At 28.8% G+C, this 72,089-nt stretch overlaps 4 protein-coding genes across 23 annotated transcripts; 1 reads left to right on the top strand and 3 right to left on the bottom strand.

Moving 5' to 3' along the window:
* Positions 1-3,667: 3,667 nt before the first annotated feature.
* LOC8287867 (transcription repressor KAN1) lies at positions 3,668-13,344 on the bottom strand. The gene is made up of 6 exons (XM_002533689.4): positions 11,975-13,344; positions 11,777-11,853; positions 11,122-11,167; positions 10,774-10,930; positions 4,532-4,583; positions 3,668-4,158 (listed from the first exon to the last, which is right to left on the bottom strand). Exons 1-6 carry the CDS (start codon positions 12,762-12,764, stop codon positions 4,039-4,041), a joined length of 1,242 nt encoding a protein of 413 aa, XP_002533735.3. The 5' UTR covers positions 12,765-13,344; the 3' UTR covers positions 3,668-4,038.
* Positions 13,345-27,000: 13,656 nt separating this feature from the next.
* Positions 27,001-33,547, bottom strand: LOC8287866 (N-alpha-acetyltransferase 40). Of its 20 annotated transcripts, XR_007215152.1 has the most exons (10): positions 33,254-33,535; positions 33,062-33,164; positions 32,617-32,984; positions 32,411-32,487; positions 31,296-31,326; positions 31,109-31,177; positions 30,854-30,985; positions 30,578-30,637; positions 29,389-29,485; positions 27,001-28,134 (listed from the first exon to the last, which is right to left on the bottom strand). XR_007215152.1 is itself a non-coding variant. In XM_048372076.1 (8 exons), the coding sequence occupies exons 1-8, from the start codon at positions 33,335-33,337 to the stop codon at positions 28,124-28,126; spliced, it is 816 nt and encodes a 271-aa protein (XP_048228033.1). In that variant the 5' UTR covers positions 33,338-33,547; the 3' UTR covers positions 27,001-28,123. The 20 variants fall into 20 exon arrangements, 7 of the variants coding, with proteins under 7 accessions (XP_048228033.1, XP_048228032.1, XP_015583581.2 ...); XR_001536283.3 differs by lacking the exons at positions 30,578-30,637; positions 30,854-30,985 and having other exon boundaries at positions 27,001-27,208; positions 28,015-28,134; positions 33,254-33,540; XR_007215160.1 differs by lacking the exon at positions 30,854-30,985 and having other exon boundaries at positions 33,254-33,538.
* A 1,133-nt stretch (positions 33,548-34,680) lies between these two features.
* On the top strand, positions 34,681-49,326 carry LOC8287868 (putative 3,4-dihydroxy-2-butanone kinase). Its single transcript, XM_015728093.3, has 20 exons — positions 34,681-34,932; positions 35,176-35,249; positions 35,338-35,401; positions 36,940-37,052; positions 37,150-37,197; positions 37,425-37,496; positions 37,587-37,676; positions 38,325-38,498; positions 38,766-38,849; positions 40,539-40,594; positions 40,861-40,991; positions 41,065-41,157; positions 41,399-41,463; positions 45,525-45,668; positions 45,750-45,793; positions 46,194-46,277; positions 46,366-46,439; positions 46,511-46,623; positions 46,710-46,805; positions 48,908-49,326. Exons 1-20 carry the CDS (start codon positions 34,893-34,895, stop codon positions 49,019-49,021), a joined length of 1,773 nt encoding a protein of 590 aa, XP_015583579.2. The 5' UTR covers positions 34,681-34,892; the 3' UTR covers positions 49,022-49,326.
* Positions 49,327-55,167: 5,841 nt separating this feature from the next.
* Positions 55,168-55,973, bottom strand: LOC125369421 (zinc-finger homeodomain protein 2-like). The gene has a single exon (XM_048371618.1). It carries the CDS (start codon positions 55,915-55,917, stop codon positions 55,372-55,374), a length of 546 nt encoding a protein of 181 aa, XP_048227575.1. The 5' UTR covers positions 55,918-55,973; the 3' UTR covers positions 55,168-55,371.
* Between the last annotated feature and the right edge of the window lie 16,116 nt (positions 55,974-72,089).

The raw sequence follows: 72,089 nt of genomic DNA, 5'->3' as shown, positions 1-72,089 counted from the left end.
TATTTTCAATAGAGTTCGTTTAATTAACAATTCAATTTCCAATGAAAGAAGAAAATATTCTTAGAAAGTTTAAATTTATATTTGATTATTTAATTTGTGAGACTAATACAGTAGAACCTCTATAAAATAATAACCTTAAAATCATGAAAAATTATTATCTTATAGAGATTATTAATTTACCGATAAATTAATATTTATTATTTTAGAGAATAGTTAATATTTTATACATTATTTTTTATTAAATTTATATAAAATTTATAAAGGAATTAAAAAATTTAGAAATGATCTTTGATATTCTAAATGCATAATGGATGATAGTGCATTGTATCAGAAATAATTTTAGGAATGATGTGGTTTAAAATGCAATGCATACATGTACGTACAATAGAATATGAAATGTTTCAATGGACAATAAAATGTTTAAAATTAGAAGCTATCTAGAAAGTGATTTATTTTATGAATTTACATAGTATATGGAATTTTTATATGTATTTAATGAATTATTATTTTATATTTTCAATGGGCTTTAAGAAATTTTTAAAAAATTATTATCTTATAAATTTAGCAAAATTATTATTTTATCCCATTGGCCCAAGTCGGGATCGGAGAAAATTATTATTTAGCCAATATTATTAATTTATCGAGGTTCTACTGTACTATAATTATATAATTATTATTTGTTATTGCTTTTTTTAACATTTGTAGTAAATTAAATTAATTAACTATAATATTTTTACTATGGCTCAAATATTATAGTTAAATAGTTATTGCCACGAAATTGAAATATTATAACAAATTTGATATATTCGAATATATGATTAGTTTTGTGATCGAACAATTTACTAAAATTATATATAGTTATGAAAAGTTAATTTTTGTAGCTAATGTAATAATTTAGCTATAATTTTACATTATGTGGCTAAGAACTGTAGTTGTATATGGCAATTGGTGTTGTTTTTTTTTTTTTTATCAATGTAAATCAAGAAGAAGATGATTAAATTTGAAGATTTTAATTCGAATCCCATTTACTACCTTCTTTTGATAAAACGTTACCTAAAATTATCTACTATATAAATAAATGAATGAGAGTTTAAAACAAACTAAAATTAAGCATTAGTCTGTTGTTAAAGCAATAATTGACAAGTTGTTTTTAATTTATTTTATAAAATTAAAAGTTTTAAATATTTAATTTCTGATCAAAATCAAACTGAACCGAACTAAATCAAGCCGACCGTTGTTCAACCGGCAAGAAGAAAGCAAAGGACATGGAGGATAAAGTCATTCATTGGATTTATAACGTTTTATTTTCTGATTGTATTACTTACTTATAGGATTTATCACGTTTTTTAGTATTTTATTCTATTAGCTTTTCTTTGAATAGATTTTTTTTTAAAAAAAAAATATCAAACATCTTATTTTAATTTATATTAATTTTTATCCATACGGGACATATAATATTTTTATAAAACTATTATACAGCATCAGACGAATAAAAATTGATATAAATTAAAATAGACTATGCATTCGAAAAGAAAAAAAAAATTAAATTTTTAAAATAAAATATTTATTCCAATTATTTCTTAAAAGAAATCCATATACGTCTCTTTGAAGTAAAGAAAAAAGTGGCCCTACTTTAGAATTTGAGCTATAAAAGCAGAAGTTCTTTGTGCTTTAGCTTCTATTCTTTTTTATGGTAGTATTACTTGATTAATTTAATATCAATTGAGATTTAAATTCGTAAAATATACATAATATTGATAATTTATTAGTATTTCAGTTGAATTATAAATTATAACTTTATATGCATAAATATTAAATAGAAACTAGATGAAATACAAGAATTAGAATTTATAATCTCAGCCACTCCCAAACAAAGACTCATGATTGATTAAACTAAAAGCAAATCCCCATGAATTTGCTACTTACCTAAGAGCATCATTGCACAGTCAAGAGTCAAGAACTCAAGATTTGCTTCCAATAAAGATGGCTAAAAGCCATGCATTATTAATGAATAATTAGATTAGAAAGAGTTGCAAAGACTTTTTGAATTTGAACAAAAAGCAATTAGTGAGTGGGACATAGACTGCACCCCATAATCACAACATACCATTTTAGTCACATCAATAAAATAAGCAAATTTGGAATCAAAACACACCTAAAAGAATTAAAAAGAAAGTAATGATGTGGAATTGGCTAATTAGACCCAATATCACAATACTATGAAAGCACCCAATAGCTTTATTCTTTAACAATTAATTAATGATGTGATTTTCAATGTGAAACCTTTTCTAAACCTAAATAATATTCTCCATGTCTTTACAGCCATTTTGCTTTTCCTTTATTATCAAGTCCCTCCTTTTTCTTCCCCATTTTCCTTATCATAAGTGCACATTAACAACTTCAATCAAACGATGAACTAATCACATAAAATAGGTCATAAAGTCAAGCTTTCACACACTATAATATTAAAAATGACCCCACAAAAGAGACCATTAAAAGGGTATTGTTGGAAAAGAAAGGTAAAGAATATAGCCATATAATTTTCTTTGGAATTACTATCGGTTGTTAAAAAAAGTAGGTCTAACTTTTCTTAATAGATTGAATTTTATATTATTTTTATACATTATTTTTATCAAGCTTGTTTTCTTTAAAAGAAAAATATAAAAATTATTTTGTGATTTTATTATTTTATGATTTTTCTTAGATAAAGAGTTGTATATGGGTATAGATTGTGATAGCAAAAAAAAGATATTTTCACTACGTAAGAATTTAGCCATTTTACTCTCATCAGCCATTGGTATTATGTTACCCGTATTTGACAAATATCAGTTTAGTATTTAACAATTTATAATTTAGTTATTTGACTGTCAAATCGGTCTCATTAGATTAATGACTTGTACACTGCAATTTGACGAACATGATAATTATGGTTGATTGGAGTAAAAATGGTTAAATTCTTATAAATCGAAACTTTTTAATGGCGAGATCTTTTCTATCACGATTTGTGACCACATACCTCTCGTTGTTTAAAAGAAAACATATTTAAAGTCATAAAATGGTACCCTCTTTTATACTTTAGTTATTATTCTTTAAGAATATTTTTAAATTTTAGAAAAAAAAATATAGAAAAGTAGTTTGTATTCTCAATCTGTAAAAAGTTTTTTGGATATATTTCTTTAGACAAAGAAAATATGGTGACAATTCATTATAAAAATAAATATTTCACCATTAATATTTATGATTCACAAGAATTCAATGGTTTTCATTTCAATCAACTATCATAACTATATTATCCGTTTCAAATAATATTAGTTGAGAGCCGAAAACTTTTAATATCATTGTTTGATTATCAAATCATAGAAAAAAAGGCATTACTCTGATAATGTCAATTTGACGGTTAAATAACAATCTTAGGAATTATTTAGCTTTAGATTCACATTTATAGATATGATCAGACAATAATGATACTAATCAAAATAAAAATGATTTGATCCTTGCAAATAAGAAATTTCAAACGGTGAAACATTTATTTTTATAATAAATTATTACCACATACTTTTTTTCTTTTCTAAAAAACAAAAATTATCACAAATGAAACTAAGATCCTTTTATACTTTTCCAGATTTTGTAAAGTGTTCTTGCCACTATATAATGCCAAACAGAGCTATAATCCACCACTAAGAAAGATTCTTCTTTTATTCAGCTTTCTTATTACACTACGTAAATGACTAATATAAATTTCTTGCCCATAATCATAGCCTAAAAAGAGAATATGCAGACAGTAATTCATTGAACTGATATTAACATATGTTTTCTTTTTCTTTTTCTTCTTTCATTGAGAGAAGAATAAGTTATATAATGGAAACAATTCTCTTCTTTCCTGATCCCACCTTACCCATTACAGCTTTGCTTCCACCTTAAACCCTAGTATATGTTTTCTATGAAAATCTTTTGCCAATACTAACAAAAACAAGCAAAAAAGAAAGAAGAGAAAAAGGGAAATTACAATTATAAACTGCTATCTCTATCTTAATACACTCATTCAATCATATTGTTGCTTTGCCAGTCAGTTCTCCCTAAGGAGAACTCCAAGCTTGGAGCCTCAAGTGCTATATTATTAGAGACTTTAGATGTTTTTGATCGACCTAAATCACTTCCCTGCACAAATTTAAACGTTTACTTGTGTTAATATCATATAAATATGCTACTGAGCTTTGCATTGATTTTCATTGTAGTTGAAGACTTCAATTCGTTACAGTAATGTCTTGTTAGATTTAAAATCCCCCTTTTAATACTCAAATAAATAAATAGATCGGGACTTGACCTAGTTGGTAAATAAGTTTAATGTAAGGAGTAGAAAGGTCTCGAGATTAAGTCATCTCCTCCTCCGCTAAAATTAGGTAAACCTCATTATAATAAATGATTTGTAAATAAAGGATTAGCTCCGCTATCCACTATAAGTTTGAAAACCAGATTAAGGCATGCAGATAGTTAATTAAGATGAATAAATGGAAGAGATGGTCTAACTCACCTCAAGTTGATTTCCAGATGGTTGTTGAGTTGCTGATAGCCATCTGCCTTTGCTGCAAGAAGTTCCATAAATTAATAATGAGTCACACTCCAAATGGCTATGTAGCTGCTGGTCCTAAATTGCATTGCTAGACAAGCATTGGACCATTGTATGGTTATAGATTAAATAATGTTAGGTTTGATGTTAGATTTGCTCAACCATATCAGACAGTACTTTTGATTTTTTTACATAGAGATTCAGAGGAGAGCTTCTTCAGAGTTTCATACATCCAAAATATAAAATAAAATAAGGAATAATAACATAAATATCACTGAATTTCGCATTTAATTTGTATTGGTTACAAAATTTTATTTTATTTTATTTTAATCGTTCAATCTTAATTTTGATTGTAATTTAGTTACCTTGTCAAGAAAAACTTGATATGTCACATTCATTAAGAAAAGGATAAGAATATACTAACCCTTTGTTTAGTACATTCATTGAGAAAAAGAAAAGAAAAAATTTAAAATAAAAAAAATCATTTTCAGTATATGAAATAATGTTAATTTTGAAATATATTTTTAGATGGACTCAATTTATCACGTTTTTTATAGACTAATTAATTGCATAATAACAATGTGATACTGTCTATTAGCTGTTGCATTTGTGTTAGTTAGTTTTGTTTATCACAAGTGGTTAATAATAATAAACAAACTAACTACTACAAATATAATACCTAATAAACATAATTATACATATCATTTTACAATTAGTTTAATTTATAGTAAACTTAGTTACCTTAAAATTTCTCTAATTTTCAAGATGGGAAAGAAGGAAATACAAATTAAGCAAATTTATCTCCCTTCATTTCCACCATTTTATTTCCTCCATTTTCTTTATTTATTTAAAGACCCAAATAAAGAGAATTAAAAAAAGTTTCTTTCCTTTTTTCTTTTTCTTTTTTTCTTTCTCTCCACTTTCACTTCATCACTATACCAAAGCAAAGTGTAAGACAAGGGATTGTTCCAGTAGTTAAGATCTGACACTTAAATTTGGGCATCATTTGGTTCAGCCATTTGTATTCTTTTAAAAGCTTTCTGGAAAGTCCTTTGCAGAAGAAAATTTGAATTTTGATATATAACATAAAAGAACATTAACAAAGTCATTTGCATGTACATTGAGTTTTTATTCTACTCTATGAAAGTACAGCAATTATACTTGAACTTGTTCTTCTGAGACTAAATTTTGCTTTTATGAAGATGTTTATTGATATAGTTTGCTAAAAATGTGTATGATTCAAATTTTATATGAAACTTATTTCATTTATAAATAAATACTTAAACGAATTTATTTATGAATAGACTTTGGTATTTGGTATACAAATGAAATAATTATTTATTTATTTATTTGAAAATATTATCAAACTTTTTTTTATTAATTAGTCCATTATGGTTTAATAAGTACAAACTTTATATATTTTATTTTATTATTAGAATTTCTTGAATCTTCTATCATAGAGTTTTTTCTGCTCTTTGTGAAATTAGTGATATTACTGTTTATAAAATTTGAATGCTTTACTGGAAAAGTTGAAACATTAATGATGAAATTTTTTGATTATTAATATTCTTATAATTGAACTCATTTAAAAATCAAGGAGGAATATGTGGCTAAAAATAACCAAGTAAAAGTTTGTATTCTTATTTTATAATCAGTGAAAGATTCATATGATATTTTATAAGAAAATATGTGTATAATTAAATCGAAAATTTTATTACTTAAGGGAAATATATACACACAGCTTATAGATATGTCTTTCCAAAAGGTTTAGAATAACTGACTTGTGCATAAATTTGTCAATTTTCATATATATATATATATATATATATATATATATATATTTCACAACTATATTGAGAATTAATAGCGTTTTTCAACTCATTTACTTTTTTATATCTGTCAATCATCTATCGATTTAATATATAAGCGATGATATACACCTATACTAGATAAGGATTTTCTCTAATTAAACTATAACAAATCTTGATCAGAAGTAAAAAAAAAAATATATATATATATAGAAGAAAAGGAGTTGGATTATGCAAAGACACTTTTTATTGACTTAGTAGTAAATGAAGGGAGAACACAGAATATATGTCTACTCTAACTAAGAAATCACATTAATCCTTTGAATGGACCTACTAAATTTCATATTACTTGAAGGAAAGTTCATGTGTGAACTAGCATAAAATATGTTTATACTTTCATTCAAATTTCATAAACAAAAAAAATAAAATTAGCAACCTTAATGCAGGGCAAAGTATAGATTTTTCAGTTTCTTTGTTTTTTAGCTTTTCCAAAACCATGCTTTCCAAAAAGCAGTTTAAAAAAGGAATGGGTATGGGAAAATCTATTCTACAATGGACTTTATAAGGGAGGAAAGACTGAGTTACAAACTATATATAGTTTGTAGCATAAAATTTGCTTGATCTTTAGACTGTTGATGCTTGGCAACTAGTATCTCAACTTAACTCAAATCATACCAGGAAGAGGAAGTTGTGGATAGCAATTTTGACCTTGATTATTGGTACCCTTTTTTTTTGGAATAAATCATGTATAATTGTCAATTCTATTAAAATTATTGGCAAAACTATGCCGTTTTTCACATCATTTCATATTTTTTCTACGACTTCTTTTTAGGTTCGGTAACGTTTGAATTCTGCCAACCATCCATATTTTTTTCCTTTTACTCTCTTTTAGCTAAATTGAGAAATCTGAAACAAAAGCTATAAACTTTCCAAGTATGAGATTTCTTTAATACAATTGAATTGAACATTTTTAGAATCTTAAACACATTGATTTTTGCAATTGTTTTTCAAAAGCATTAATAGTTGTCTTCCTTTGTTCTAAACACACACTTTGGGAAATTTATAACTAAATTATCTCATTGACTAAGAAAATATAATTAAACATGAATCTTTTTCTTTTTGTAAGTTAACAGAATTTAAATAAAAGAATCTTTTTGGTCTCTCTTTCTTATATAAATCAGACACACACAATTTCAAAGGAGAATTTGGATTAATAACAATAAGTAAAAATTATGCTCAAGATTTTGTAAAGATTAAAATGAAACCATTTAACAATCCAATTAAATAAATAATTAAGAATTATGTTATGTGTTTGTGGGTTTTCAGTACTCTTAGCAGTAATAATATTTCCAGAGCAAGATTTTCTTATAGCCCTGATTCCAATAAGATAATTCACTTATATACTAAATGTATAAAAGTCATTTTCTCATGCAATATTTTGAGCACTTTGAATCATTTCTTTGTCTGAATAATTAATAAGAAACATATTAATCACCTTGTTTTGCAAGCAAAGCTATAATATAAGAAAGGTTAAACAAATATTTTATATGAGTTAACTTAATTGACAATTTAATGCATGAAATGGGAATATGTACTCATGCAAAGTTCTCATAAATTTCTATTTAAACTTTTCTGCTGGCAAAGCTGCAATAGAAGAGATTTTAAGAATAGATTTGATATTTAATTAGCTCTTGAAGCTTAAAGAAATCAATTAGAATATGTGCTTATGCAAAATTATTGTAAATATGACTTATATATTGGCATTTCTATTTGCACTTTATATTATTCATTATGCACCTAAAAGATGTGAATTATTAAAAAAAAAAAATTATATCAGTGTACTATTTGTAAATTGAATTCTAATCACTAATCAAATCTTGTACAGTAATTTAATATTTAAGCTGTAATAATTAATCTATATATGTCTCGCTTATCTATTTATTACGACGTATAAATCTAAAATAGACAAAAATAACCCTATTATATATTTATGTGTATACAGAAATTTCTTTTAGATGATGGTAATTTTGAGAATAAACAAATGTCTAACTCTCTTTCTCTCGAACCAGAACTCTTCCATTACAAATCTTCTTTTTTTAAATTTTCTGCTAAAAATTCATAAACACCATTTTCTTTCTAATAACTATTGAATTTATTTTTCCCTTTTAGGGGTTAATAAATTATTTTAATAGCTTATATCAAGATTAGCCATTTACTTCAACTTTAAATCACACCATCTAAATCCCAATAATTGCATTAAAAAAAATAGTTTGTTCTTAAATATTTTCTTCGTTTAAAGAAAAATGTGATACATTATATATAATTTTTTTAATAAGATATGAATGTTTATAGAAGATATTCACCCCAAAATAAAAATAAAACTTTGGACTGAATTCTCTTACATTGAACTTTGCCCTGGTTATTTGAACCGAAGAAAAATTATTGTATGGATACGACTCTCCACATCATCCAAAGCGGAACAATAATATATATATATATATTTATTTATTTATTTTAAAAATTACTTTTTTTTTGTATATCTTGTGTTTAATATAGTTGTTGGTAGCAGAGTTATTTTTGATAAAATCTTTTTAGCAGCTAATACTAGATTATCATTGAGCATATAAATAACTTAAACTAAATTCTCTTGTTATTAATTAATCTCCATAAAGTAAAAATAATACATATAAATGAACGATCGACTAATAAGAAACAACTCTAAGATAGAATTTAAAATTTATTTATAGTATTTTATAACTTTCAAAAGAATTGAGATGCTCTCATTCTATTGGTTCAACTTTTAGATGACATTGTTGATCGTATTATTATAAGTAGCTTAATTTAAAAATTAAAAGTATTTATATTTAAAAGTGAATATCAAACTTAATTTAAATTAACTTAAGAGATAAATATAAAAAAAAAAGTACTATGTGATTTCACCATTTGACAATTTGAAGAGTATGGTTTTCTTTTAGATAAAAGATGTGTGTAGTTAAATATTGGAATAAAAAGATATATTTTATCGTTAAAAAATATCAATCGGTTAGGATTTAGCTATCTTCACTATGATCGTCCGTCATTTTTATATTTTTCGTGTTTAATAATTTGAGTTTAGAACTTAAAAATAAAATTATTAAAGTGTGAAGTATAAAAGGTATTTATCTTGAAAATGTAGGATGATAACATAAGAGGGGGCAACAATTAATCAACAAGATGTACACATGGCATGGCAGAAGGAGAAGAAGGAAATTATTAACAGAAGTAGTGACATTATTATCTTTGGAAAAAGAAAAGGAAAAACAACTTTTGGATTGATATATATATAACTATCTTCTGCTAGTTATTAATTACCTATAACAACCTAGGTCTTCAATAGCAGAGCATATAGCTTTCTTCACCCAAGTGATTTTGGTGTTAAGGTTTAAATATTCATCATCTCCTTTAAGAACACATATTATACAATAAATTAATCTTATTTTTCTTTTTTATTTTTCTCATAAAAAGATGTACTAAAATATGATTTTAAAGATAAATTGAATTCTAAAGGAACATAAAGATAGAGAGAAAGAAAAGGAAGAAGGTGGGTAACCCTAGAACTGGACAATGTGGTGTCAGTGTTGTACAATCACACACACACACATATATATATATATATATATAGAGAGAGAGAGAGAGAGAGAGAGATAGTCAAAGTCAATAGGTCTTGAACTAATTATATATGTATGTATGTAAGTTTGAAGTTTAAAGAAGAATGCAGTTAATAGGAAATAAGAAAAGGTTAAAAGTGTATCAGGGTTTTGCTTTAACAGTTCCATTTAAAATGTGGAGTCACATGTGGTGAGTTAGTAGATCTCTTTGTTTTAACCTAATTGAAAAATATAAATATGATGCATGGCAATGGAAACTATATCTGAATAAAAGAAAGTAAAGAAAAGGGGAAAATGAAAAGAAAGAAAGCAAAAGCAAAGCAAAAGCTGAAACAAAGAAAGATCCTTTTAGTTTTAAAAAAGAACAGGAGGACGTGGATTTAGATTTCCTAGGCTACCTAAAGTCAGCCATGCATGGGAGAAACCAAAATATTTATTGTCTTCTAACATATATATATATAAATATAATATGTGTTTTACATTTATACTTTAAATTTTATAATTAGTGTATGAATGTCACAGAATGTATTTAAATAAGAGAAGGGTTAGCTTTGGTTGCTATACTTGTTACTAGTGGCAGATAAAAGCTCAGGTGATACTGCAGATTGGATATATGATTGGGTTTCAACTTTCAAGTAAGTTACTTGTTTTTCAGAAACAAAACAAAAGGGAGAAAGGAAAAGCAAATCCACAAAGATAATCAATTAATGAACAATTGTTGCGGTAAAGGGACAGAGAAAGAGAAAGTTACCTAGAAGAATTACTCCAAAGAGTCGAGGGAGGGTAGCCAACATTATTATCATCATCATTTTCAAGAGACACACTTCCTCTTGTTGGGTTTAGAAAATGGCTAGAATTTTGAGTAATGGGAGTTGTGACAGACAAGAAATCTTCATCACCAGACCCATCTGATCATCATTGTAGTTATTAAAACCAATTAGGCATATATGATCATTGTATAATCATGACCATATATATATATATATATATATATAGATAGATATATGATAATTAGGGTAACAAAGAAGAGATAAACTTTATAAAAATCCAAATGGGTAGCGAAAATCAGGGAAAATGAAAAGAAAGATGAGCAATTTACCTGAGGAAGCTGCAGGTTTGTCAGTGCTCTTAACAGTTCTATACATCTGCAAAGCCAAAAGAGACAAAGAAAATGAATAGAAAACAAGGGAGATCAGATATCTAATGAATTATAATAAAAATAAAATACATATAAAATTAACGAATATTATTTACAAAATATTATGGAGAGAGAAACAAAAAAGATAAAGAGTCAAAAAAATATATCAAATCAGATGCTTCTCTTTCTGGATTTTTCTTGGTTTGTTTATTAACCACGAGGTTGATGTCTGGTAAGGTCAGTAATTGCTTCTATTATTGAGAAATGATGGCTACTTTTTTTTCTTTTTCTCTCTCTCTCTCTCTCTCTCCATCTCTCAAAAAAGTAGAACTTGTCCTGTATCACAAAGAGCAGACTCAACTGTTCATTCATTCACTGCACTCATTGGCTCTTGTGCCACTGGGCAAAGTCTTCACCAGGACACAGAGTGAGAGTGAGAGAGGGAAAAAAGAAGGAAGAAAAACCTTTAAAGGGAAAAAAAGAAGGGCCTAACTAAAAGGGTTGTTTCTATCATAAGTATTGTTTCGGTTTCTTGTGGAAGTGGAAAAATATATACATGATGATGATGAGAAGGAGAGGAAAATAAAAAAAAGGATCAGTATTTTCAGTCCCAAACCTGTAAATGGCTTTTGACATGAGCAAGTGTTAGATCTTTGACATCCATGAGCTCTAATACTGACTTTGGTGTCGCCCCTAAATATCAGGTAAACATTACAAAGTAGTACTAATCAATTAATAAGCAAACCCCAACACCCAAAAAGAACCATGGTCATAAGGAGAAAAAGAAAGAGAGAGTAGGTATAACAATTAGTACTTTCATGGCCACCAAGAAGCTCAACCGCATGAACGAAACGGGCATGAAGAGAGCTTGTCCAACGCATTCTTGGTGCTCTCATGTTCCTCTTGTTTTGTAGCTTTGGCATAAATCTTGATCTAATTATCCCGCTTCCATAAACCTCTGCAGCACCACCACCACCACCACCACCTGCACCGCTTGCATATTGATGATGATGATGATATGAAGTGCCAATTCTAAAAGCCGGAAAAGAACAGTTATCAGTTGACGGGTAAGGAGTGCAAGATGATGAATATGCCATTTGGTTAAAGCAAAATCTTGGATCCATTATCTCTCCTGTGCTGTAAACTGGAATTCCTTTAATGGATTTGAATCCTGAGACTTCAAAAACTGAGATCCCATTATTATTAGCCCGTGGGAGAAGATTTCTTTGCCTTACTTGATCCTCTTTGCTACAGTTGGCACGGCGGCCGTCACTGGCAAAGTTGCTTGTTCTTCTCCAAGGACTTTCTGCCTCTAAAGCTGTACTAGTTGGATTTGCAAGAGAAAGTTCGATGTCATCATCAACTGGTTGTATATTAGACCCAACTTTTATAGAACTATCACTGTGTGATTTCAATCCAACATCAACATCATCATCGTCATCATCATCTTTGCGCCAACCATGGAAACTTGAATCATCAGCATCATTTGTACCAATGCATATGGAAGATGGAGCACTATTTGGAAGACTTATGTGAAGTGAGAGGTCAGGAATCTGATTCAAAGACTGCTTACCATAAAAAATTCCTCCTTTATTACGGGACATTTTTATTCCCAATTTAGGCAGATTTTTCAGTACAAAGAATCCAAAACCAAGAACAAGTTTTTTTGAAGTGGGTATTTCTCCTTTTGTGACAACAAGTTAGAGAAGTACAGATGATGATACAGAAAGGAAAAAAACCACCATGGAATTCCGAAAGAAGGTAAACAATAAAAAGTTTGTTAAGTGAAAAAGAAAGGGTTTTGATCAGCTCCCAGACCTCTTAAAGAAACAGACATGAATAGAGAGAGGGAGAGATGTGTGGTGCTGCTGCAAGAAGAATAGAGAAACAGGAAAAGGATTGGCAAGGAAAGGAGAGAGAGAGAGAGAGAGAGAGAGAGAGAGAGATGTTCCGGGGTAGTCTGTGTTTGCTACTATACCTCGAGAGTATTTATAGGAAAACGACACTTCAAAAAAGCTTCTGTCTCTCTCTTTTATCTCACAGCTTTCCTTTTCTCAATAGTCAAATACATGCTAAACTGCAATATGTTTGGGAATTTTTAATTTCTTTCTTTCTGTTTTGGCTCCCTTAATTCTCTGGAGACGACGGGTTAAATTATTATTCCTATGATAGATACACAGCCAAGCCAGAGACAGAACAATTTTGCAAGTCCTTTTCTCCTCTCTCTCTCTCTCTCTCTCTCTGTATATATATATATATATATATATATATATATAATCTCAGTGAGGAAAATGAGAAGGAAAGGAATGCAATAATGCTTTGAGTACAATCAAGGATTATGTATCTAAGAAGGGTCACATACCATATGTCTTGTCTTGGTTTAATAGGGTTATAAATTGCTCATACATTGAAACATTAATTTCAACCGTCTAATAGTGGAGAATTTTAGGATGTTCTCCTTCTTCTTTTTTTATTAAATAATTTGACTACTGTTTTTATTAATTTAGTCTTTTTTTAAATAAAAAAAATTAGACTTCTTAATCCAAATTTTTATATATTTAGTTCAAATTAATTTTATTCTGAAAAAAATAAGAGTTAGAGTCACTCTTTTTTAAAAAATAAAAGTAAATTGTAATAATATTTAAATATTATCTTATAATTTTAGTACAATTAAGCAATACATAGATACTACCACTATTATTCCTATCGAAATCACTCTCGCCTCTACCACATTGACACCACTACTGTCGTTGCTTTTTCAAGTTCATTATTAGAAACCGCCCAAAGGTGCTTTTTGAAAGCCGGTCACCGGTAGGCTAAGAACCTTTGAATCCCCTCTTTCGATTAGTAGGGGATTCCTTAGCTTAGCATCAATCCCATTATCTTCTCTGTCGTGGATTTGTCTTTCTTTAAAGTGAAGTGAGGCTTCATATGCTAATGGAGGCTAATCGCTAATCGGCTTCTCCCCCCAACATGCCAAAATCTTACATGTAAAACACTGGAAAAAAGACTTTTTAATCCATACTTTTATATATTTTACTCAAATTAACCCTATTTTTTTAAAAACAATGAGAGCAAGAGTCACTTACTCTTGAAAATTAAGAAAATAATTAAAAAATTTATATCTAAATTTAAAAACCATTTTACGATTTTAGTACAGTTAATATAATTAAATAATACGTAGCTATTACCACCATTATTTCTGTCAAAATTTCTCTCGCTTTCACCACTCTCGGTACCACCACTATAACCATCTCTTTCACTGTCATTATTAGAAAAAAGCCAGTAAGTACATTGAAAAGTAGCAATATTTATTTTTTATTTTATTTTATTTAAATATCTAAAAATTAATAGTTTTTATTTTTCATTATGTTTACTCTTTTTTTGGAGAATGTATAACTCACTCTTTTATTTTTTAAAAAAATAAGACTAATTTTAGTTAAATATGTAAAAATTTGAGCTAAAATATCATAAATTTAGAAAAGGGCTAAAGAGAACCAGAGCGACAAAGTCAGTGGACAAATTAGACTTTGCTCTTTTTTCTTTCACTAACTTGATACCTTATCTAATAATATCATGATATGTTAAGTTTAAACTACAATTTTATTTTGGTAAAAGGAGGATCCAATAGTATTGTTGAACCTTAAAGGTTCTTAAATCTATTTTGATGGCTACAAAAAATTAAATGTATTAACAACTTTATTTAAGGGTTTATGTGCAAGGCAAAAATAATTGAAATCCTTCATCTTTTAAAACAAGTCAAATTCACATTAGTGAATTGTCTATTCATAGCCATGAAATAAAAAATTTACCCGTGAAAGTCTTATAGATTAAAGGCAAAAGTAACAAAAGAATTCATTACTAGCGTTTCTAGTCGCGAATGTGAAAATTCACGAGAACAAATATTCACGCCCATGAAGTTTTTCTAGCTTGAAGAAGTGAGAAAAACCATAGTAGTCTTCTCAACCAGCTTTCCCAGTCATAAAGTCAGGTTTCCCAACTGTGGACTTTTGTTCACGCCTATACAGGTTCTAGATTTTTGAATATGAATTTAGCGTTGAAGCTTCATTGCTGTGAAAGAGGATTCTCACTCATATAAACTTCATTTTAATAGTTCTAAGGTAAGTAAGAGCATTTATATTTTAATTCATCATTTATATTAATTTTTAATAACCTCAAATCTTCTTTGATTTCATCTTATATTAAAGCTTCAAGATCGGGCTTGAGCCTTAAAGTGGTTGAGTGATTAATTATTGTATTCAAAGCTCAAAAAAGGGTTAGGTTGAGTGTTTGGGTAATAGATTGATTACTCTTGTAACTAAGATTGGAAATCTTAGATTGAGTTAGAGTATGAGTCTTGAAAAACACTTGGATTTGTTCTTAGCCTTGTGAAAAAGAATTCAAATAAAGTTAGGTTTCGATTATATTTGATAGTGAAAATATGAAGAGGACTCTTGAGAAGTGGATGTAGGCAAATGTTGGTCAAACCACTATAAATTCATTGTGTTGTATGATTGTGCTTGATTTTCTTCTTGCTTGAGCTTAAATTTTTAATTTTTGATTTAAACCAATTTACCCTCCTAGTTGCTGCTTAAATTACATTTAGTATCAGAGCTCTTGAAGAATAAATTGATTGGAAGTTAAAGTTTTCTTCTATTCATACTCTCCAAAAAAATATATATAATTTTTCATGCACATCCATCCACTTAAAATTATATTGAACACCCAATTTTTAATAATAATGCTTCACGAAGTTCAATTTCAACACCCAATTTTGATCAACTCTTTATTGGATTTGAAAAGCATACTAATTTTAAGTTTCAAGTCATTAATAAATTTTTCAAGTTCATTTATCTTATTTAAAAAAAAAATTCTTTAAAACCATTTAATCATACTTATGCATGGTAAGATTACACATCCCAATAAGTTCATTATAAGTAGGAGAGTTAGACTCAATTACTTATCGTTTATAAGTTCCTCCATTTCTATGAAACAAAGATTGACCACTGCATTCTCACTTGAGCCATCATTATTTTTGAATTTGTTAGAGTCATCCAAAGTTTCTTCAAGTGCCTTCTTATTTTCTTTCTTGGGATTTTTCTTGAGCTTGGGACAATCCAGTTTGATGTCTCTTGGTTTGTTGTAACTAAAGCATATTATAGACTCCTTTTATTGTTATCATATGCTTCTTAAATAGTTTGCCAAACGTCTTCTTTTTCATGAGAATGCTAAGAATGAGGTCCTCATTATAGTCATCACTATGATCACTCTCATTATCACTAGAGATAACTTCTTTGGCCTTGAGAGCAATTGACTTTTTTCTTTTCTTTCTTGACTTCTTTGGCATCTTCCTTTTGCTTATGTGACATGATCATCTCATGAATAAGGAGTTTGTCCATAAAGAGATCGGTAGAGAGAGTGGAGAGGTTGTTCACTTTCTTAATTAAGTTGACCTTTGAAATAAATGTAAGTAATAAATTTTTTTATTAGTATCATTTTATTTATACTTTCACCATTGGTATTTATTTTTTAAATATAATAAATTTTTATTTTTATTTTGTTGTTTTAATTTTTATTTTCTAAGAATTTGCTAATCTTGTCTCTATGGTTATAATGGTAGGAAATCCCAATTAGATTTGTATTTGGATGAGCCTTTGCTAGATTACCATTTGGGGCTAAATGTTCTTTCATATTAGAGAGATAATCAATTTCGATATCTTGAACTCTCACTTATGGCAAAGGACATATTGAGCATTCTGATCATTACAATAGCATCATAATCAACTGTTAGTATGGGAGGTAGAGTAATAAATAAATGGAAGAGTAAATTTTTATCAGAAAATGCAAAAGCCTTAATAGTCACTTGTAATTGGTTATTGGGTTATGATGCGAAGGCAGATGGTAATGAGATCCACGGTATTGAAGTGAAACTTGAGAGTTTATATTTGTTTGATTCAAAAAGTAGTTTTGGATAAGTTGATTCTAATATATTCATGTAATGATACTTATTTAAATGTGTTAGTATTGAGTGAATAACATATTTAATGTCAAATTCTATTAGGCTTGATCGATTATAAGTGTCTCGGCACAAGTTAAAGTTATAATTTTAATTTTTTTTTGTTTGATTCAAATTTGAAAACTCAATTAAAAAATATTGAATTTTTAATGTTAAACAGAAAAAAGAAGTTCAGTATATAAAAAAATACTTATTTATCAAAAGAATTCATACTTGCTATTTCGTATTCCTATTAATAGAATTGAATTCTCTTTTTCTATTCTTTAATTAGATAAATAATTGCTCTTTGAGCAACTTATTTTAATAAAATAAAATTTATAAAGTTAAAAATGAATAGTTTTATATCATAAGAACTTAGTAAAATATAAATATGAAATCACTTTGTAATTAAATCTTAAATTTTAAAATAAGAATATATTATTTGTAATGGGTCTATATATATATATCTATTATTTTTCTAATTATTAGTTTTATTAATTTTAATATAATAAATAAATATCTATTATTTAAAATAATTTTAATTAGTTAACATTATTTGAATATTTCAAATGATAAGTAGTTTAAAATTCATATACATATCGAGTAAGTATTAACATAAATAATCGTATGTAAAGTAATTTAATTTAATTAATAATAATAATAATAATAATAATAATAATAATAATAATAATAATAATAATAATAATAATACACTATTTAATTTGACTTTATTAAAAAATATAATAAATATATTATTTCAACTTGAATAGAAGTAAAAATTTAAAATGAATGTGAGTATGTGTCTATATACATAAAGTTTTTATAAGCATTAAGAAAAATATAAAGAAAAAAATTCATTTATCTTCTACAAGAGAAAAACCTTCAAATAAAAAATTACATATAGTTAACAATGTAAGTATACTTTTAATTATTATTGAAATATTTAATAATAAAATATATTTAAATATACCAGAAATTGATAATTATTAATTGATAATTAATAAAATTTTCTTTATAATAATAGACTAAATTCATCAAAATACAAGAAAATTTATAGAAAAAATAAGTTGAAAACATAATAAGAAAAAATGAGTCTTAATAATATATATACAAATATATATATATATATATATATATATATATATATATATATATATATATATATATATATATATTAACAAGTTTTTGTGCGGATCCTCAGACGAGGCAAGGACAGAGCATACACTTGTTAAATCTTAAATAAAAATAGAAAAATAAGGAAAAATAAGATTAAACTAACAAATTATTATTGGTGAATGAACAAATATACAAACTTTGAAATAAAAGCTTTAAAATGAAAGCTTTAACAAAAGAAATATAACTTACAAGAGTAGTTGAATACAAGAGGAAGGTGGTTTCTCACTATCACTCTCTGGCTCACACTTTCTTGTCTCACTATATTTCTAATGGTATGACTCGAAGAATACAAGAGTTTCTTGTGATTTTTCCAGTCTGCCTTCTTTTTTGGTAGCTCCTCTATTTATAGAGGTCTTTAGCCTTGAGGCTCAATAATTCTTGCTTTGGATGCTCTTCATCATGGAGTGAGGGGCTCCACGTCTTTTGGATGCTTTTGATAATGGAGTGAGGGGCTCCACGTTTTTTGCAGGAATTGTCTGCCACGCTTCATCATTGAGGAATCTTTTTCTTTAAAAAAGTAACGATGCAGAGTCTTTTATCTATTTTCTTTTCTTTTAAAGACTTTTTTTTGGTTGGGCATTTGGCCCATTGCAGAATTGTCTTGGGCTACCATTTCTGGTTTTCAACCCAATGGTTTTACAAAGATATCATTTGATGAGCTTGAATATCCTAAAACAGTCATCTTCATTCGAGTCACCATCTAGATCAATTGCTGCTGAGATGGTGCTGGAAGAGGAAGATGAAGCTTTAGATTTTCTTTTGAAGAGGCGATCTCTGACAACTATTTGATCAGTTGTAAGAAATCTTCTTCTGTTTGAGCCGCCGCTAGCTTTGGATAATGAAAGACTTCTGTGCCAGGAAAGTGGTCTGTTCTTTCGGAGGTGGCAAGAAGCTATTTTTTGAAAGAAAACTTTGTACCATCTTTAGAGATAATTTTCTTGGTGGTTGAATTTATCCCACCATTTAAATTTGAATCTTCGGGCAAGGATGATTTCTCCATCTACTGCTTGGTTGAAATGGAAATACTATACACATACCCAAGGGAGAAAGAAGTTTGAACAAAATAGAAGTAGGGGAGGAAAACGTCTTTCTATTTTGTTGGGTTTATAGTGAGCTTTGAATAGATTAAACAAAGAGAGAACTTCTGGAATTATGGTCTCTGGAACGTTACCATAAAAATTCCACCATTGTTTAAACCAATATGGAATTTTTTGAAGTTTGGATTGTGCTTGTGTCGAAGTAGAAAAGCCAAGAATGGCTTTGTCCTTCGTTTTGTAAAAGAAAGATATTAAACCAAGCTTGTTGGTAATCGCAATAGTTGAAAGATGTATTTAGGCTTGAAGGGTAGGTGCTTTGGAGGGAGGTTGGAAAAGATCTTGGTGAATGTAAATCCATTCCCCAATCTGAAGGGTGAATGATTCTTTGGATGGTGAATGTGGAATATGCTAGGTCTTTGTGGTCTTTATGCTTTTTGAAGTGTTTGAATTTTGCAGAACCAGTTACCTCAAGGATAGACTGGTAGTAAGATTGGGGTTTTGATTTATTGCAGGGTTTAAAGTACCATCCTAGAGGAAAAACTTTTGAAACAAGTTTTGAGGAGTTTTTTGTATAGAATCCTTCCTCAATAGTTAAAATGCTTTGCTTTTCTACATATTCATTAGTTTTGAAAAGTTTTGTTTGTGACAAAACTATTTCTTGTGAGTTAGACTTTGAAATACTTTGAGAGCTCTGAGATAGATTTTGAGAAAAAATTGCTATCTGAGGTTCTGAAAAAGGGATAAAGAGTATCCTTTACCTTTGTTTGAAGAGGAGGATGACTTTGGAGAAATCTCTGGGTAAAGCTCTACTACTTGCTTTGAATATTCTTCGACCATCTTTAAAAACTTGGGAGTTTGTTGTGCAAGCCACTCCTGAATTTGAAATTGCTTTTGGGCCGGGTCTTCTTTGTTTTTGTCTATCTCTTCCTGGATGATCTCAGTCCAGGTTCTGATAGGCTTTAAAGAGGAGAGTAAGATCTCATTTTTTGGGCTTTGAACAACTTTTGTATTTGCTGTTGGCTTTTCCTCTTTGTCTTTTACTCTCAATTTTCTTGGCATTGTCACTCCTGTTTTTTAAGAAACTCTCTGGTTAAAAAGTCTGGAATTGAATTCGAATCTCTTTTTATGTATTCGATTTCAAAATCAAAAACAGAAAGAATGGCTTGCCATCTGGCAAAAATTTGTTTTGAAGCTATATTTTGAACATCTTTTTTGTAATACTTCTTTCGCGGATTTACAATCAATCCTTAAAATAAATTTTTGATTTAAAAGGTCACTTTGGAATTTTAAAATGCATAAAACTATCGAAATAATTTCTTTTTTGATAATTGAATAATTTTTGTGTGTATCATTCCAGTGTGCAGAAGTAAATTGGACAATGCATATTTTGTCATTTTGAACTTGTTTGAGAATTCCACCATATCCTAAATTTGATACATCAGTTTTAACTATTTTGAATGCAGATGGATCAGCTAGGTGTAAACATGGAATTTCAGAAACTTGCTTTTTAATGCTTTGGACAATCTTTGTATGCTCATCAGTCCATGTAGGGGGATTTTTCTTTAATCTATCATGGAGGGGTTTTGCTAAACAGTTCAAATTTGGATAAAAATCCATGACATAATTTAAACTGCCAAGGAACCTTTGCAATTGAGTTTTTTCCAAAATTTTATCTGGAAATTTTGAAGTAAAAGCTAGAGACCTTTCAATTGGGGTAATAGTTCCCCGGGAGATGTAGTGTCCAAGAAATCTAATTTTCGTTTGGAATAAAGATACCTTGGACTTTGAAACTACTAGACCATTTTTATTAACAACATAGAAAAATGTCTTCAAATGTTTGAAATGTTGCTGTAGAAAATTTGAAAAAATTAGCACATCATCGATATAAACAATGCAAAACTTTGAATAAGAATTGAAAATGTCATTCATGATTTTTTGAAATTCAGAAGGAGCATTTTTTAATTCGAAAGGCATCACATTCCATTCGTATTGACCAAATGGAACTGTAAATGCAGTTTTGTACCGATCTTTAGGATGAATCTGGATTTGCCAAAATCCTGATTTCATATCAAACTTTGAAAAAATAAAAGTGGCATAAAGCTTTTGAAGAAGATCTTTTTTATTTGGAATGAGGTATCTAATCCACTTTAGAGCTTTATTCAAAGGTTTGTAGTAAATCACCAACCTAGGTGTTCCTCTTTCTATCTAACTATTTTTGTTGACATAGAAGGCTGCACACGACCAGGGGGATCTGGATTTGGTAATTAAACCATTTTGCTCTAAATCTTTTATTTCTATTCTACAATGGCTTTCAAGGGTTTCATTCATTTGGATAGGTCTGACTTTGGTAGGAATTTGTTTGTCACTAAAATCTTTAGGAATTTGTTTGTCACTAAAATCTTTTTCATATAGTAAATTCACCATATGCTGTTTTCTTTTCCAAAAAGCATTAGGAAGATCAGAACACACTTCTTTTTCAATTTTCTTTTATAAATCAGAAATTTTTCTTTGGATAAATTCATTTTGTAATTGGCTTTGGATTCTTTTTAAACCCATATCTTGTTTTAGGTGGAAAAGCTGGGTTTGTTTTCCTTTAATCAAAGCATTTATCTCAAAATTATAAATTGAGTGAGCTTTTATAAGATTGAGATTTCTCTTCTTGGATTTTTCTAAAAAAGGAAAAACAATCTTTGAATCTTTAGCTTTAAAAATGATACCAGCAGTAGTTACTTTGAAAGGAGTAATTAATTGATCAAAGGAGTTCTCAAAATAACAGTTTCCTGTAAATCCTTTGTAAGAATAAAAATATTTTTTAGAGCAATATTGTTGTTTAGAATTGCAGCTTCAGTTTTCTCCGCAATTCTGATCTTTGAACTATTGGCTGATGTGAGCCTTTCTTTGGTTTCTTGATGATATCTTTTAGGAACTAGCTCATAATTGATACAGTTGAGGTCTGCTCCCGTATCAAACAAAGCTATAGTTTCTATCTGGAAATCATCAGGGAAAATGAGTTTTATTTGAATCAAATATTTTCTTAAGGTTATTTCTTTTAAAACATTAATGAAGTTTTCTGGGACATTTTCAGAAACCTCAAGATTTTGAAAATCATTATCTTCTCCAAAATCAGAATCACTACTTTGTTTAAGAATCAAGCTTTGGAGCAAAACAGAATCACTTTGTTGTTTTTCTTTCAAATCTTTGAGTTCTGTTTTAATGGCTTTGATTTCTTTTTGAAGTTCTTGGATAGTAGGGAGAGGGTTCTTTAATTTTTTCCCTTTTTCCAAGATCATAGTAAGGTCATAGGTGTTCTTACTAGAAGAAGGAACGAGGGTTTCAGTTTTTAGGATTTCTTTCAAAACTTGTTTTTGGATTTGAGGGTCATTAATATGCTTGACGGCTTCAAGAAGAGCTTTTTGTTGCGCAGTGAGCATATTAATATTCTTTGAAATATTATCTGATTCCGATTCAGAATAATCGGATGAGATTTTAATTCCATCAATTTGAAACTCTTCCTCATTATTCAAAAATTCTGATTCAGAGGAATCAACAAGAAGAGCTGAAATTTTATTCAAAATTTCTTCTTCTATTTGGAGCTCATAAAGTTTTTTAGAAAACTTGCAATACTTTGAAGTATGACCCTTTTTCCCATATTTGTAGCAAGTAATTTTGCTAAAATCTTTTTTGGAATTTTGTTTTGGAAATTTAGAAGAGGATGGCCTTTTGTAGAAATTCTCTTTGTTTTTAGGTGTTTTCCTATTTTTGAAAAAAATATTTTTTCTTAAAAGATTTAGAAAAATCTTCTTTGCATTTTCCTTTGCAGGTAGGGGAAGGTTCTATGGGATTATACTCAAACTGGTTACAAAAACTACCTAGCTCCTGCCTAGTCTTCTTCATTTTCCATTTGAGTTGTCTTTGGAGTTTAAGGTCATGGAAAATCTTCAATCCCTCTTTCTGAGTAAGGCTAACTAATTCACCATAAGTGTAGAAATCATAAGGGATCTGGTCATTATGGGCTTCTCTTATGGTATTCTAACCCTTTCATCTAGTATTTTAGGTAAACCAGCTAAGAATTTTTCTTTCCAGAAAGGTTGGTTTGAATCTTCCCTTAGCATGACTCTGGTCAGGAAAGTATCTTTATAAGCCTGGAAGTTGTTAAGTTTTTTGTAGGTTAGATTGCTGAGAAGCTCAGCATTCTTATCTTTTAGAAGAGAAGGGTCTCCTATGAAATGGAGGGAAATCGTCAAAATTAAGGTTGACACAGCATCCTTAATAGGATTTCCTAGCTCATCTAAGATGGGGGTCCCTTCTATGGTGGTTTGGATGGCACATAGGATTTGGATCTGTTGTGCTTGTGTGAGATGGTAATCCCACCATCCTTTAAGCTGGCCAGAAAATCCAGCTATAAGGAGCTCAGCGATGGCTCTATCGGAGGTACTGCTTTAGGTTTTGTAGGCATTGACTGCCATGGTCATCTGTTGTATTCTGACATTCCATCTATATTCTATTCATAGACGGAAGAGGCATTGAATCTAGATTGGGTGAGGATATTATTTCTATTTTCTATTCTTAAATCTGGGGCAGTATTCCTAGAAGTATGCCAAGTTAATTTAGGGGCTTGCCATCCCAATCTGTTGATGATGGAGGGTTTTTTAGTGACACTTTCAAGCTCTGAATCATCGGATTCATTGCTTTAGGCTTGATCTATAGCACTAATATTTCTACTGCTTTGAGGAGTATCAAGTACTAGGTTTTTGGAGGATTCAAAAGTGGCTAATTTGCTAAGTTGTTCCCTCACTGCTCTAGCGAACTCAGTTTGCTTCTGAAATTGGTCTTGACTAGGCTTTGAGATCTGGTAGGATCTGGTAGGGTTTGAAGACTGGGTTTTTGAGCTTTTCTGTTTGGCTTATCTCTCTTGGATGACCAGTGTTGGGGATTGGAGAGGTGAAGACTGTAGGAGGTTTTTGAACTTGGCTTTCTATCCTAACAAGCTATTTCCTTATTGTGTTAAGATAGGTATTTAAGAAATTGTTCTGCTGAACAATATTCTTGACATTTTTCTCAAGCTCGTCTCCTACTAATTTGTAAGGTGCGGCTTTTATTTCGTTTTCTCCATAAGAAATTGTTATTTTCCTAAGGGGAGGATGTTCAGACTAGATGGTTAGATTTTCTCCGACCTTCCATTCCGGAGTCTTGTTCCTTACAGTAACAAGACTAATGAGTTTTTCTTTAAAAGGATAAAGAATACTATTTTCTTTGCAATAAATCTGAAATCAATCAAAAAATTTGATTTGGATTCTGTTTTGTATGCAAAATTGGTAGTATCTTTCCTGGATACTGTCCTTTTCTTGTAAAAAATGTTTAAAAAATCAAAGTTTTCTTTGAATAGAAATCTTCATGTAAATGGTTTTTATTAATTTGAAAATCTTTTAAAATCATGTTGATTTCTGCTTCTAGATTTTGGGTTATTGCAGATGGTGATGGTGAAGAGGGGGTAGAGACAGTCTCTATATCATCATCTTTTTTTGGTTCATTGTAAACAAGTCTAGGGATATTGCTTTGGTAATCAATATTTTGTAATATGGTGTTTGAGCTTGGTAAATCAGATGTTGAAAATCTTGGTTGTGTTTGTGATGGAGTTGGTTCTTTGTAAGAGGTATAAATAACAGAATGTATTTTTGATACCCTTCCAATATCTATGGTCGAGATTGAAGAATCATCATCAGAAAATCTAGAAGAAATTGATTTCCTGTTGAATGTAAGCTTGACTTTCCCATCTGAAAACTGGGTTATGTTTTTGAGATTTGTATTTGGCTCTATTTGCTTTGGTGATTCAGGTTGGGTTGCACCTTCAAGGACCCATTCTTCTGGAAGAGTGATATCCTTCCATTGAATAGTTTTTGGAATAGTTGCATTGGATTTGGAAAGATTTGTTTGGAGGAATAAGGTTTCTCCTTTTGGTGAGTGGAGTTTGTGTTTCGAATCAAAAGCAGAAATCATGGCTTTATAATGTATTTTGAAAATCAATGCTATCGGAATAGATCCTTCAAGCATTTTGTAATTATATGTTTTTATTTGAAGAACAAACTCTTTAAAATATTTTTGTCATTTAAAGAAATTGTAATGTTTGGAAAACAATTGAAAGAAATTTGTCATTTATTAAGGCTTGACTCAACAGTACCTAATAAAGAACCATAAAAATTTGTAAACCTAGCATCTCTAAGAACTGCTAAGATGGAAGTGTCTAAACCTTCTTTGTTAAAGGACTTTATTCCTACCTGGACAAGGCCTATATGAATGTATTTATAATTTTTTTTTTTATGCTTTTGGAGGGTCTTTGGATTCAAAAGATAAATTTCTTTAAAAGGCTTTGAAATTTGAATATCTCTTTCTTCAGTTTTGATAGTAAAATCAGTTTTGAAAAGAGAAAACTTTGAAAACTCATATATTTGTTTCTTTTGAATCTTTTGGGTATTTCTCAATCATCAATATGCTTTGAAAAATCTTCAATAATGATTTTCTCACTATTTACTAATCCTTTTGATCTTGAAGACTCAGAGGTAGAAGAGTTTGAGAAAGAAGAAAATCTACAGAAAAAAGATTCTAAATTCATTTTAAAATAAATCAAAATAACTTTCTAAACAAACGTGGACCAAGCCACCAGATTTACTGCCTTTAAACCAGACGAAACTTACTACTGTGCATAAATGAACAAGTTTGTTTATCAGTGATATGATGCAGATTAAAATGATTTTAAAATCTCTTATATGTAAATAATCTTTTCTTCCCACCAGATATATATATATATATATATATATATAATATTTCAAATAAAAAAATTATATAATCAGCAAGATAAATATTATTTTCATCATTACTAAAATATTTAATAATAAATTAAATTAAAATAGACCATTAATATAATGATCATTAAATGATAGTGAAGAGTTATGCAATTTTTTTATTTAGATTCAGAGATATTCTTAGTAATAGATTAATTCACCAAAATACAAAGAAAATTCATAAAAAAATTGTAAAGAAGAGAGAAAAACAAGTTGAAAATAATGCTTCCATACTTCTGGATTTATATTAGTTATAAGAAAAATATAATTCTTCAATAAAACTTGGATAAAATAGAAATATTAAAAACATTATATTTTCATCAAAATGAAATACACATGAAAATATATCTAATAAAATTAGTTTTTTAGATTTATATTTTCAATTAATTCTTTTTATTTCTCCAATGTATTAAAAAATATAATTAAGTTTCTTCACTTTTATTTTTTTATAATACTTTGAAATTATTAATCTAGTTTTTACATAAAATATAATTTCATTTGCAATCTCACTTTTTTTTCCTAGTAAATACAATATCAAAATTTTTTAAAAAAATTTATAAAAATAAAAAAAAATAAAAAATTACTGACAGATTTAGTATGAAAAGTTATTGCTTACATATATTTATAACAAAATGTCACAAAAATATTATTATTTCAATACAAAGTTATATTTCGAGTTATTTTCAAATTTTGAAACAGACGGAATAATATCAAATTTCAAATTACGTCAATCTTGGATTGAGATTGTTTTGGACTAAATTATATTTTAAATTTTGACTATTTCGAGCTTGAATTGGTCTAATCTTGGATCACTCGGATCATCTCACATTTGAATTATTCCGAGTTCAACCCGCAGTTTTGATTTCAAAACGTTTCAAATTTAAATCTTTAAAATTTATATTAAAATTTGAATTCAAACAGATCTCGGGTTTCCAAATTCTTGATAGCCATCTCCCTGTAAGAAAAAAAGAAAGTATTCCAAATTCTTGATAGTCATCTCCCTGCAAGAAAAAAGGGAAGTATTAATGATGTCCCACTATCTCTCTGCAAAGTCCTCCATCGAGCGGATATTACTAGACTGCTCCTTGAGAATGTTAGCTAGATGATGCAACCCAATGGGGATGATCAACGCCATCATGCGCAGCCGAATAGTGGTGCATAAACTCCAGGTGTTTCCGACTTTCCATGCAGTGAAGGGCATAGTTTAACGAGTTTACACTTAAAGGACTGATTTTTTTCGTGACAAAAGAGTACCCAATAATTTAATTTCTTTACATTTTTATTACATTACAAACCAATATCTTTAGATTTTTATGATTTAATATTTAATATAATATTCATTTTCAATAAAAAAATCACTTATTGAGTAAATTAGCATATAACTAACTACATTGAATTCATATTAAATAAAATTAATATATATTTTTAATATTACTAAGAATAAACATAAATAATTTCTAAAATAAAATTATAGTACTTTTAGTAGTATTATGATAGTTGATTTGGTGGTAAATCATCTATAAAATAATCTTATTATTGAAAATGAATATTATATTAATATCAAATTATAGAAATCTAAAGATATCAAATTTGTAATGTAGTAAAAATGTATAAAAAAAAATTAAATTATAGAATATTAATATTTCTTTATCACGAAAAAAAAAACTCAATCTTTTAAGTGTAAAAAGGGCATGAGGTACGTTTCTGTACTTTTCCCGCAAATAAAAAGGAAAGGATATGTTACTTGCTTGGTTTTTGAAGAAATAATAATAAAACAATGCAGGAACAAAAAGGTAAAGAAGAAAACCCGGATCACAAAAGAGATATGGGTCTCAAGTTCTTGCAACAAGTCGATGGGATCTGCATTCTCCTAGGGAGCCCAGTAGCTGTCATGATGAATATGTGAAGGAACCAAGCTAGAAGCCATCTGAACGCAAGAAAGGCAAGAAATAAGCAAATGGAAGCTTAAAAAAAGAAAAACCATGACTTTTAGAGAGAGAATGAAGATGTAGAAATGAGTGAGAAGGATAACAGAGATAGCATTAGTCCTAAAAAGTTAATAATATAATTTTTAATGACAACAAAATAATGTACAAATGAAAAATTTGTATTTGTGTATGCAGGATGATATAATCTGGTTAGAGGATAAAAATCAGAAATAGCTGTGGAATATATATAAAACCATAAGTAGTCTATCGTATATAAATAAAATCGAGTTGACTCGATGAGCTGATCAGATGACTGAGCATCTTGAAGGTTGTTGAGGAATATAAAAGAAAACATCAGAAGCCTACCTTTTCTTGTCTGTGTTGCTTGTGTCTATGACTTTTAGATTTTTTTATTTTCTCTTCTTTGTATTGCTTTACAAATGATAAATAACTAAATTTAATGCTAGAGTTATGATTTAGCTTTGCAAATCTTGATTGTTTGGCTAGCAATATTAGATTCATTTTTTACTTGTGTATTTGATTGAGAAACATGTAAAACAGGATGCTTGAGAAAATGCTTGCTTTAGAGATTTATCAGTAGAGATCTTAATATTTCTAAGTGCCACCCTTATTACCTACTTGTTCTTGAATGTACTTTTGAAATTGATAGACTTGTGAGTATCTTTCTAGAAAGATAGGCGAGAGTTCCTTCTAAAAGAATGAGCGATTCATACCAAGACCAAAAGTAACAATTGGCCACTTAAAGACGAGGGTTAATTGAGTTGTAGTCAAAATCAACAACTTTAGAATTTCAATTGATTTCTTTCAAACCTAATAGGAATTTAATGACATCAAAAGCACCACTTTTACCCTAAAACTTGAATTCATCCCTTTCCTTGTAGTTTGTTCAGTTCTAATTAGCATAATTGAATTTGGAATTCAAAAAATTACTACTTCATTTTAACCCATTTCCGAGTGTAAGATATTGTGGGCTAATTAATTTCGGTACTCATAACTTAATTGTGGAATTCAAGTATCTTTCTAGAAAGATAGTGTCAGGTATTCATATTATTATTACTTTTGTGTGAACCGTGTACTTCCATAAATTGCACAATACCGCGCGCCTAGAATTGTCTAGGTGTCTGATTTATAACGACTACCTATGTGATAAGTATACTCCACCCGCTCATGAAAAACTTGCAAAAAGAAAAGAAAGTTACAAAAGGCGATAGAAAAAAAAGAAAGTGATTTACCAGTAGTATCCCAAGAAAGCGGCACCATATCAGCTGGCATACGAGTGTATGTCTGCAACTGCCATGCTGCCATGGTGATGCTACCATCTTGATACACCTAATCCCTTTCAAAAATACAAATAATTGCATCCTACTTAAAAGAGTAAAAAAATATTGTAGTTTCCAGCATCTCCAAAGATCTTTTTGCTCCTCATTCAGAGAAAACATGAGAAAAGAGTCCAGAATTTTCAGAAAGAAAAAGCTTGAAAGAAAGAATAATTTGCAGAGTCAGCTAGAGGACAGATAATGATCAACATGAGTTGACCATTATATTACAAATCCTACGATACCATGTAAATTCCTATGTAGAAGGATTTTCATAGTTCAATTTTTCTAAGCCTGATATCCATGAGTTACAAAAAAACACCTTCAATGTTCAGTTATGCACTACCATCAATATATGCATAAAAATAATATCAGTTGTTTGTTTATTCCTAGAAGACTGTCGCACAAAAATTCTAGTGCATAAGAAGCCCATCATAACTAACATGAATATAATCATACATGCCCACAGGTGCTCAGATATTTGTTTCCTGAAGTCTGTATACAAGCATCAAAGAAAAATAGTTTCAAGGTCATAAATAACATAGTAACAAAAATATGGCTAACAATTTTAAGCTCGAATATGGCTTTAGCTTCACTATCAAATACGTTGCAAAGAATTTCACAATTCTTATCAACTCCCATTTGTGTAAAGAGGAAAACAGAAAAACTCAATATCTTTTTACTCATCATTATAGAAACGGAAACACTTGAAGGACAAGGGTAAGTTGCACAAAAGGTCCCTCAACTTTGCACCTAGTATCACCAAACCCCTAAATTTCAATTTGTATTACAAAACTCCTTCAATTTTAAGTGGGATATCACTAAATCCCTTTCCATTAATCACCGATTAAAAACTTAACGGAAAAGTGATGTGGCAGTCTAGCTGATTATTTAAAAAAAAAAGTCACATGTCATTATCACATGCCATGTCAGCATATCAGGATCAATAATATTAAAACAGCTAGTACTTAATTAAAAAAATACACTAAATTAAATTAATTAAATCAAATAACAAATTTAACAATATTAAAGATAAAATCAATAATCAAAATGAGGAAAAGAAAATACCAAAAAAAATCAAAAAATCAAAATGAGGCAGCATCACCTCAGACCTTTCCTCCACTACTGTCAGCACAATAGAACATATTTGTTCAAAGCCTCAGATCTTTTCTCCAGCATTGACCAAAAAGAAAAGAAAAAGAAAAAGACCTTGATTACTAGTAACAAGCAATTGATAATGAATATATATAAATACACAAAAAGAAAAATCCTAAAAAACAGGAAACCCCAGTTTAAAAAATGGGAAAAGAAGAACCACTGAATTGGTTAAAAGAAAAACTAATGGATACCCATAACAAAAGGAAATGAATTTGAAGCTCACCTGACTAAAAAGAAGAAACCTAGAAGATGAATCCGTGAGAAAATTTTGAATCAAGCAAAAAATTTTTTGTTGTTGTCACTTTGCATCTCTAAGGGTCGCCAGTTAAGTAAAATTCTATTCTTTTAAGTGTTTCTGGATTGCAATAAAACAGCATTTGGAGAAAAGCAAATAATTTAGGCACATCATAAATTCACAAAAAAATAAAGAGGAAGAGGGTTATTACAGAGAGGGTTATTATTGGCTACCAACTTTTACCTGCAATATGGCTTCAGCTTCACTATCAAATGCTTTGCAAAGAATTTCATAATTCTTATCAACTCCCATCTGTATAAAGAGGAAAATAAAACAACTCATATCTTTTTATTCATTAAAGAAAAGGAAACACTTGAAAGGCAACAATAAAATGTATATCGTGCAAGTAAAATAATTAACAGTCTAGTACCATTGAAGGCGAAATGCTTGATATATTGTATCTGCAAAAAACATAGATCACAGAATTCTTTTTTTTTAAGAAAAGAGTAATAACCATATCTTAAGATAATATTGTAAAGAAAAAAGTAAAAGCAATGCAGAATCATATTTGTTGGAAATGCAAAATCCAGGAACTAAACAAAGTTCAGAAAATTAAACTGAAAAAGCAGATATAAGAAAGTTTAGGATGAAATAACATGTGATAAGACCATCTCCATAGATAAAGCCTGAATGAATCAGATATTTCAGGAAAAATGCCAAATTCAGGAATTGCATAGCTCGGGAAGTTAGATCAATAAATTAAGATAAAAGGAAATAAGCTTATGATGGGAAGAAGTATCAAAAGGGACCACCTGTTTAGACAAAGCTTGAAAAAAAAATCTAATAAAGAAAACTACTTACTAAATGTGATATGTAACAGCTCACTCATATATTTAATAGCTTAATTGAGCTTATTGGAAGACTAGAATAAGTGATAATAATGTGGACACTGTTGGTGCAGAAGGAACTGACTAGTAACACAAAATAGACAACAAAAGACAAGAAAGCTGATTGCTGCATGGAACTGACAAAATGTAGGATATCTTGGAGCTGTTTGATATCTTAGTAAATTAGGTTTATTGTGCACGGAACGTTTCTAGTACTTGGCTGATGACTTAAGGCCACAATAAATGACCGAACTTAAAGAAAATAAAATAGAAAAACCACTTTTGAGTGACAAACTATAGATGTTCCTTCTGAAGTTCAGTATCACACTATCACTGAAAAACCCTTAAAGTCTTAACCCTGGTAAACCCGCCCAGATTAATCAAAGCTTCCAAGTTGTCTTAGTGACACAAATAAATCATAAAAACTTTTTACTGCGCTTCAATGTCGCCTTTCTTGATATACATCAATATGCATCAGAAATGTCATGCAAACATTTATGAGTGCTTTTATGCATATTTAAGTATCCTAGATTTATTATCCTTGCTGCCTAGTTTTATATAACAGGACAGTTTCCTTTCGACCTAAAATAGCTACAGCTAAATTTTAGTAAATTTGATAAAATATAAAGACACAAAGCTATCAAATTAAAGAATTTACCTAAGCTTAGTTTTATAGAAGTCCATAGCTGCCTCATTTGCTTTCTGGACTGTTAAGACCACGGCACTCATGCAACTCTAAAGAAGTGGAAATCACAAAACCAGAATCCTCTCTACTATAACATGAGCAAAAACAAAAATACGCATACACAAAAAATGTAAAATTACCTCATAAAGTTAGAAATAAATAAAAATAGCAATAAGTACCTTACGAGCAATACATTCAATTAGTTGCATTAGGAATTTGCCCAATCCCTTGCCTTGGACACGAGATTGAAGCTGAATTTCATATACATAAAGAACAGGGAACTCTTCCTCCAGAGTAAACCGATAATGCACAAATCCAACCAAAATCATCTCATTCTCTATAAACTTACGATTATTATTCGCAGCCTCATACACGAATATATAACGTGCTTCAGGAGTAACCATTTCTCTTCGCTTCACTTTCTCTTCAGTAGCCCACTCATGCCCATAATGCCTCTCCATATTATCCTTAACAAGCTTTTGTAGCTCTCGCTTCAACGAAGATGAGAGTTTATCTCCACTCCCTGATTCTAAGTAAACTGAGAAACCTATATTGGTAAAGTAAGAGAATCGAAGTTACAAGAATTCACATGGAGAAAAAATTATGACAATAAGTTCCTATTACCAGTTCGATCGAATTGGCGAAAGGCTGGGAAGGAAGCAAGATGGTCATTCTCAACAGAAGCTGCTTTAATCAACTCATTGATTGCTTTCCTCTTTTCTACAATCTACCAACAACAAATATTGAAAAAATAAAACACAAGAATGTTAGTTACTTGAGTGGATTCAATAATTTTCTGTTTTCTTTTTCATATACCTCTTTGCGTTTAGTCTTCCTCTGTCTGCTAAGGTTGCTTCCATTGATATCTTGAAGCGTAGTGGAGAGGGCGCTCGACTCCATGGCAGCTATTGTACCAAGTGGCGTTTCAACACCGTCCTTGAGAAAGTATCAATTAGGGAAAAGAATGGAGAACATATAACGATTTTGGAAATCTAGGCTGAACGAAGATACAAGAAAAGATTATGATGAAGATAACGATGGAGTTTAAATCTTTTTCAAATGGGTCAATGTTAGGGTTAGGAAATTTTCCATAACAAAGAACAAGAAAATAACGTCTAATTTAGTCCTGGAACTTATCTATAAGTGCCAGATTAACCCTTTTGAAAGATATCATTATAAGGTGCCCTAATTACCCAAACCTCATTTATTTAAAATAAAATTGCTCGAACCTATCCCGAATTTATTTAAATATTTATAATTAATCAATTTAATAATTTCTTCTGTAATTAATCAATTTAATAAATATTAAATAAATTTTTTTTCGAATTAATAACATATCATCCTTTTGGTAATACAAATAAATTCTATAAGAATTATATAAACAAAGTTTGGAATTGAATATTATGAGTAATACTAATATAATAATATTAGTGAGGGTAAATAGATATTTTAATTTCAATTATTATTTATTTTTAACTAAAACGTGTATAGTAAAACATAATAAAATAAAATTAATTATTCAATAGAAAGTGATCTACTAGTATAATTGATAAACTTTTAAGGATGTTAAAATATTTAACCCAATAGCGGTACATTAGACATTATTTTAATACTCAACGTCTATTGTTACAGAAAAATATAATAATCTAACAGAGCTGTAACATAAAGATGTTAAAGTTAATTATTACAATTATGAGAATCCAATAGTATAATTTAATATAACCTAAAGATTTTAAAATAATTAATCCTATTTTAAATATTAATAATACTAATAAAAACTAATTAGCAGAAGAAATATTATTAATGATTTAAACATTATTCCCAAAAAAAATAATAAATGGAGAAATGAAGTACATACCAAATGTTAAGATGTTATTACCAAAAGGAGTTTGAGATCCTGTTTGGTTATTTCAGAGACTTAAGACCAAACAAGTTTCCCTCAAAACTAGACTTTAGTGACTTCCAATTGTTAAGATAACATCTTTCTCAACAACTTCAACGATGCCAAACACTCCTTTAGAATGTACAAAAGAGGAATTGTGTTTGCTTTTGTTGTCATTATTATTCAATAATATTAATTATTCCATAATTTCTAATTTTTATTTTAATTTATGATATTTTCCAACTCTTATCTTATCCTTAATTTTATTTTATTCATTTAATTATAAAATATATAAATTCAAAAATTAAAAGATTTTAAAAACTAAAAGTTGAAAAGGGATAAGAGTTACTGATTCGAGTCTAAATTGATCAGAATTATGAATTAAGCCAAAAAGTATTTTCCTTTTGGACAAACTGGCAGGTAACAGCAAACATTTCTCTATCACTGAAAGCCAAAAAAAAGAAAAAGTCTCCTTCCTGCAGTTTCGTTTTCGATTCCCAAATCACCAGCACTAAGAGTAGTACACTTTTTGGCCTCCTTCCCGATTCCTTGAAGTAAAGCGGCGCCGTTTCGATGGCTTTTCAAGGGAAGAAACTCATCAACGACCCCTCTGGTTCGCTTTCCTTGTCTTTTCTTCTTTTCTTTGATCTTATATACTTTTTGCAGGCTCAATCAATGTATCGATTTTTCTCATATTTAATTTTGAAAACATTTATTGACTATCCAACCAGAATGGTAAGTTCAATTGAATTCTGCATATTTAAGCGATCAAATGATATTTAACAGCTAGAGTTTTGTTTGTTCTTGTAACGACTATCAAAATATTGCTGAAGCATTCTGTTACTGTGCACTGTAGCTGTGGTAACTGAGTTCATTGAGGGTCTATCAGAAACTTATCCGGGTCTGCAATACTTGGATGGTTTTCCAGAGGTGATTTGTTGTTATTGCTGCTCAACAGTCAATTTTCCTGTATGCGAAATTTAGAATGAGTTTGACATTTTATTTTTGCTGTTCACAGGTCAAGGTTGTGTTGCGCGCTGATGTTTCGAGCTCTAGTTATGATAAGGTCGCAGTTATTTCAGGTTATGACACTAGAAAAGGCATCTGAATAACATTTCTTTTAGTGTTATAATTTGAAAAATACTGTATGATATGCTTTGATTTTTCTTTTTTAATAACTTTTTAAAACTCTTTATGGTTTTAACATGAATGATGCATGCTGTTATAGATTGTAGTTGTTTTGGATGAGAAGCAATTTTGTTCATTCTAACAAAAGATGCTGCTATACCATGTTTATATTCTTAGTGCCTATTAGAGGACAAATTGCTATTCAATTGTATTTGCTAATGTAATTGTTATCTATCTGATGCTTTATGATGGAACCAAACCACAACTTCAGTAGGAGATTTCAGCTGAATAAAAATCTGCCAGAAGTATTTTAATCCAGAATTTTACTCTTGGTTGATAAAAGATCAAATGTTGTTGACATGGCTGTTCTCATCTCTTTCAAAAACAGTTCTCTTGTGTTTCGTTAGCATTTCTTGAACATTTCAAGTTGTATTTCTCTTGCTCTAGCATTTAGCTCAATTTCACAAAACAGAAAACAGCTGGATAACAATTACAATAGCGAAAATAAGTTGTAATACCACCCAACAAACTGATATACATAGAATTCTTAGAATCATATGCTTATTCTCTAACAGAGTCTATATCGGGATGTCTTCTTCCCCTTTTGATTTCAACAACAAATTAATTGATGTATGTTCCTCTCTATTCCAGAAATAGTAGTGGATTGGAAGGTTTTCTACATCCTTCAGTTGAAGTTTAGTACTTGAATTGGTGTTATACTAGTGGAAAACATTTTATATTCTAAATTTTTTTTTTTTTCCAAAGGAAAAGATTTTTAGGTTAGAAACATTGTTTATACAAACACATATGTATGCAAAAATAGCTTTTCAAGAATAATGATATTTCATAAACATTGAAAATCTCAGATGCATATTCTTTTGCAATGTGGTATGATTGATCAATATTTCACTTGAGCCTCCATCATTCAATATTTTCTGTTTAAATATCTTAATTGATTATTTCTATTTAAATACATGTATAGTTACATGCATAACCATGCGGGATGTGCATGCATATACACAAAAATGTATTTATTATTCTTCCTGGTACTGTTCCTAGAACAATGCGGCGTTCCTTATGGCCTGATACAGCCTAAAAGTAATTAATCCCACTTGCACTACATTCCATTTTTTCACTAGAGGTTTGCAAGTTTGAAAGTAAGTTCTTATCCTAACTAAGTAGTGATAGGTCATATCATGGCTATCGAATAAATATGGATTTAAATCTTATGAAAACTGGAACTAAAATAAAATACACTGTTTTTCTTTCTTTTCTATATATTTGTACAATAATGTAGGACATAAGGATTGTGACATGAAAAGAACTCCTGGACTCTTGCCACATATACTGAATTACTCTGTTAATTGACTTGTATATAATGACATTTGCTAAGTACAGCATTTTTTTCCTTAACATCATATGGTGAGAGACATATGTTGTGTTCTTGAAACTGAATTTGGTTTTGCATTGAGCTTAATGTTTAATGCTTTAGGTGGAGGAAGTGGGCATGAACCTGCACATGCTGGATTTGTTGGAGAGGGGATGCTGACAGCTGCCATTTGTGGAGAAGTTTTTGCCTCTCCAAACGTTGATGCAATTCTTGCTGTATGGTTTCTGTCTCTTATATTCTGTTGCCTGATAAATTGATCAATCAGTTTTGTATAATATTCTCTCTTCGATGACTGATAGATTTCAATTTTAGGGCATTCGAGCTGTCACTGGTCCAATGGGATGTCTTTTGATTGTCAAGGTATTTTTTAGTCCCAAATAAATTGTGTTTGGAAATGATGGCTCTTTGGAAGGATGGGATTACAGATCAAGCAAAATTAAATCAGGAACCAGATACTATTAACTTAGTAAAATAAAGTGGAGGGAATAAAGGATTTTCCTTTATTTGAGTTGCTTCATACAGTAATTAAACCGGCTTTTCCAGCTTTTGTTTGTGGATTTATGGTGTTGTAATCTGGTTGCTGACAGAATTATACTGGCGATCGCTTAAATTTTGGTTTGGCTGCTGAGCAAGCAAAATCTGAAGGCTATAAAGTAGAGGTACAATTTAGTATAAAGTTTATTCTCTTTCACATATTGGACTCATTTCTAGAGGCAAGAATCAAAATGAAGTCAGAAATGCTTTTACAGACTGTAATTGTTGGAGATGATTGTGCTTTACCTCCACCTCGAGGCATAGCTGGACGACGTGGTCTTGCAGGGACTATTCTTGTTCATAAGGTTCTCTCTTCCTATCTCTTTACAACCACACACGCAAGCATATAAACTCGATTAAGAGATTGGTGGCTGGATATTGACACATGGAATACTGTTTCCTTCTTGGGTTTTAATTATCTTTTTCCAAGATTTGTCCTGGTTCTTTTGTTTCTCTCCTGCTAATGTCCCTTTTGTCCTTGGATAATGGGTTTATTTGGTTATCAATTCACCATCTGCATTTCCTTTATGCCTAGTAATTTCTTTACAAATTTCATGATAAACTTTGTCTCATGCACAGAGGGAAGTTCCTTTAAGCATGCAGTTAGGCTTGACTGAAAACTGATTTCTTACTCAAGTAGTATAATGGAGAAGTGAACTAAGTAAATTTTAATTTCTTACTCAAGTGGTACGTTGAAGAAGTGAACCAAGTAAATTTTATTTTCCAAATGTATTGTTAAAAGTTGCATTTTTTAATTGTAATCGTGTTATACTTGGATGCAGATGTTATTTTCTTGGTATGCTTGATGATCTCCTTTTTAGTTGCTTTCTTGTGGAACTCTCTGAGTTTTTCTTTCTTTTTTTTTTTGTTTCTAAATCCTTCTATTATTAGATTTTTGTTAATGCTTTATGTGATTAAAAGTATAGTGATATTTTTCCCCTTTCCAAATACAGGTTGCTGGAGCTGCTGCAGCTGCTGGACTTTCTCTTCATGAGGTTGCTACAGAAGCAAAACGTGCATCAGAAATGGTTGGAACAATGGGTGTTGCACTGTCAGTTTGCACACTGCCTGGTCAGGTTACATCAGATCGTTTGGGCCCAGGAAGGATGGAACTTGGTCTTGGAATTGTTAGTAGTTTCGAATGAGGCACTATTTTCTAAAATTAAAGTGCTCTGTTTCACTATCATTACTGTAAAGTAAATTTAGTTTTTGATTTATCTGTTGATTATTTTCATTAATCTTATTGTACAAAGGAAAATAAATTAGAAAGAGAAATTTGTATCTATCTATTCTTTTCCGGCGTATTTAACCAGTTTGGTGTGTCTATTCAGTTTCTGCTTGGATAGTTATGAATCAAATCTTGATAACATCCTTTTTTGGCACATCTCTACCAGCATGGTGAAGCTGGTGCTGCTGTAGCTGATCTTCAACCTGTTGAGGTGGTTGTTTCTCATGTTCTTAAGCAGATCTTGTCACTGGTATGTATCAGAATCTTATCATTAGCCCTAAAATTCATCTGTAAGATGCTCACCACCGAAGGGACTGAAAGTAAAAGATGAAGCTCGTTTATCTTCATTACATATATGTTAATTGGAGATATCTTCAGTTCAATTTTTGCATTGGAAAGAAAACTACTACCTCTCACATTGATTGAAAACTAAATCTGATAGTCATGTTTCACTCACTGAATTATGTCAATTCTGCATGATTCCATGATGAAGAAATATAATTCTAAAAAGCAAAGTTAACATATCTTAATTTAAATCTCTATGTGCTCTCTTTAATACCCTAAACTGATAGCAGGTTGAATTTATAAACCTCTTTGCATAATATCTGTGACAATCGCAAATTAATTTGTGTAATCAGAAGGTAAATAATAGTTCTCAACTTCTCATTATCAAATCTTAATGGATCATTAATAAATCAGCTAAATTATGTCTAAAGAAGGAAATTTGGATTAGCTTATAAATAATTCGTCTCCCATTGGATAACCATGTGCAGATGTACAAGCGAAAAAAACAATGCGATGTGCATAATCATATACTCGCTTATATATTCTTAATTCTATTATTTGTAGCCAATTAGTAGTAAATTGCCAAGTTGATCCATACTAAGAAGTCAATTGCTAAAGGCTTCTAGCTATTATTGCTTCTCCTCCCACATAATAGTTTATAGACAACCCTGTTGGACCTTCTCCAGTTAAGTGAAAGTCTTTCACCTTTGAAATTTATAGAGATTAGAAAGTTATATTATAGGGTGTGAAAGGTTTCTGAGTTTAAAAATATGTTGACTGCAAATAAAAGATAAATTAACAAAAGGGTTCAGTGAAACAGATTTAAGAAGTCAGGAATAGTATTTCACTTTCATAAAGTTGGGGTTTTGACTGTGTATCTTGCTAAATGTTAGGGAAATTTTATGATTTACTGTTCATTTTTGTGTTTTTGCCTGTACGCAATTTTAGGAACATAACTTTTGGAATATCAAAGACTATGATCAGTTTGAATATATTTGTTGTGATTGAATCAATGCATGGTAGGGGGTGTACTTTGGAAAATGTAGCCTATGCTTGGAAATAATTGGTATCTGAATGTAATTTACCAAACCCTTTTTGTTTTTGTGCATTAATACAGAGCCTAAAATAGCACATTTTGATCTCTCTGTTTCTATTACGCATATAATTAGGTTAATGCCTCTTATTGGGGAAAAGAAAACTTTAGCTAATGTTTTGCTGAATCTGCAAAGCTGACAAGGTTGGCATAAAATTATTTTTGTTGACAACTAGCTCACGTATGTTAATGACATTCATCAATTATCTTTTTCATGCAATGGAGTGCTGATCATGTTCTAATTTGCATTGGAAAGATATTATCTGGCTCTTTTCATTTTAGTAGTTTACCTATTAAAAGTCCCTGCGCATATCTGCTATAGTCTTGTTTATTCAGGAAGCTATTATTTGCGTGTATAAGGAAATTTGCTTGCTAAGGCCTTGAGTCAATAATTTTTGTTTGTTATTTTAGATAGAATGATGCATCCTTTCTTGTGAATCATTATTTTCATCAATCAGTGTCTTTGCTAAAATGCAGAAAAGAACCTTCAGGCAATATATCTGTAATTTCTCCTGGCAATATAATTTGATGCTCCGGTCTTTATTTCATTTGATCTTGCAGGAGACTAACTATGTTCCAATTACACGTGGTAACAGAGTGGTACTCATGGTGAATGGGTAGGTTCAAATATTTCTATTTTGTGCTTCAGATTCAAATATACCTTATTTACTTTTAGGATGGAATAACATTTAATATCAACCATCCTTATTTTTTTGTGATTGTTTACTTGAGAGAAATTTTAAAAACTTAGAATCCTGCTCTTCTTTGATTCCATTTCCATTTAATTGCTGATATCATGTTTTTTTATTTTTAAGTCATTCATATATTGTGATCTGGACACTTGTCTCTGGGAAAATGTTTGATTATTGACCTTTAACTGTAGACTTGGTGCCACTCCAGTAATGGAGCTGATGATTGCAGCTGGAAAAGCAGTCCCTCAGTTGCAGCTGGAGCATGGACTGGCTGTTGATAGAGTGTACACTGGGTCATTTATGACCTCCCTTGATATGGCAGGTCTGGTTCTTGTTTAACAGCATTCCATCATTGAATTGTAAAGTTGTTTTACCCCTTTTGGTGTTTCTTCCAGGATTTTCGATTTCCATAATGAAAGCAGATGAAGCAATTTTGCAACGTTTGGACGCTGCAACTAAGGCTCCATTCTGGCCTGCTGGAGTTGGTGGTCTGTGATAATGTGCAGAACATTGCTTTTATTTATTGTACTTGAATCTTGTTTGTCATCTATAAGATTGTTTTCTGTTAACCTTTCTCCATGCTTCAAACATCATGCTCATCTAATTCCTTGGGTAAAAATACAAATATTACTTTCCCTTTCAGTAGCAGCATATCATTCTAATACCTGATGAAGTCACTATTGTTCTATGCTAATTGCCATTAATTTTAGGCGTTTTATCTATTTGTAGGTAACCGTTTGCCTACCAAGATGCCAGTTCCACTGCCACTATCTCATTCGACAAAGAGTGATGAGGTATTCTTTTCATATTTTGCTTATCACGATATGTAACCTTATTCTCCAAGAGAATTACTTGTCGGTAGCATAGATTTTTTGGTTAATTTTTTGTTGTGGTCCTTAGGAAACTAATTTATTGATTTTCTATGCATGAATGGGATTGAAGCATAAAATTTAAGCAATTCATGTGGATCTATGACAAAGTGGTATAGATGTTTATGGCATTTGATTCAATTAGAAAATTTCAAGTTTAGCTATTATTTTGGTAATAGTTTGTTGCTAAATTGATGTTTTTCTTGTAATTGTCTATTTAGGAAGTTTAAGATTTAGTGTTATTTGGGAAATGAACTGTTGTTAGAAATTTTTCTGAATAACTAATATTTTTAATTTTCCTAGTTAGGACTACTAATTTTAAGTTTTTCTGCTAAATAATGGTTTTAGTTTATCCTATTTAGGAATCTTAATCTTGGTAAGCTTAGGATTGCTTTTGGTTTCTACAGATTCCCATAGTTAATTATTAGGATGTTATGATACTAAATGATTAAATTATTATTAGTTTAAAAGCTTTGTTATTTTCTTTCTTAGTGGAGGCTTGTATATGCATATGTACATAACTAATATATAGCATGTATGTAAACTTATACAAAGAAGTAGAAAGAAAAGAACAAATGATAGAAACAAGATGATTTTAGAACTACAATTAGTATCATTTGGTTGTGATGGAGATCTTAGGTGACAGATTTGAAAATTGTGATGTAAATCGTGGGATATTATTATGGGCTTCGAAAACATGTTTAAAAGAATAAATGGGCTAATTTGATGAACCATCGTGTCTCTTCTTAAAGCCAAACCCGTACTAAACGAATTGTAGTTTAGCCCAACAGGAATAGTTGAACATATTAACCTAAACCGATACAAGAACTGAGTGGATCGAAGTTTATAGTTTTGTGGGGATGAAAGGCAAAAAATGGCATTTAATTATTTTTCTTAATATATTAAAACACATATAATATTAATACTTTATAATAAACAATTCATTAAAATATTGCAATGCGTTTTTCAAATGCTGTGATATGTACGCGCATAACTTCTGATTATAGAAGACTTGAAAATTACAACCGGTGTAGTTGAGAGGTCCAGTTGAACCAAAATCGAGTTTAGGTAGCCAATTTCAAAAACACAAGTAGTTCAAGGGGCCATTATGTATTTAGCCTTCTTTTAATGAATAAAGATACATGGTTTGCTTTGTTAACAAGGGTATATTTACGTAATCCATTAAAGGGAGTTGGCGTGGCACTTACTATTACGGACTCCTTTGTTGGTTGTTCTTATCAAAGATGCAGCAAGTAGTTAGAATTAGATGGCTTAGATTTGTTTTGTTTTTTGTGTTTATCATTTTCTCTTAGTTAGGAGTTTCTTTGATTTTCAGGCACCTAAATTATGGGTTCCTATGTTAATAGGAAGACTAGTCTTATTTAAAGGACTCTAAAATTGAATGAAAGGCTAAGCCAAATTTTAATCATAATTATTAAGATCGGAGCTCTCTCTAACTGAGGTCTAAGGTGTCAAACTCCTTTTAATGAGTTTGAAAATAATTCACCATAGGTTGAGGAAAGAATCACAGTAAAAGGAAGAAGCAGCCCTTAGAATCAGATTTCTCGGTAAATCATTCAGTGTCAAGATCCTTTGGCTAAGAGGGGTAACACTGACATATCTGGAATGTCAATGCCATATCAACTCCAATCCTTAAATTACTAAATGACACCAACTATATACTTTGATTTGTCATAAACAAAAACCACATACAATATACAATTAAAATCAAAACTGCAAACAAATTTTTTTTGTCAAACAATAGTTTTAATATTTTAACTGTAGTTAGATGATTTTTAAGCAAATTATTATTCTATATCAAATAATTTCTTTTTAATATATATATATATATATATAGAGTTGTCATAATATACTGTTTAGTATATAATATCTAAAAACACGTACATATAAATATATTACCTTTTTTGTACTTTATCTGTTATTTAAATTATATATTTTATTTCATTATCATCTAATTAATAATTATAGTTAAAGATATTAAAATACTTATTTAAATAAGAGTAAAAAGATTGCTTGTGGTCTCATTTTGAAATTTTTTTGTTTCTACTTTAGGTTTGTGACAAATTAAGGTCTATGGTTTGTACCATTATTAGTTTAAGGTATTAGAGCTGAGGTAGCACTAGCATTGCTGATGTGGCATTGACATGAATTAGTTTCTTACTGCCACATAATCTCAGTGCCATATCAATGTCACATTGGCGCTTTTTAACGATGTTGTCAATCTCCCTTATTTAATGATGCAGACTATGTACTGTAAAAAAAAAAAATCACATACCAAAATCCGCAAGTAAAACTACATGGTACCTTGTTTTTATACATTTCCCAAGTATGAGTTATTCTAGTCCCCCAAAGTTTTTGGTTGTTTTATTGATAGTAGTGTAAGCATTAAAGTGCCTAATTTTAAAAGGGAAAAGATGCATTTTTGCCCTTAACGTTTATAACTGACAGTATATTTTCCATTAAACTATTTTTTGGTGCAAATAAGCCATTGAAGTATTTCAAACCTGTAATTCAAGCCCTTCAGTTAATAGAGAAACTAAACAGTATTAGATGTTGAGTATAATCTTCTAACTCGTTCTAGTTATTAGTGAGTCAACTCAATATCTTGCAAGTTCATTCTCTTTGTTTCCTAAAATGCTAGTGATTCTAGTTTTCGGATTTTTATCAAGAAGCTTTGATAACTTTGATAAAAGCCTAACAAGCTCCTGCCAAAACCACCTAGGAATCTAAGCTCATCCTTGTAAATCTTTTTATACATATAACGGTAACACTCTGATCATGAAAAAACAAAGCCATTAAAACAAACAAAATAATCCCACAAGGCCAAATATCAACTTTAGCAGCATCACTTGCAAGAACTTCTGGAGCAACATATGTAGGAGTACCACAAAATGTATGAAACAAAACCCTCTTTTCTAATCTGATCAGAGACAGGATAAGTACAAAATCAGAAACTTTTAATCATCATTCTCATCAAGAAGCAAACTTTCAGTTTTTAGATCATGATGAAACACACCTCTAGCATGACAAAAAGCAACAATAAATATTAATTGTTAAAATAGTTTTTTGCAACTTCTTTTCTTAATCTACCTTTAGCAACTTATTAAACAAATTCACCAACACGAACATATTCCATAAAAGTAGATCTTTGCTTTTGTTGGCATAAGTTCAAAAAGTTGAACTATTTTGGGTCTAACACAGTAAATAATTGAGATTTCACATTTGATGTGAGCAACTGAACCTTCTTTAAGGATTTTTTTTCTGTCATTAACTTTGATTGCTTCACTTTTGTTTGCTTTGACATTACGGGCAATAAGAACCTTTTACAAAATTCCCATGCCTGAAAGTTTGCCGATCTCATATGACCTAAAAGAAGAGTTTGATCTGTGTTTTTCTGGTTCCTGGTAGCCATAAAGATTGAAACTTTAATGATATTGAAGAGATTGATGAAATGGGTTCTGGTATTTTTTAGGGAAAAGATTAAGAGAGCTAATGACAATGCATTAAATTTTGAAGAAGAGCTTAACTTGGAGGATTGTGGTTTTGTTTTGTGATGGTTCAGTGTGTTTGGAGAGAGAGACATTTAAGAAAAGACTGAGTTTGTAATGGACTGAGTTGACTCGCCTGAAACTTGGATGAGTTAGAGGACCGGATTCAATATATAACACCGTTTACTTTCTTCCTTAAATGAGGGGATTGGATTACAAAGTTTGGAAACTTCAATGGCTTATTTGCGCCTAAAATAGTTTAGCAAATGTGGTCCTGGCTATAAATGTTAAGGGCAAAAATGCACATCATCCCAATTCTAAAATAATATAGGTAAAAAAACGGTGTTTTAGACCAAATCTCAGGGGCTTTTAGTAATTCTCCTTAAAATTAGAAAGGCGGTAAAAGATGCTGAGAGAAGGAAATTTAATTTTTTGTAGTAGCAGTTTATCCTATCTGATTATTCATTCTTTGATCAGCCGCTGTCCCGACCACTGCAATTAAGCGAACAAGGACACATTCTTGAGGTGGCTATTGAGGCAGCAGCAAATGCAATTATTAATATGAGAGACAGCTTAAATGAATGGGACAGCAAAGCTGGTGACGGTGATTGTGGATCTACAGTAAGTCTATCATTAAATTCAAGTCTTTAAGTCTGAATTTAATTGGTGCATGATCTACAGCTGATATATCTTCCTTGATAGATGTATATTGGCGCGGCAACAATTCTAGAGGATAAGAAAAAGTAGTAAGTTCTGTACTATTCAGAAGTTCTTAGCTACTTTATCATGGTGTAGATTGGTGGAAAATCTAAGACGCCAAATATTTTTTTATTTATTCTGGCCAACTTCATGTTATTCTTTATGTTATCTATGATTTTCACTGAATTGTTTGAATTATTATAATTGGCTGGACGGATGCATATAGTGTTGAGATAGAATACATGTTATATGTTGCCTTTCAAGCCAAGGATGACGCATTGGTCAACTATGTGTCTGTAAGATACATATGTCAATAATGTTATGTGCAGTTAGAAAATTCAAAAGGATACTTCTTCATTTGGCTGTTTTTCTTTGTTTTGTCCCCTTTTAAAATTTAAAATTCTCTGTTTCTGTTGTATTACCCTAATAACTTCCTTTTGTTCCTAGTTATCCCCTGAATGATGCCGCAGAAACCGTAAATGAAATTGGATCGTCTATTAGAAGAGTTATGGGAGGAACAAGTGGGATTATGTATTATACTTGCTTTTTTGGTAATTTCTTTTGATTTCTTTTATATTGTTTTGGTTAATTGATTTTTATATTTTGCTCATTGGAACAGATACAATATCTTTTGCAAGGCAGCTTATGCACAATTGAAAGCAAACACACAATCAGTTGTCACTTCAATACAATGTGAGATTATATTCCTAAGTTTGTATCTTCGAATGTGCATGCACTTGACCTTAATCACTCTCTTGGATCAGGGTCTGAAGCACTTCAAGCTTCCATTGCTGCAGTTAGTAAATATGGTGGTGCCAGTGCTGGTTATCGCACAATGTTAGATGCATTTATTCCAGCATCAGCACTTCTCAAGGAGGTCATTAGAAAGCATGATTGTTTTTTATCTTCTCAAATTTTGTGATTTTCTACTTCAATACTTAATTTATTTACGTCCACAAGCAGAGGTTAACTGCTGGGGATGATCCTTTCACCGCTTTCGTTCTCTCATCAGAAGCAGCATTAGCTGGTGCTGAATCAACCAAACATATGCAGGCGCAGGTGATGTGGCTTGTTGTCTTGCTATTCTTTCTTTTGAGACGCTAATACATGCATCTTTCCCTATTATTTCTGTAGATAAAAAACAACTTACCTGGATTGTTTATGTCTATGCATCCTCCATTATCCATTTTGAATGCGAAAGGACATAATGCCAGTTTCTGTGACCAACAATAGCTCTTGCAAAGCACACATTGGTTTAACTGAACAAAATGAAGTAGGAAACTGAATTTCCTGAATTTTGCCAGTCTTTATGCAATTAAAATCTCTTACGTTTCAAATGGTGCGCCAGTTGTGAAGAAAACAAAATTGAACCAATTACCCTCTGCTGTTCCCCACTACTAAAATCATCACTTTCATCATCATTGCCGCATCATCATTATTATTATTTTTCTGAAAGGGAAATTGACAGCTGATGAGGGGTAATATTGGAAATATGGTGGATCATCTGCCAAAATTAGATGTTTGATTTCCAAGATTCTTTTTGTAGCTTCTGTTAATGAGTTTGTCAAGTTCCTTAAACTCTTCCCCTACAAATTTGTGTAGTCTTCATCTTGTATATCTCTAATTTGTGTTAGTTTTGGCATCCGTCTCTCTTCGTTTTGCCTATATGTAGACATCTCCATGGCCTTGCATGCCAAAATTTTCTTCAAGGAATTCACTCTTAACCTCACTAGTTGTTATTTTAGCCTTTCTTGTTAGTTTATTTCTATTTTTATCTTGTTCAAGTACTCAGTAGATTTCTATGACATTCCTGTATGGTGTTAATTGATCAAGGCACTTCCTTATTCTTTCAGTAAACTTTCTGCAATGATGGTATACTATTTTCCAGTGCTTTCAAGACCTGCTACCACCTCTATTTTTTTTTTTTTGTTTATTTCAAATCTTTTGACTTAGTTGATGCTCGTCAACCTTTTTCCAGGGCAAGGTTTCATCTCCATCTTTTGGTATCTCATCCTTGAACACTGTGTACTTTTTTCCTCTTGGGTTGTAGCATATCCTTTGTGTTGAATTCCTCCTCTCTTTGTCTCTGTCTACATTGTTCACTTTCTTGATCACCAATCTGTAAACTTTTATAAGCACAAGGGGATAATATGTACATATGTATTAGTTTATTTGTGTTAGATATAGAAAACATTACTTCTTGGAGTAGGATAAGAGATTACGTCCACATAAGAAATGGGGATAGGAATGCAAGCCTTTTGAAGTTTCCTCTAAAATACTTGTGCAACACTGGTTTTAGGGATCTGCACTTTGGTCCATTATGCTCAAGAACGTAAGAATCCAAATTGGATATACTGTTGAATGTTAGGGATTAAAATGGCATGTGAAATAATATGGAAGCAAGGAGCTGAGCTTTGTTCGTTTTCTACTTGTGTGATTAACAAACTTGAATGGCTCAAATGTGTATATTAAGAAGTTTAGTTTGTTTATGCGAAACCTTAAGGGTGTTTTATTAAGCGAGCATAGGACACATTATTTATGATAGAAATAAACTATGCGATTACATGTGCTTATCTATTATTATGAACATTGTTTGCATTTCAAAAGTCTTGAATAACTAAACAAGTTATAATTGATTAAAGATGCTAATTGCAAAGAGCAGCTAACGACTTATTAGTAACTCTGACAACTAAACAAGCAATCCCCCCCAACACAGTTTTTGAAGGTAAATAATGTAGAGATGCTGCAGGCACAGGATGACAGAATTTAGAAGCACATATTCCTTTCAAGGTTAATTGGGGAATGAACCAAAATGCTTTTCTTTCTTTCTTTTCTTTTTTCTTTTTATATTTTTGCATCCATGAGTGGGGATTTGGTGTTTCTTGCAAGTCTTAACTCATTAAGATTCGTCTAGTAAAAGTAAGAGTTATTCTCTAGCATAATAGATTATAAATTTCATGTTCTTGTGTCTTACCTCTAATGTCTGGCTGTTATAGTCTGAGATCAACCAAATGGTTAGTTGGCTTTTTGGGCTTGGTAATCTGTTCAGCATTTTTCAGTTTCTCTATGTGATGCTTATTTCATCTTGCTGGAATATCATTCTTACATTTTTATGTTATGTAATACATGTATATGGAGATCTCAAGAAATAGTTTGTGCAGGCTGGCCGTTCTAGCTATATTTCGACAGAGATCCTTGCATTGGTTCCAGATCCAGGAGCGATGGCTGCAGCTGCATGGTACAGAGCAGCGGCTTTAGCCATCAAAAACAAATGAGACCCTTTAGAGACACTGAAATACGTACTTCTATCTGCAATTATTTTGGCTGCTGCAGATTTTTAGTTCTTTTTTTTGATGATTCGACTCTGTTGTCTCACTTAGGCTTTCGGCTTATGCAAATTTTGTGTGTGGCGCTGAGAGAGCACAATTTGGTTTAACTTTTCTCCAGAAAAATGTAAATCTCAGTTTATACTTCTGAAAATTATTTATGTAAATTGAATATTTGTTCACTTCTGTGCTTTAATGTATCTAATAGAAAAATGTTGGATAATGGGTCAAATATCCCCCCAACTTGTGCTGTAGGCTTAGTTTTGTTTCTTTCAATTAGGCCCACAACTTCTACTTAGATATAAAAGCAATTTAAATTTTGGCTAGCATGTATTGTCTTTATATTGATATATAAAAAAAATTAAATTATATTTAAAATCTAGTTCAAATGGTACGATGGTCTATCTTCATGACGAGCGTGGAAAAATAGCTATTTCTTGTTTTGTATTTATAGTTTATTAGATTTTTTATTAATTAAAATAAAAGTTTAATGTTTATTTTTATTTTCTATTAAATAATAAAAAGATTATATATTTTGTATATTTTTTTATTAATTTTTTTAGTTAATAATCTCTTTCGTTCCAATATGGCCATCAATTTTGGTTTTATTTTAGTTGGTCCCTATCCATCAATTTCTTTGTAAATCATCCTCTTACTTTTATTTTTATATTTATTCAGTCCTTACCTTAATAGATGTAGAAGATTCTATTGGATAAAAGGGTCAAATAGCTCCCTGAAATTGTAGTTCAGGGCCAAATAAATTTAAATTCAGCTATTTTAATAAATAGGTCCAAAAATTTCTATTTAAGAACCAAATAGAATCAAATTTAAAAAACATTATGAGCGCGTCTATCATACTTTTTGTTTAAATTAATTGAATGAATAAAAATTTGAACAAATATTAATTTTTAATATTGAAAATTAAACTTTTAATTTTATATATTAAAAATCATTTCTGTTTTATTGAAAATATCAAAATTAACAATTGTTGCGCTGTTTCACTACCATTGTCGATTTTTTCAAACCACCATCAATACCGTTGCTATTAATTTCATCAAATTTAGTGAAATCTTGGATCTATTTAGTCTTTAAATAGAAGTTTTGAGTTTATTTGCTAAAATAATTTAAAAAAATTCGGATTCATTTGGCCTTTAGGTACAAGTTTGAGGGGGTCTTTCATTATTTGCCCTATTTCTTTTTGTTAGAGAAAGTTAGTAAGACACTCGTGACTCATGCTTATTAACTATAACTTGTATAGTTCTTATTAAACAAAAGAGTAATTACAAAAAATGGTGTGTAAATTTATTCAAATTTGACAATCAAGTATTTAAACTTTTAAGACTTACAATTTAGTGTGTGAAATCAAAAAAAAGTTATTAACTCTTAAGTGTATGAAATTGGTAACCTATATAAAAGAAGCTGGATAATTATAAAAAAAGTATGTGAACTTGTTAAAATTTGACATCATATCAGTTTTAAAAGTAACAATTTGATTTGTGAATTTAATAAATACTTACAATTGAATGTATCTGGCATTATGTTAATAATAATTATAAACTTGTAATCTTAAAAGACATATTATCCATTTAGTAGATTAAAAAGAATAAAATATTAAAAAAAATTTAAAAAGTATATACTTTTAATAGACTAATACACCATCCTTACTACTATTGTTATTATACTATTCTCATTATATTTTCATCAATCTTTTTAAAAAAAATCTGTATCCAACTTTGAGCAATTTTTTTATTTACTTCAAGCCTATCACTATAAACATCTAAGACAAAATCGATTATTATTGAGGATGATAATCTTAACTATGATGTTAATTACTAATACATTTTCTTATGACATGTATAGTATTTATGCATAATATTTTTATCTATCTTTATAATTTTAGTTATTTACATGAAATATTTATCCTTTTTAATGTAAATATTATTTTTCACTATGAAAATATAATAGCGTTTCATTTGTCTATATTAAATTTTTGTATGTATATATATATATAATGATTGGTTTCACACATTCAAATATTAATAAATTTTAATTTCATACACTAAATTATAACTTTTAAAAGCTCAAAAACTTGATTATTTTTTATCAAAAATATGGTGTGAATCTTTTTTTATTTTTAGTGTGAAAATATCAAAAATACGGTATTGGTTTTTTTTTTTAGTTTTTTTGGTAAAATAACTAAAAGAAAATCAAAAAACAACCACACTGTATTTTTTAAGAAAAAATTTTTTAAAAATAATATTTTTGAAAAAAAGAATATACATTGTAAGAAAATTGATATTTTTTTATTAATTTTAAAATATTTTTAAAAAATTTTCATAAAGAAATGTGACACTTTCAGTCTATGATTATACCCTTTTCTATATTTTTATATTTATTTTTAGAAAGAAAATGGTGTCTCGAGTCGAGATTACTTTAAGAAAGACTATAATAGGCAAGACATGTACATAGGAGAGAATAATATCAATACTAATTTATTAACTTTTATGATATGAAATACAAATCATATGTTATAGATGTGACTGTTGAAGTTGGGTAATCATAGAATTATTTTCAATGGTGTAAAGTTAAGGTGTTGATATTGCTACTTTTGTAATTTTTTTTTCTTTAATTATTTAGAAAAAGAAATAGAGAGAGAAAGGTTAGGGAGGAAGATTTGCAGATAACAAAAAGAGGAAAGAAATCATGTTATTGTTAGTTAGAAAATAAATGAAAATTACATATTGCTCCATCTATTTGGAGTCCATTTATTTTTAATGCATTAGATGACATGACATACATTTGATAAAATTAAAAATTAAAATTTCCTAAATGTGGTTCCAATATTAGTTTTTCGATCAATGTTTTACTTAAAGTTGATATAAGGAATTTTCGTGATACTGAAATAAAATTTCAGACAGTTTAGTATTACAATTAAAATTTAAAAATTTTAGTGATACTAATTTTAAAATTTAGGAACGGTGAAAGTAATTTGGCCCCATTGTTGCCACTCTAATACCATATTTATCTAGTTGGAATGGCCAAGATATTTCATTTTTTATTACTTAAACAATGTACTAAGTATGTTACATATATAATCTTAAATGATTTAGAACCGAATGTCGAAATGTTTTGGTCATTCCTTAAAAGAACCTTGATGAGCATTCCTACTTGATTATTCAATCAGTTTTGGAGCAATATGTTCTCTAGCTCTTTCTTCCTTTCCACTTGGAAGTACCACTCTTTTGTTCGTTTAAAGTTATTTGAGCCTTACCATGTCTCACCCCTTACAAGACCAAAGCATATTCACAAGTATCTCATTTCCTTGTGATAGTCCTTAAAAAATATTCTATTGGACCCATGGGAAGGACACAGGTGAGAATATATTTAGTTATAAGTGTGATGTGGGATGGTTTGAGAATCATACCTTTAGAAGTGGTGCCAAGGTAATGAAATTGGTCTATGGATAAAGTAGGAGGTTTCATCCTTCTTGTTTTTAAGCATGGCATATAGGAAGAAGAAGTCTTTTTGACTCACATTCATTATCATCTCCTCTAGAGTTAATAGAGAAGGTTATAATGCGATGGGGAAACCAATGGATTTAGCAAGCGAGGATTTAGAGTCATGCTTACCTTCAAAGGGGATTTCCTTCCAAAATTCTAAAAAACCTTCCTCAATTTTAGTGTAGTAAAAGTTATTTTATCATGGAACTCAAAAGTTTTTGCTACTTGTCCTCTTGTAATGCCATACTCCTTCACAAAAAGTTTGAAGTTGATACCATAATTTCCAAATGAGTCCGAAAGTTTCTTCTTGATGTCAAGTGTGCAAAGGAACTCCTTTGTTAGTTCACCTTATCCATCCTCCTTAGGGCATATGAATATCTTTCACCCAATAGCTTGGAGGTAACCCATCACCTTATTCTTATTTCTCAAGTATTTTATTTCACGTTCATGGACAATTTTATTTGCAATAATCTCCTTATCTTCAATCATTTTGAATCTTACCTCTCATTTTCTCTAACAATTGGCTTTTTAGGAGTTGAAAAGAAGGAGAAATGCCCTTGCTCTTTTGCATTACATATCTCTCCTTCGGTCCCTAAAGTGGCAATTGTCAGTCAATAACAAATTCTCTTTAAAATCATGAGAATATTCTATAAAAGCTAGAACTACTCGATAACTAATCACTGAGAGACAATTATTAAGTCTGACTTGTGGAGTCTTCACTCGATCCCAAGCTATCTCAAGATAACCAACTAGAATGAGCATGGTTACTATCTATCATGACCGACCTCCTAAGATCAAGTCTCTTCTCGGCCTTTGATCAACAATTGACCTGAGGAGAAATAACTAACAAGGGCATATGCAGTTTGACAGAAGTAGGTATCTACACCCCATAACTTAAGGCACTTGTACTCCTTACCATTGACCAAGGTGCAATGTTTTTATTCTCACATGTCATGCATAGTAATATCTGTCTCATTTTTACTTATAAAATGAGAGAATTCCATCCTTTTGAAAAGGGGGTGGATTACTATACATCCCTCAAAGGAATTAATACATTCTCCCTCATTATTTTCTTTTTTCTCTAGCATAAATGCTCTCCCTTCTCCATTATTTCGTTATAAAATCTATGTCCAAGACAATAAACTATTTTCATAGTAGCCCTACATGTTTCTCTCATAATCCTCATTGACTTAAGCATCAGATGCAGATCTTGCGTTTAGAGATTGGGAAAAAGAAGACCTATCCTTAATCATATGTGATGTATTTTAAATAGTTTCGTTATAACCATAAGAGAGCAGTTCTCAATAAACCTACAAAAGACATCAAGTTATAGTGTCCATGCTTTTTGTCACAATCAAGTTAATATTGGGAGAAAGATGAGTGTATAATTGATTAAAACATGTGAAAATGGCCTCTTCTAGAGCTATGTTCCCTCTTCCGATTTATAATGAGAGGCTTAAAGGATAAATACCTAAGAAATAGCCTTCATGATAAGATAAGTTAGTGAAATAGAGGTTGTCTATCATTTAGAAAGTGATTGGAGAGGTGAGTGGTTATATCTCTACCACTTGTATGGGATGATTTTTTTTTTTATATATGTATGTATTAATATGCTAAAGCTTAAAGATTTGCTAATTACAATAGAAGATTTGCTAATTACAATATTCATCAAGTCAAGCCTTGCCTTGCTGCCAACCTCTAAGATCAACATCTAAATAAGAACACAAACCCTTATTGAATTCCATACCTTCACAATGGCATACCTCAAAGAGCAGAACCCCATAGTTGGAAGACAAATCACCTTTTCCCAATAACAAATGAATGCATTTTATAAATTTCTAATAAAAAAATAGAGAATAATTCTTTATAAGTAAACCCATCTTTAATTGCTTAAAATTGACACTAGTACCTAAATATATCATCTCTCTTGAAGTGTTTAAAAGATCAATTCTTAAAGAAGCATGTCTAAATACTTATATTGTGCACTTGAATAGCTAAGTGATTCTAATCAACCTAAATGTCTTTATTTATAAGATTCATTAATTGAATCATTAGTTAGGTTATTGGATTGTTGAACTACTTTCTGAAGATTTAACAAGCTTTTAAAAAACAGTATTAGAGTTAGATCTTGAGCCTGTAAAAAGAATTAAATTAGATTGTAATTCATTGATTGATTGATAGTTAAAATTTCAAGTGAATCTCTTAGTACTAATGTCAAACTATTATACAATTGTTGATGTAGAGAGATTTTTATCGAGTCTTGGTGTATACACCACAGCTAATAGAAAAACGAGACGTATTTATAAGTGTTTTACACTTGGTATTAGATGATTAACACATATTTCATCATTTAAAGTTAATAAATACATGTCAATCATCTATCAGTTTGGTCTATTCTTTTTTTCTTTAGAAGAAAAAAAGAAGTTTTCCAATAACTTTTCTTTGCTTTCAAACTAGCAATTTGATCTCGATATACTGTCATAAATCCTCAAAAAGCACACATTCACCTTCTCTTGCTAAACTTGGGAATTTCATATATGGTCATCTTAATTTCTAAGTCATTTTATTTAACAAAGAGAAAAGACCAAAGAAACAAAGAGTAATCAGCATGAACATGCATATATATTCACTTAAATTAATTTTTGGTTTAAAAATTAGTAAATCCATGCAAAGTAGTACCCAGAAATTAGCAATAGTCTGGCTTAGAAAAAGAAACAAGAGGATAGAATTACATCCAAACATTAAAAGAAAGAAACAATGAAAGTAAACAAAAATAAAACTAAAAGTCTCATCTTGGTGTCACTGAGTGGTTAGGGAAGATGCATTTCCAGTAGAGGCAGAAGAAGAAGAGGTAGAGTTCTTATGATTATGCATCCAAACTTTAAAAACCTGTCTACTCACTCCAACTCCTCTACAAAACCTCTCAACTTCATCTTCCTCATCTTTTCTCTGCAACTTCCATCTTAACTTTTCTGCAAATGCCAGCATCTTCTCTTTCTGCTCTACTGTAAACTTTGTCCTGAACCGCTTGCTCTTTCCACCGCTTCTTTCCCCTTCTCCTGCAGACTCAACCACCATTGGCGGCAGCCTCCTGCCCGCATCGGCGTAGTCCATCAACTCCATCACTGTCGTCTCTGGAGGGTGGATGTTGCGACTCCTGCTACTGCTGTATGTCACCTTGCGGTGGAAATTGCGGTGGCAGCCGCACGCAGCACATTGGAGGGATGAAGGTGAAGTGTCGTCAAGAGTAAATTCCCCACATCCGTCGGTGGCATAGCTGCCGAGGCTGGCGGCATGATTTCTCAGGCATTCTTTGTATAGATCCTTTGTGTTATCACTTTCCATCTCTCTCTGTCTGTCTGTCTGTCTGTCTCTTCTTTTGGGATAGTACTGTCTGATATATTTGTATATAGTAGATAATGGAGATGGCAGACTCTGAATTACAATATTAGTGCTATACAATTTGTATATTTACATACTTATTTCTGTTTTTTGATGTTTTTTCAATCCTGTTGCTGTCATGTCTTTCACGTTTAATTTGTCTTGAAATTTAGTTAACTCTTAAAATCATAACTTCCAATCATTGTTATTGAAAAGAAATTTGTTTAATGTCTTCCTATACATAAATATAAAATGAATTACTCCATTAGTATTAGATTTTTAAATTTAATATTTAATTAATATTACTATTTTAATCTCTTAATACCAGTCATTTTTTTAATTTTAATTTCAAATTTTTAAATATATAATTTTTTTTAATTGATTCAACACATCGTCAATGTTAACTCACTAATAATATATTTTACACTCAAAAGCATATAGTTCTGACATTAATGTCACTTCCAACTTAATTAAGGTCCGAGTTTAACCTTTAGCATGTAATTGTATAAATACTATTTAAATAATACTTTGTCGCTTGTAAAGGTTATGTCCAGTACGATCTAAACATGTGGAGTTCATTTTTAAATCTTTTCCAAACTGTATAATTAAAGATAAATTCCATACACTTAGTAGGATAAATTATTAGCTAGTTAGCATTATTAATTCAAAAATTTAAAAAAAAAAATCATTCTTAATAATCACTTCCGTAAAAAAGATAAATAAAAAAAATTACACGTACCGTGAATTAAAATTAAAATATAAATATTATTAAAAAGATAAAATATAAATATTTGATATGCATATTACTCAATACTTATTTATAAATAACGGTATATATATTTAGTATAGGCCAAAATTACATATAATTTTCATTGTTGTTTTTGTCGTATAAAACAAAATACTATAATTACTTGATTTCTTTTCTCTCTATCCCTTGAAAAGTTTAGATGCAAGTATATAATTTCTATTTCTTAATCATTATGCTAAAAATAATTAATTGTTTTATAATAATAATAATAAATATAAAACACATATATTAACATTATTGATAAATAAACTTTATAATAACAACTATAAAGATAGATTCATTTTTTATCTCCTAATCAGTAAAGATATATGTATATTTTATTATTTAATTTTTATTTATTATCGAACATAAATAAATAAATATAAATTATTTATTAATTTAATATATAAATACACATTTTCACTTAGCAATTTTGGAAGAAGTATGGAAATCCCATTTGAAATGATGAGATCTAAAGAGTCAATTAATAAAAGAAATAAATAAATTATCTAGAATCATAAACGTGGCTAGTAAATATATATATATGAAGGGGTATGACAGGAAAAGGACTTGGGATTGTTCTGGTTCATGAACGCGAACCCATAGTAGACTTTATGACTAATCACAGTAGAACGCATCTCTCTCTCTCTTTGTCTGACCTAATGGAATCATTTTCTATGAGAAGAAATGAGTTGGAATCCCTGTAATAGGTTTATTTATTATATCATTAACTCAAAAAAAAGAAAGAAAGAAAACAGTTATTAAATTGTTTAGTAGTATTATAGTGTCTCTTCTAACATCATGTATTCAAAAATTCAAATCTTTTATTATTAATCTTGTCTCCTTTTCAAAATTCCCTACTTATTATAAAAATAGAAAAATAGATCCTCGTAATTTCTTCGACGACTACTATTAAATGAGTGATATATAATATATAACTATAAATATTTCAAAATATTAAATTTTTTTAATATCAGATATGTTAATTATTTTAATTAATTAAATCATAATTTAATTTTTAAATAATATATTAATAATATTTTTAATATTAGTTTATATAAATATAATTAGTATATTAATAAATAAACTAATATAAAGATTTCATGTTATACGATCAATTATGTTTTCTTATTGAATTATTATTAGGAAGATTTAATTTAGTTTTAATAGAATTTTTAACATATAAATAATTTTATAAAATTAAAAATCTAAATTTTATTTTATTTTATTAAAAATTTATAATAAAAATATAATAATTATAAAATTTAATTATGTAGCTTAAACTTTTGATATAAAAGATTTTATATTTTTCTGTGTATTTTAGTATTCTGAGAGTTAAGTCGTTAGTAATTTGCATCTAGATCCATTAACATTATTAATTTAACAATTGTTATTCGTTCTTTCAGTGTCAAATTCTTATGATTCCACCACTATTCACTACTTATTAACGTAGTTTTTATTAAAAACTAGTCATGTTAATTTTTTAATATTAGAAAAAAATAAAAAATAAAAAAAATTATCTCACAATTTGATTTTCTAAAAAAATTTTAGTCAACTCCAACGAATTTTAAATGATCTGACAAAACTAAAAAATTTCTACATTGCGTTATCTATTTTATAAGATCAATTTTGGAGCAATTTAGATTTCAGCTAAAATTAAATAATAAAAATTATTAATAATATTAATAAATTTAGACATAAATTATTAACAGTATAATTTTATTAAAAAAATTATAAAATTTCTTATATTAAAAATTTATTCCACAATATCAGCTTTTATAATAATAATAATAATAATAATAATAATAATAATAATAATAATAATAGAATATAAAATATTGCCTTCTCTTATTTTCCAAACTATAAATAAATATTAGTCGTTCAATAACATAAAACCAGTTTTGGGGAAAATGTGAGGGCCCGTGAGCGGCATGGGTTGGGTCCAATAATTGACGTCGGGAACTTCATAATAATGGCATTTTGGCAGTGCCTTTGTTCTCTTTTGCTTTATTTTTTATTTTTTATTTTTTTAATTTTGGAGATCTTGAACAAATAGACACTAATTATATAAGGAGTATGGGTCTATACTAAAACTTATTCCATTCTATTTATTCCCCCAAAAAATGGGACTGACTTGCATTATTTAGTTCTAATTTATTTACAATTAATTAAACACCTATTATGAGTCTTTTGCATAGGAAAATATATGAGTTGACAATGGTTTCAAAATTAATATATTATTTTAATATGAATTAAATGAATGAGAAAATAGTAGAGCTCAATTAATAGATTTGAATTTGTATTCAATCAGTACTAAAATGACTAGAACTAGTCAATTGATTGATTGGATATTTACCTTTATACATTGTTTATATTTCTTATTCTTAAGTCACATGGAATTTCTAATACTCTTTCTCATGTGCAGTTGTGATTTGACTTTAATGTTCAGTTATTACTTGAAATTGAAATTTAAAATACAGCGGCAACACCGGATCAGGCTGCTGAGACTGGACATTTAGATAGAAAGCTGAAAAATTGAAAAATTATATTGGGGAAAATAAATAAAAAATCTAAGAGTTTAGTTGTCATTCGTTGATTTATTTTTCTTTTTCTTGCTCTTTCTTTTTCATAAAAGCATCTAAGTTACTTTCCAATAAATCATTCATTGATACCTTGCCCTAATCCTCATTTGCCTCTTGAATCATTCCTTAAGTGGTAGAGCTTTGAGGATCTTACTATTGATATCAACAAATTCATAATGCTTCTCCAACTTTCTCAAGTTGTTGATGATAATAAGAAGCCAGTTTATCATGTCGGTGATACTTTCATTGGCCTTCATCTTGAAAAGCTCATACTCAGTAAGAGTTGGATATTTTTAGATTTGACTTATCTTGTACCTTCATTATAGATCTTCAAGGTCTTCTAAATTTTATAGGCAACAGGGAGATGTTGGACTCTTCCACACTCTCCTTTTAATAGAGAGCTGAAAAGAATAATCATAGCCCTTATATTTTTTTCCCATTGGCTCTTTTGTGAACATCTATCAAGAGGAACTTCTATACCATCTTTTTTTATTTTATTGGAGGCTTCCGCTCTTTCCTAATGTAATCCCAAATGTCCACATCACTATCTAAATATATTCTCATCTTGTACTTCCAATGGGCATAATCAGACCCATCGAATAATGGTCTAAGGTGGTGAACTTTTTCGTTGGCCATCTAGATTTTTATTTCGCACACTTAAGCTTATGAGAACTATTAACTTTGATACTACTTGTTTGCCCTTAATGAACTAAGAAGGGGGATTGAATTGGTGAATTGGAATATTAATGACAAATTAAAATCTTAGGATAAGAAGACGAGTATAAGATAGTAACAAATAAGTTTATAGTGGTTCAAGTGTTAACTAATCTTGCATTCATTATCTAATCTCCAATTAGGTATTTCATTATACACTAACTTAAATACGATGGAGTTTTACAAGCTAACTCCTAACTTAGTATTTTGGCTCACCCCCAACCTTATAACTCCTGTTTTATGGCTAACAAAACCATGTAAGAGGTTTTTCAATCTAAAGCTAATTCTCAAATCCAAACCCAAGTGTTTTGACTAACACTTAAGTATTCAAGGCTTTTCAAAAACCTTTACAAGATTAATCACATAAAGAATTGAATAAAGAAGTTGTGAAATTAATGAGCAATAGTTTGGCATTTATGGAGGTTTAGTGATCAACCATAAATATCCTTTGAAGGGGGTATTTATATCCCGCAAAATCCAATGAGACATTACACTATCATACTAGACCATAACTTTGCTTAAGATTCTATATAGTGCATTAAATGCACTGTCAGAGCATAGTCTCATCGCTATACCTTGCTCATGATCGTTACTCCTAAGTTATGGTCATAACACTTAAAGTTGCAATGGCTATAATTCACATATCACTCCGTGATTTGCTGAGTCAAAAATAATCATTGGTAGTCTTCCTAATGGTTAAGAATATCACGGTCGTTTTCTTCTTGTTATGGTTATGATGTCACCCATCCAAGTGATGGATGCTATTGTTTTGCCTTCAAGTTTCCATTTTTCGTGGTCACAAGCTCTTGATTCACAGTCGTAATCTTGCCTTTACTTCAATGGCTATGGGAAAATGAAATTCGTGACCATTACATGTTGATCGCAGTTGCGACTTAGAAGAAAGAAATGAGAAGAGGACTTTCTATTGCTTAATAGAGTTCCTTTAAAAGAGACATTTGGGAAACAAGACTAGAACAACTTAATTTGATTGTAAAGATAAAAAAACAAAGGAAGCTAAAGTTATAAAAAGACTTAGGCTAACAATAAAGATATTTGATAAATTATATATCATAAAATATTTGCTAAACATATTTAACTGTTTTATAAGTGTTTATCATACATTAGGAGCTCATGTATTATCATATACTTTACAAAGTTAATGGATTAAATCAAACAAATTTAAGAGTTATATCTATAAAATTATTAATACTAATTTTTTTTACTTTGATTTAATGACCCATGCTGATACTAAATTTTTATATATTTATTTTATTTAGTTGTATTTTCATTTTTATTCTAAATTATTTATGAAAATAATTTGTTGTAGTTAAAAAATTGTTTTTGTTTATTTTATTAAAATTACTTAATTACATATTTAATATAAACTATTGAAATAAAATTTCTATGTTGATAAAGAAAAAATTTGAAAAAATTCAATTGTTTAATTTTAATAATGTTTCTTGAAATTCGTAATTTTTTATTATAATATTTTCTATAATAATATAACTATAATTAAATAGAAAAAGTAAAAAAATTTCAACTAAAAAATAGTGAAAAAATAATATAAGAATAAATTAATTTTAAACTTTCATGATAAAAGGAACAAAAGATTAACATACAATATTAATAAATAAATATTAAAAATATTTAAATAATACTTTATCTCATGTCAGTTGATATGTTGCTTTGGATTCATTAACAACAAAATAATAATAAGTTCTTTGAATTATTCTTTGAATTCAAATATTTCAAATTCTTTTATCTACATAATATATAACTTAAATTTACAATAAGATATTAATAATATAACTCAATTTTATATACGAATACTTTGATATAATAATTTATTTAGTATATAAAAAAATATTAACCATAATGCACTTTCGACAATCCTTAATAGGTTGTTATAATTTTAAACACATGAATTAATATATAAATAAAATAAAATTAAAAGTATTTTATCTTTTTTGTTTTGATATCTTATCATCAACTTTCGCAAGAATTCATATTCAACTATATATATATATATTACTAATTAATTTTAATAAAATTAAGTAGGAAATAGATTAAATACTAATTAATTCTAAGAGTATTTTAGTTAGTTCTCCTCCCTTCTAATCGAATGACTGAACGACTAATCCATTATTTGAGCCGATGATTTATTATCTTTGTATTCTCATTTTTCACCGAGTCAAAATTTTAAATTGAATATGAGACTTAAAAAATATTCAGTTATTACTTCTATTAGAAATTAAGATGAAATATTATTTAAATGTAAAATCTTATCTTGATTTTATTGAAGCATAATTTTATATGATTTTAATAATATTATTTAACTTTTACTAGATATTAATATCAAATTATATTAAAATTAAAAGAATTTTACTCTTAACTCAACAAATTTATCTTTATACAATCTGAAATTTAACATGATGTTTAAGGACCAAATTTAGAATTTTTTTCATAAATTGAATATTCTAATTAAGGTGAATTGACTTGTTTTATTAAGCTACAGAACTAATTAATTAAAAAAATTAAGAATCTCAACTAATTGCTCTTTTAACTTTAAATTCAAAGAGAATATTGATCCTTTAGCCTTCTATAAGACATGAATCCAATCAGGCTTTCCATATGTTGGCCCATGTAACTAAATTTGTCGAGAATTTATTTTCATTAGGCCTTTTTGAATTGGGCCATTGGTTTAATCAACTGATTGAAGAAACCAGCCTTCCATTTGCTCTTTTAGTTTAAGATGATTGAACAATGTAAACAATCTTCTCTTTTGGGTCACTAGACTTTCATGTTTTAGCCTTAAGGGCTTTTATGGTGTCCAAGAATTTTGCAAAAGAAAAAAGAAAAAATAACAAAAATACTCTTTTTTTTTTTTTCTTTATAAAAGATATGGTGTAATTTTTTTCATTTTTGTTGTGTAAAAATATCAAAATATAGGTTTTTAATTTTTTTCAAAAATACGGTATCGATTATTATTTGATAAAACAACAAAAAAAAAACAAAAAACCGAAAAACAATAAAAAAAAAACAACCACACTGTATTTTTAAAAACAAAAGGAGTTAAAAGAAACAGTAAACTTTTAAAAAAATTCACACCGCGATAATTTTTTATTGATTTTATAATATTTTTAAAAAATTTTAAGAGAATATTCTACATGAGGAAAAACTTTTTAAAAATAGTAGGATATAAAATATTGAAGAAACCTTATAATAGAAACATAATATTTATCTATAGATATAACATATAGCATTTTTTAAACATTAATTATTATATAAAAGTGAAAAATCTAAAACAAACTTATTTCTATATCTATATTTAAAAAAAAACAAAGCAAAAATAAAATTTATACTATGTTGGCATTAGATCTATTCGTCGAGCCTTTCTAAAATTTTTACAGATTTAGAAATATTGAAATTTGTTTAACAAACTCGGTTCGTAAAAAATTATGAAAAAAATTTATTATATTTTAAAAAATATGCTAAATTTAATTAAATTTTTTGATTTATATAGACAGATCGAATTAAATTTATGCTAAAATTAAGATATAAGCTCGACTAAGCCTAAATCCAACTCGATGCGGCTCGCATTTTGAACAGGTCTAGTAAGTATACATGCATGATCAAAATTTGATCAACGACTCCGGGATGTACCAAACTTCTAAGGAAATGTAGGAGCAGTTGAAACTTAACTATCGTGCATGGCAAGACAACAGCCGGGTTTAAGGAGGATAGAGTGAGGACCAAGCTCAGTAAAAAAAAAAAATCATGTTCGGAGAAAAAATAAATATCGAGCATGTCACGTGTCAGTACACAAAATATTTGACAGTTTATTTATATTGTCAAGCATAGTATAAGAAATAATTGTCGAATGAACGTAAATAAGTAAGTTGAAGAATATTTATATTAAATTTACTGAAAAATTACATAAAACAATTGGTATTTAAATAAAGTATTAAAATATAAAAAAAATTATTTACTAAAAATTAAAATTTTAAATAATATTTACGGAGAATTTGTGTTGAATATTCTTTGATATTTCGGCGAGTTTTGTTCCCATGTATTAACTTCTTTTCTGACGGTTTGCAATAAATATTTAACTAATTTAACTACTTAATTAATTAATTAAATTAATCATTAACCAAATATTGGAACTGAAAATTGTTATAAGTTCAGTAAGCCATTATTTTTCAAGTCACGTCTTTTCTTTTTCTATTTGTTTATAATACTTACATTAAAATTGTATTTATTTTATTTTTAATTGAGAGATAACTAAATTTATATTAATTTCTTTAAGAAAAGATACATTAATGGGACAATGTTTTAAATTTTTTTTTGGTATTAACATTTTACATTATGTTATAGGTGGTGGTTTTTATATAGAATTCATTTAATTTTTTTTTTTTATGATAAGAGAACAGAGCTCTAATCACCATCCATTTCACACTTGATTTGATTAAATTGCTCGTTGATATTAAAGCTTTGTCATTTATATTTAAATGGTACCAATTCTTTAATTTTTTTTTTTTAATATTACATTCATTATTTCTGTTTAAATTGACAGTACTTGATAGAAACTCACTTGAAACCACTAATATACTCGATAGACGAACTACTAGACCATTAACATACTCGGATAGACGAACTACCATTCTACACAACCACAAAGTACTACTTTTAAAAAACCAAAACCACATTCCTCCTGAACTTTAAGACTATTTTAGATATGAAAATAAGTAGCATTTCTCCTATAAATATCCATCTAAAACATCAATGAAAGACTAATACTAAAATAACCCTCAAATACTACTCTTTAAGTCCCTACTTAGAATGAATCATATTGTTGTTACCTTACACTTTTGGTGACATCAGTACCTATTGGAATTTAAATAAATTTTTGAATGTCAAAAAATTTATAAAAAGTATTTCTTGAGGTATTAAAAATTAAAAAGATGAATTATATTCTTAGTGACATCAGTGCCTACTCAGATACCAATGAATTTTTAAATGTCAAAAACTTTATTGAAAGTACTTTATCTGGGGTAGAAGATTGTACAAGTGAATTTACTACTAGATCTTAATATCTAGTATTCATGCATAATAAGAATACAAATTTATACCTTTAGTGGAATTTCTTTTTCTTATGATACAAAAGAAATGGAATAAGTAAGTTTAGGGATTACCTAAGCTTTAGGTTTCAGCCTTACTTTCAAGAGAGAGGTAAGCCCTTTATTTACCTTCAAAAGGGGAGAGAGGAGTCTTACAATTCTTGATTTCAGAGGAATAAAAAATCTTTTAATTGTTGATTGATTTATTGGTTTCTTGAAGGTTTGGACACTTACGTGTCCTATGATTTTACTATGTTCTTGGGTCAATTTTATTCATATTTTACGTGAATTAGAGTGCTTTTGATGCATGACATTTTATTTTAGAGGTGAAGAGCTTTTGGAGCAAATTTGTGCCAAAATAGCCTGAGTCCCCTTTTAAATTCCTTCTGCTCACGATCTATTAATTATAATCTAAAGTAACTTTTCATACAACCCATCCAAATCAACTTCTTTTATCCTCCATCGAGTCACCACTGTGACGAGGCTTTCGTCCCGCTCTAAGCAGTATTGGAATTATGACATTGTGATCATCTTCTAAGCTTTTTCAAAAATTAAGTCACATCTCCAAGAAAAATCAGAAAAAAATGATGGAATTTCCACCCTAGTAAATCAGCATAGAAAAATCAAGATAGCAGTTTAATCCCCTTGCAAAAAAGGGCTAATTTCCTTTGCTCTCAAGAGATTTAAATTTAGAAAATAGGGAACGGATTGGAAATGTTTGAGGCATTTTCAATCCCTTCTAAATATAGGTGCAACAGAGACGAGCTGAGCCGAGTTTTTTAATGTTCAAGTTCGGTTTGCAATAATTTAACTAGCTCGAGCTCGACAGTACATATAAACAAGATGAATTCGAGCTTAGCTTGTTAGAGCTCGACTCGATTTCAAGCTCGTTATGCAAGCTCGATTTCAAATTCGTTAAGCAAGTTTGATTTAATGTTTTTAGTAAATAGCCTCCTGAATTTATATCCAATGATCAAATACATTCAATTTAAGTTTTTCAGTAAATAATTCCTTAAATTTGTATAAAAAGGGTCCAATACATCCAATTTAAAAATAATATTTATTTCATTAATTTACTGATACAATATCTAGTGATGTGCTATACAAGAGTATATTTGGAAAAATTTTAAATTCGGATTTAATTGACCCAAAATAACAAGTTATAAACATATTCATTAATAAAGTGAGAATTTGACTTGTTTAATTCTAAGAAAATTAAAATAATACTTATCATTTTTGGGTCAATTAAATCCAAATATTAAATTTTATCAAATATGATATTGTATAACGCGTCACTAAATATTTCATCAGTAAATTAATAAAATAAATATTATTTTTAATTCTTATATTTCAATCAAAACCTAAATATATCTAATGTTATTTTATTTAAAAAAAAATTAAATTGGATATTTTTAATCATCGCACATAAGTTTAGGAGACTATGTTGAAAAAATTCAATAAGTTTCTATCTTAATTAAATCTAATAATTAATTAAATCTAATAATTTAATTAATAAATTTATAAATATAATACATGACTCAATTTATTTAAGAAAAAAGAGAGGAATTTATATCAATATTGTAGCCTAAGGACCATATTAAACTTTTTAATAAAAATAAACTGACCATATTAAACTTTTAAATTTAGATAAAAATATATTTATTATCTTCAATTAAATCTTAAACCAAAATAAAAATATAATACCTATATTAAGATTAAGCTAATAGAAGAGTGTATTAACGAGTTCAATTATTAATATTCATGTGTATCACATATGTGCGTGGAAAACTATTCATTTATTTATTTAATTTTGTAATGATAAATAACAAAAAGAAATATTTGAAAAATAAAAGAGAACAACAATTAAAATTAATTTATTTAATAATACCACGAGCAATGCATATTATCCGAACTAATGAATTATTAACTCATCGTTAAGTTTTAACAATAATTTCAAAGGAATTGACATGACATAAATATAAAAGCTTTCTAAAATTTTTATAATAATTTGGATATCTGTTTACATTTTAAAAATTCTTGAAAAGTAAATATGGAGCTTCTATTTTATTATACTTATCTTAAACAGTAATAATAACTTAAATATGTTTTAGATAGCTTAACCTAAATATAATATTAGAATTAAAAATTTAATTTTTATAAATATTTAAAGTAAGAAAAGAAGAGAATAGTTTATACTGAATAGTTTTTGCTAAATATGATTATTGTATATTTATAATTATTATACTTTTACAATATATACAAATCTTGATTTAAAAATGAATTTACTATAGAAAAAGATCTTTGTTATTATCTTAACACCAGAAATATTTATAATGATAAATATAAAAATATAATATTAATTTATCTCTTAAATTATAACGAGTTAAACAATTAATATTTTACGTGCAGCGGATGTGAGTAAAAGAATCTAATATAAAAAAAAAAAAAAAAAGAGGGAGATAGGGGTTGTGATGGGTAGAGGATGACATGAATGTATAGAATAATGACAAGGAAAGGAAAGGAAAGGAAAAGAGTAGTTTTAGTTAAATTTAAAAAAGTGGAAGGAAGGGGAAGGGATTGGGAGACACATGCAGCATCACAAGTGAATGTCCCCTTTGCAATCATCTCCCCAAGTGTTTGTCGATCCCGAATCTAATTTTATATGCTTTTTATTAAGCATTAAACTAATGTCTTAATTAGCTACGTCCACCAAACTTCTCAACCAAGATCTCTCCTTTTCATATTTCTACCTCACGTGTTGACATGGGTTACTCATTTCTTTAGCCATCCTCTAAATTATTTCAATTTAAACTTTTATTGAATGATTAATTGTTATAATATATATATATATATATTTTAGTTTAAACCTATTCCTATCAATATTTACATTTTATGTTCAATTTAACCCGAAAACCATTGTATACTAAGCTTATATAATTGAGTATAGTTACAAGACATAGTGGACTCTACTTAAGCATTTGAGTGGAAATAAGAAAAAAGTGGAGAATACCAATCTCGGTAAGATTAAGAGTTTGGCTTATATGGTATGGCCTATTTCAAAGGGAAATTCACACAAATGCCTAAAAAACATAGCTCCCTAACTTTTATATTACATATATAATATCTTATAAAAATACGCTCGTAATTAAAATAATTTACTTTTATACAACCTATGAAAAAAATACGCCTGCTCAAAATTCTAAAACAATAAATTTAAAAAGTCAAGAAATCGCAGCAACTTAACCTAACAAATTACAACACCAAATCTTAAGAAATCAAATAGAAATCTTGACAATAATCTATGATACACGATATAAATGAGAAAACATAAAACTTCTTCAACATACATTTATCAAATTTGAATATAAAAATAGATATTCCAATCTCATTCATCTATCTCTTTGATTTCTTGTTGTTTTAAAAAAAAAAAAATTCCTTCAAAACAAATATGTTATATTATTTACTTAAGTACTTAATTGTAGAATAAGATGATTAAAGAATTAAAGTTCTCAAATCTAAAGATAAGTAAGTAATCAAAATTATTCTGCAGAAAATCTATAAAATTGTAATAACAAATATACAGAGATATAATCTTTTGAAATTTTATAAAAACATATTTAAACTCGTGTATTATTTAATATATATCCTATAATGTATTTCTATATTGACTATTATGTTGATATTAATAATAAAAATAAAGAATAAATCAATTATAAATTATAAAAAGAAGTTTAAAATAAAATATAAAATAAGTTTTAAAAGTTACAATAAAGAGTATATAATTAGTATATAATAAGTATATATATATATATATTTATTTATTTATTTATAATAAGTATATAAAACATATTTAAAAGTAAACAGTAAAAGGTATATAATGAATATATAACTATTATATTTCAAGTGTATTATACTATGACTATTATTGATTTTGAAATAATCTTCAATATTTCTTTTTCATGTATAGACATGGTAACAATACCTTATTTTCTTCACCACAATGCACATTGGTTCTTATGGTTGTTGTTTATATTACTACACAAAAGATATGATGCACATTACATATAAGTCGACAATATATCCCGTTGGAAATAAAAACACATGAAATATATCAGATGATATCAAAGAAATAAAAGTGTTTGCACTAGAAGGCACAAGAAGAACAAAGAAAATAAGAGCAAAGACAATATGAAACAATAAGAATCAAATCAAATACAAGAGATGCAGACTAGTGGGACACAATAGAAAGACATGCATAAATCAACCATGTATAAAAATTACAGAATAGTAGAATATTTTTAGAGATTGTTAAATAAAACTTCTTTAAACATACTATTAAAGACCATTTCAAAGAAATTAGATTTCTTTTATTTCTTAACAGTAAATAGTATACTTTGAGTATATAAAGAGCATATCATGTGTATCGACTACTATTTCTGTATCAAATAAAATGAATATATTTGTTAAATCAATATGTGAAAGTAATAATTATTTATATTTTATGATTAAATGTATTTAATAAGTGAAAAGTAATTAGTAAAAAAATACAACTCATAGATGCATAAAAAATATAAAATAAATGTATAAAGAGAATGTAATAGTAAAATGTATACTGTTAGTATATTATGAGCATACAACGAGTATATACTACTATTTTCTTTTTTTGAAACAATTACTTACTATTAATGCGAGAGATACAGACAAGTGGGACACAATAGAAATACATGCAGAAATCAACCATGCATAAAAATAAGAGAATAGTATAATATTTTTAGAGATTGTTAAAAAAACTTCTTTAAATTTAGTACTAAAAAAGACAATTTTAAATCAATTATATATATATATATATATATATCAAAAAATAAAAGATTATTTTAAAAATCTGAATTGAGAAAAAATAATGAGAATTATAGTATTATGTACCTAAAATAAACTCGTTATATACTTAATATATATTTTTATTGTATACTTAAAATATTATTTTATATTTTTTTAGAAAAAGTGATTTTTCCTATATGATCAAAATTTATTTATTTATTTTATATATCTATGTCATATAATAATCAATATACAAAAATCTTATAAGTAAATTTAAATTAACATAAAATCAACTAAATATATGTCTGAAATTGGACTTAACTCTTATAAAATTAAGGAATTAATGAATTTATATCTTTTAAAAGTTTCTAATCTTTTAGTTTTTCTGTTTATTGTGTGTGTATTTGTAAATTACTAATGATATTATTGTTATATTTGTTGTAATTCTTAGAGTTTGGATCAACATTTATTTTAGACACAAATATGTGATTTTTTATTGTTGTTAGATGCATCCACCATCCATGGCAAACAATTAACCAGAAGAAACAAACCATGTTGCATGAACAACAAATCACCAATTTTCAAGAAATTGTGAAAAATTTCAAAAAAATAAGAAAAGATAAAAACTGGGAAAAAATCGAAATTAGAGAAATTAAAGAGAGAAAATTGTAATCTAATAAAAGATTTAGTGCAAAAAAATCACTATAATACAAAAAAGAAAATAAAACCAACTAAATAGTGTTAAAAACAAAGAAACTAAAAGCATAAAAGTAAAAACAGAAAACAAAACATATAAAAATAAAGAGCAAAAAAATAAATAATGTAGGAGGTGTAATTTCCTCTATTCCAAATTGAGCATGAACACTTCAAAGCCCTATATAAGCACTGAGATACAACATAACATATTAGATAGACAATTTTATTACTCTCAACTTTCATTAATATCTTTACTGACTCGGTCACGGAGTGAATGGCTGGACAATTTCGTTCGACGCATTGCTAATCTCTTTGCAGATACTTCAAATCTCAAGTCAATCAAGGAGATTATTACTGGCAGCTCATTTTAAAATTATAGATTGTAATTGAACCTATAATTTTTAAATTTCTCGTACGAGAAAGTAATCACATATTTATTTGATGTGATTTTATTATTTTATAATTTGAAAAAGTTATTAATTCAATGAAATTAATTTGACAGTTAAATAATAAAATTTGTTAAGCTCTAAACACAAATTATTAAACACATAAAATATAATAATGATGACCGATGTGAATAAAGATGATTAAATTCTTATGATTAATTTTTTTAATAATAAAATATTTTTTATCACAATCTATAATCACATATTTTTTTATCTAAAAAAATATTTTAAGAATTATAAAACAATAAAATTATACTTATCCTTTTATTTAATCATCATACCATACGTTAAGTTGGATTATATTTAGATAAATCCTAAAAGGTGCATAGGGAGGTGGCGAAATTATGGTAGAATATTGTGAGGGGTCCCACTCTTTTCTCAGAACCGGCAGCCACCAAACAGGACGCCACATTTCTGGTGACGGAGTTTGCTGCTCTTCACGTAGATTCTTTTGTCGCTTTGAGAAATAATACTCTGCTGCTCTCTGTTGTCACGCTACCGTACACCACATGATTACCCTCCAACTAGGTCAATTTAATATGGGATTGATTAAGTAGTTAACAGGTCCAGCTAATTAAATTATTTGATAAGATTTTCTAAAAGAATTTGATAAAATATAAAATAGAGAATATAATTAAAGAATTAGAAAATTTAGAATTAACATAGTAATAAATTTTTAGAATATGTTTGATTCGCCTTGGATAGTTGGACTTACTAAAATTAATTTTGGGTTTGATTTAAAAATATTTTCCACCTAATAAGTTTGAATATTTGATTATATATATTTTTTGCATTCGAAAAAAATAATAAAAATAGATGTATTGCCCATCCATACATATTTGACTAGATATTAGGAATGTTATAAATATAATTTTTGTATATATTTATATTCTCTTTAATAAGTTAAAAATTAAATAATCATAACATATGCTATTTTAAATCCTTATAGTAATTCTTTTTGTATATATAAGAAAAA

This window comes from Ricinus communis, chromosome 3 (assembly GCF_019578655.1).
Source record: "Ricinus communis isolate WT05 ecotype wild-type chromosome 3, ASM1957865v1, whole genome shotgun sequence".
Lineage (NCBI taxonomy): Eukaryota > Viridiplantae > Streptophyta > Magnoliopsida > Malpighiales > Euphorbiaceae > Ricinus > Ricinus communis.
The sequence above is the reverse complement of the archived record's forward strand: the minus strand, read 5'-3'. Positions and strand labels throughout refer to the sequence as shown.

Coding starts and splice junctions, on each gene's coding strand:
- LOC8287867 (XM_002533689.4), bottom strand. CDS start 12,764: ATGTCCCGTAATAAAGGAGGAATTTTTTATGGTAAGCAGTCTTTGAAT. Junction 11,854..11,974: donor GCTTCTTGGTGGCCATGAAA/GTACTAATTGTT, acceptor CCTGATATTTAG/GGGCGACACCAAAGTCAGTA. Junction 11,168..11,776: donor ATGTCAAAAGCCATTTACAG/GTTTGGGACTGA, acceptor TTGGCTTTGCAG/ATGTATAGAACTGTTAAGAG.
- LOC125369421 (XM_048371618.1), bottom strand. CDS start 55,917: ATGGAAAGTGATAACACAAAGGATCTATACAAAGAATGCCTGAGAAAT.
- LOC8287866 (XM_015728095.3), bottom strand. CDS start 33,337: ATGGAGTCGAGCGCCCTCTCCACTACGCTTCAAGATATCAATGGAAGC. Junction 31,178..31,295: donor CAAGCATTTCGCCTTCAATG/GTACTAGACTGT, acceptor CTCTTTATACAG/ATGGGAGTTGATAAGAATTA. Junction 29,486..31,108: donor AAGCTGAAGCCATATTGCAG/GTAAAAGTTGGT, acceptor GAAAGGGATTAG/GTGTATCAAGATGGTAGCAT.
- LOC8287868 (XM_015728093.3), top strand. CDS start 34,893: ATGGCTTTTCAAGGGAAGAAACTCATCAACGACCCCTCTG. Junction 35,402..36,939: donor TAAGGTCGCAGTTATTTCAG/GTTATGACACTA, acceptor TTAATGCTTTAG/GTGGAGGAAGTGGGCATGAA. Junction 37,497..37,586: donor CTGAAGGCTATAAAGTAGAG/GTACAATTTAGT, acceptor ATGCTTTTACAG/ACTGTAATTGTTGGAGATGA.